Source organism: Tenrec ecaudatus, chromosome 11 (assembly GCF_050624435.1).
Source record: "Tenrec ecaudatus isolate mTenEca1 chromosome 11, mTenEca1.hap1, whole genome shotgun sequence".
Lineage (NCBI taxonomy): Eukaryota > Metazoa > Chordata > Mammalia > Afrosoricida > Tenrecidae > Tenrec > Tenrec ecaudatus.
In genome coordinates this window covers 137,445,088-137,517,176 of record NC_134540.1, presented here as the reverse complement: position 1 = coordinate 137,517,176, position 72,089 = coordinate 137,445,088, and positions in this window count along the sequence as shown.

Genomic DNA, 72,089 nt, shown 5'->3' with positions numbered 1-72,089 from the left:
GGATTTTTCTGGAGTTGCTTCAAATACATATAACAGGGTATAGTGTTTAACTCTTATGGAATACTGAAAATGGAAATAAAATGAGTACACAAAAATATATTTCTTAAAGCATTAGAGTTGTATAACTTGGACAAAAGTAAGACAAAATAAAACTGAAACTGTTGTGTAATATTGGTTTATATTTAAAAGTGCTCCTACAAGTACCCAATAACTTTATATAATGTACTCACATTTTTGCTTTCAAAACAGGTGGATATCAATGATTTAAAATAAGATCGTATGATTTCAAAACATATCCTTTGTTTCAATGCATTTTAGTAGCTAAGGACACAAATCTGCCCTAAAGGAGATCTCTGACCACAAAATAAGTTGATTACCATGCAGTTGTGCTATTATTTATTTTAATATTTTTATAATTTCTTTTAACTCTTATTCTATATTTGCTTTTAAGTTTTGGGGGGGCAAGGTGTTACAGTTGAATTGATTTTGACATATAGCAATCCTATGTATGGTAAAATGAAATATTACACAGTCTTAAGCTATCCTCACTATTGAGTTCATGTTAGTCCATCTCATTAATGTTCTTCCTCTTTTTACACTCATTCTATGTGTCTCCTAATATGTCCAAAGTCTGTGAGACAAAGTTTCATCATATTCTCTTTGAGAGAGCATTCTGGCTATACTTTCTCCAAGACAGATTTGTTTGTTCATTTGGAAATCTATGGTATTTTCAATATTCTTCAGGTTTGTCATAATTTAAATGCATCAATTCCTTCATAGACTTCCTTATTCTATGTCAACTTTCATGTGCACATAAGACAATTGCAAATACCATGGCTTGGGCCAGGTCTACTGGGTCCTTGTCATAGTTAGAGCTATCGATCTGGCAAACTCTCACTCAAGATATAGCATGAGGACTTCTCCATGGTGATATGCCTGTTTGATGTCTATAAATAAATGTGAAGACACCCTCCTTCTATTCCTCCTCCTGCTGGACTGATTTCTTCTCATTTCCTCAGACTTGGCCTGGTGACCACCAAGTATCCTGCCAATACTTGATAGCTGTCAAGAGTTCTCAAAATTTCCCTGAAATGAATACACTCAATTCCATCTCCATGGGCACATGGTCTTCTGCCACCTGCTCCATTTTCATGCTTCATCGGTTGGCAGCTGCCTGCATCAGTTCATGAAGGGTCACCAGCTGGCATCTGACTCAAGAGCTGAAGGTGCACTGCACTTGCCCATGTTGTGCCGGCACAGGCCACTTTCTTGATACAAGTGTATTTTTCATGCATATACATGCGCTCTTGTTTTGTTTCTCAAGAAAATCTAGTCTTAACACATTTGTACTGAGAGGCGGTTTCTAAAGAGACAAACGAGAAGTGTGAATGGCGGAGGCATATCTGCCTGTGTCTTACGGCAATTGTGTGGAATTCCTCTCCCCTTCTCCCGCGTGAAGCTGGAGGAAGTCAGATATTGCCTCCATTTACTCAGTTGGTCTCTGAGGTGGAATCCATTGCAACGGGTCAAAAATCATGGAAGTAGGAGACTTTGTAAGAGGAAAAAGGAAACGGCTTGGGGAGTGAAACTTGGTTTGTAGATGGCATAAAATGCAACTGAAGGGGGAATAATGGTTGGAGAATTCTGGTGCACAAGGCAGCCTGCTGGAACAAAACTGGTAGGAAGGGGCTGGCTCACTGAATTCACTAAGCCAGTGGTCCAGCAGAATATGCAGATGAATGGGTTAGTTTAGAGAAGACAACATTGACCATAAAGGTATTTTTTAAAGGATTATGTTAAATAAAATTTGTTTTGTTGACTGTGCTAGCATTATATTGTGTTATCTTACTTCGTGTTATAGACATCAATATGTAGTATATACATTTAAGACAATATTATTAGAGAAATTTTAAGTTTGCTTTCAGTCCATGTAGCTTGGAGTCTCTAAAAGGGGAGTAAGGAATTGCCCGGAAGGAACAGGTGTTGTTTTTCTGTCATTATAAACTAAGGAGACATGGACAAGGTGAGCCCACCCAAAGTTTTCAGTTTAAGATTATTTGCACTTGAAAAGACAGGCAGACTTACACAGAAAGACTAAAGGAAAGACTCCGAAAAAATGTGATTTTTGATCTTTCAAATTGTGAACAAGTAGTTTGATGTTAGATGCGGCTAGGCTGACAAAATCCATGGCCCTGGGGGAAAACCCCACTATAAGCCGAAAGTTAAAGGCAACCATGGGCACGTGGATTCACTTTTTGAAAAGATGTAAGGGAAATACAGTAATAAAGAGATGGGTTGAATTTGGCCACTGGTAGCAATTTACTTGGTCCACAGAAGCAATAGATAAGAGAGGATGAAAGTCTTATTGGTATGGATTGCAGAACCTGAGTGTGGTAATTACACACTCTACTGGTGTCAATTTGAGAGGGTTACGAGTGAAAGGATGGAGTCTAACCTGTCAATCAAGATGTAACCAATGAGGCCTCTGTGTGAATATCACCTTCTCCTGAGAATTCTGCCAACTCTGGTATCTCCTCCGGGCAGGCAGGAGACACTTCTCTCTCTCTGCTCACCCCCTGTGAGACACTACTGACAAAACACATGAAACTGCGCTAGTGCCCTTAGCTGGAGAAACAACGTGGAGACCCCTGCCAATGCTGCAATGCTAACACTGCCACTGAATCCAAAGACCTTCGATGCACTGGCCTGTGATCCTCCTGCATTCAGCATCATTGCATGTGTTTCCTGAGTCTGCAGAGGACTTTATTGATCGGTATCAGATTTATGGGCTTGGAATGGACTGGATTGGTATACTTTCTTAATGTATAATTATCCTTTATATAAAACTCCTTCTTATACACATAAAAGTTTTTTTTTTCCTTTTTAAAAAAATCGTTTTGTTAGGGGCTAATACAACTCTTATCACAATCCTTACATATATCAATTGTGTAAAGCACATCTGTACATTCATTGCCCTCATCATTCTCAAAACATTTGCTCTCCACTTAAGCCCCTGGCATCAGGTCCTCATGTTTTCTCCTCCCTCCCCGCACCCCCCCCTCCCTTATGAACCCTTGATAATTTATAAATTATTATTTTGTCATATTTTTCCCTGTCCAACATCTCCTTTCACCCGATTTTCTGTTGTCTGTCCCCCAGGGAGGAAGTCACATGTAGATCCTTGTAATCGGTTCCCTCTGTCTAACCCACCCTCCCTCCTCCCTCCCATATCGCCACTCACACTAGTGGTCCTGAAGGGATCGTCCACCCTGGATTCCCTGTGTTTCCAGTTCCTATCTGTACCAGTGTATATCCTCTGGTCAAGCCAGAATTGCATGGTATAATTCGGATCATGATAGTGAATGGGGAGGGAGAGGGAGGAAGCATTTAGGAACTAGAGGAAAGTTGCATTTTTCATCAGTGCATCGCACCTTGACTGGCTCGTCTCCTCCCCTAGAACCCCCTGCAAGGGGATCAACAGTGGCTGATAAATGGGCTTTGGGTCTCCACTCTGCACTTGCCCCCTCATTCACTATGGTAAGATTTTTTGTTCTGATAATGCCTTATATCTGATCCCTTCGACATCTCGTGGTCACACAGGCTGGTGTGCTTCTGCCATGTGGGCGTTGTTGCTTCTGAGTTAGATGGCTGCTTCTTTACCTTCAAGCCTTTAAGACCCCACAGCACTATATCTTTTGATAGCCGGGCACCATCAGCTTTCTTTGCCACATTTTCTTATGCACCCATTTGTCCTCAGTGATTGTATCATGGAGGTGTGCACCCAATGATAGGACTTTTTTGTTCTTTGATGCCTGATAAATTATCCCTCTGGCACCTCATGATCACACAGGCTGGTGTATTCTTCCATAGAGATCTAGATAAAGACATGTACTTATGCAAATATATTTATATATGAGGATGGGGAAATAGATCTATCTACCTATATTTATAGGTTTAGTATTAAGATAGCAGAAGGACATTGGGCCTCCACTCAAGTACTCCCTCATTGCAAGAACACTTTCTTCTATTAAATTGGAATTCTATGATGCTCACCTTTCAGACACAACCTGGTGCCCAGCTATCAAAAGATATAGCATCTGGGGTCTTAAAAGCTTGAGGGTAAAGAAGTGGCCATCTAGCTCAGAAGCAACATAGCCAACATATGATTTTTTATGAATTTATTTCTCTAGTCTACCCAGACTAACACATTGAGAATTTGGGAATGACGCTGCTTGGAGTGTTGGGGCTGAGGAGAGTTTGTGATGGATCCAGATGATATGAAGTGCAGGGAGATGTGTAAATTCCTGAGCCTGTTATGGGTTTACATTTGATATAACTGTGCCTAGTGTTCACTTGACCAGAACCAAGCCAAATGCAAAGAGGAAAATGTTGATTCTGTGAGGAGATGTACATTGCTGTACTTTTGATGGGTGGTCTATTGTATCTTGAATTGCAGGTCACCAAAGTTCCACCTGGGATGAAGATTATTTGAATGAAAGAACATGCTTGTCTCCTCTTGATACTGGGCTCATAAGAACAGGCAATTTAAAAAGTGGATAACCAAAGCGATCACTAAAGTCGTGAAATTTCCAACTTGCAAATATGCATAGATATCTTTAGCCTTATATCAATGGGTAAAGAAAAATCTCATCTGAACAGTTTTCTTTTTTCCTAATGGGTCTGGTTAAAGAAACGTGGGAGAAAATGTTTAGGATTATAGGATTCATGTATAGCTGATTGCTAATAGATGACAATTGTTTGACAGCAATACAAGTATTTTATTCTTAAGATCAGTTTAGTGCATTTTGCTTTCAGTTGTATCATGTTAAGTGTAAGTGTAGTTGCATTATTGTTTTTCAATATTATTTATGGTCATGTGTACAGGTGTCAAATGACAACAGGTGAACTGTGATAGGTAGGTTTGGGATCAAACTAGCAACTTCTCCATGGAGGTGTGACTTTTTATAACACTAAAGACACCTTGTGAAGAGCCCTCCGTATCCTCTTCTTCCTGCAGGCCTGATTCCCGTGTCTCACTTCCTGTGACTTGTGTTTGTCTCCCCAATACTCTCACTTGAGAACTGCCGACAACTTCCCAAATTCCTTGGCTTGGGTCAATTTGACCCTACTCGCACTGGCCTGTGGTCTTTCTGCTCCCAACACATCCCCACCCCATTGCTTCATTTTCCTGGTTCATCAGTCAGAAGCTGAGTAAATCAGGGAATACCTGCAGTTAGTATCTGATCCATAGCTTGGAGTTTTCCTGCTGTGTGGTCTGTTTTTACTCTGTAGCTATGTGGTCTGGTTTCTCGATATACATTATTTTCTTAGACAGACAGGAGTGCCCTGTGCTTTCTTTAGAAAAATCCAGCCTAACACAGTCCTGAGAGTGACACCCTTTTTGTTCATTATTTTAAGAAAGTTTGTATAGCCACAGACTTACCCAAGGCAATGCGTCCTATGATTTCCTGAATGTAGCTTTCAGTGAATGTTGTTCCCAGAAGCAAATAAAATGAAAGGCTTAGGAACATTGATTTTTCTCTCGCTTTATCATATGGTTGTCTATTGGACCACATGTACAAAACATTAGTTTTCTTTACATTGAGTTGTAATTCATACTGAAGTCTTTCATGCTGAAGTCTTTAATCTTTAGCAGAAAGTTCTTTATGTTCTGTTTGCTTTCAGCAAATAAGGTTGTGTCGTTTGTCAATGTGCTCTTCTTCAATTGCGAAGCTCTGTTCTTCTTTCTATAGCATATTTTCTGGTATTTTTTGTTCAACATATAGATTGAGTAACCGTGGTTAAAGTATACAATCCTTACAATCATTTAGAACCCCCTTGTTTTCTCTGAGCACAATGAAGTATTCTGAATTTCCCACTTTTTTCAATTTTCATTAAAAAAATAAAAGTATGTAATAGATCTAGTTTGAATAACTGTTCAATTTTTTTGTACAATCCCATCAACAGGAAGCAAAAACTTAATTTGATTCTGTTCAAACAAATCTGAAAAGGTTTTCTAAAATAAAACAGGTTATCTCTTTCTGTAAAGATTTACAGTATCACAAACTTCATGAAATAGTTCTCCTCTGTTTCATAGTATTGCCATAGGCCACAATGTACTCAACGGTACTGGATGATATTGTCTTAAACAGTTCCATTCTTCTTCTTAGAACTCATATTTCATCATCTTTAAAATAAACTATCCTCAACTTTTTTTCTTTGTCGATCACTTCTGATCAATATAGGGAAGACACTTTTCATTTTCTTTGAAGACACTTTTCACTCTAATTCTATTTTGTGGTTGTTGATGTATCCATCTTGCCTGCCACAGGAGATTACATGCAAGTTACCTTGCTTCTAATTGTGATTTCTAAATCATGTTCTCATGATCTCAAACACAACAGCTCCATTTAATCACCTATCATCTGATTTTGAGAACCTAGTTTTATAATTTAAGCACGACACAGCCTGATTGTTAATTGTTAGGTGCCACCAAATTGGTTCTGACTCACAGATATCCCATGGACAACAGGACAGAATCTGACTACAGAAATCCCAAGTACAACAGAAGAGAATCTGACTCACAGAAATCCCAAATACAACAGAAGAGTATCTGACTCACAGAAATTCCATGGACAACGGAACAGAATCTGAATCACAGAAATCCCATGTACAGCAGGACAGAATCTGACTCACAGAAATCCCATGTACAGCAGAACAGAATCTGATTCACAGAAATCCCGAGGACAGCAGGACAGAATATTGCCCGGCCCTATACTATACTCACAGTTGTAATGTTTGAGCCGTGTTGCAGTCACCGTGTGAATGCGCCTCACCAGTAATCTTCCTCTATCTCACTGCTGTTCCACTTTACCAAGCATGGTGTCCTTTTTCCTTTTTTTCTGTTTTAGAGTTGTTGGTGTATTTTAACAGTGCTGGACTTAAAATTAACAATCCGATGTTTTAACTCAGAGAACTTCCAGGGACACTTTATTATAGTAAGTAGCGGGAAAATGTTTCCGCTATCCCCCCTCTCCATTTAAGCTAGAATTGAATGATGATGTACTCTTTGGAGAACTTGAGTTTTCTAAATACGTTTACAAGGCATGGTGACTTTAGCTCTCTTATTTTGGGGTAGTATCGCTGTGATCTAGAATGCTTTAATCTTTTGACATTACATTAACATTCTTTTCTCATAATTGGGTAATTCTCAGAGTTTGACTAAAATATGATTATTCAGTGAGGTGATACATGAAAAATCATATTGAATTAGTTAGTTACTATTGATTGGCAACTTTTATTTATGTTTATACTGAAAACAAAGGCACTGCTCTGCGTGTTTCCATTGAGTCATTTCCACATAGGTAGGCATATCCTGTGATGTGGAAGTAATGGAATCCCAACCAGGCTATTGGTACCATTTACGGAGGGTTTGGAGCCATGGTGTTTCTTGCTGGCCATGTCGGTTTCGTGATGAGAGGTGAGCTGCCACTCCCCAGGCAGCAATCTAGCTGACACTGAGAAGGAATCCTTGCTAAGGTTGGGGTAAGAAAGCAGAGACCACACAATTCTAATTTGTGGACATTTTATGTCAAGGGAAGCGAACAATTTACTAAGACAATGTCACTAGAATGAGAAATTTGGGAAATATTATGACGGATTCACATTTTTCATCTTGAATGCTAAGATAGCGATGCCCTTAGAAATTTTATAGATAAGAGCTGCTAGATAATTAAAGTAGTTTAAAAAATAATTAAGACATAAGTGCTCATTACACCAATATTTGAAAGGAAAATCCCTCCACCAGTGGTAATATAATAAAAAATGGAATCTATGTAAAAATTTTTCAAGGGAAAATTGTGATGCATCAAGATATTTTCAAAGTAAAATGTTCTCTTAAATCCAGTGTTATCAGGGTAAGCAAGTATTTTAATTTCCTATTACTTATACAGCAAAATACCCAAAGTAGGTGATTTTAAACAACTGAAATTTATTTTCTCACAGTGCATAAAATAAGAAATATATATTCACCATATTGCTAAAATGATTTTTCTCTGTCCATTCTAAAGAAATCATTCTAAAATCCCCCCTGCAGCTTTTAGTTAGTTATTCATGCTTTAATTGGTTTATGAATATATCTTCCTACTGTGTCTCTGAAGATCTGCTCTCCTATTTTATAAGTCATCACTCAGTAAGAATCAAACTTTCTGCTTTCCAGTAGAGTCCAACCAATAGCAGTCATAAAGGACAAGGTGGATCTGCCCCATGAGTTTCCATGATAATCATTCTCAGGAAGTAGAAAGCCCCGTCTTACCTCACCAGCCACGGGTAAGAGAAGACTCTGGAATTATTTTTAAACAGTGTTGGTTCTGTGGCTATAAAACACACAATTGTCTTAGGGTGTTGTCGTTGGATGCCATCCTGTCAGTTACAGCCCATTGCAACTCTGCTCACAACAGCACCAGACACTGCCTGCGCCTGCTCCATTCCAACCATCGTTCCCATGCCTTGGCCATTGTGGCAGCTACAGGGCCTGTCTTTTCCCTTGAGAACCTTCGCTTTTTCTTTTGCTTTAATATTGGCATTTATTTAGTGCTTTCAATAATTAGTTACATGATCAAATTACTAAATTGTCAATAAAGATGATCATCTGTAACTGTTTACCAAGTCAAGGTTCAAATATGTCCGAGGCATCTTTGTAAAACAAGTACATACGGTGAGTAACACGGCTGAATAGACTACGTATGTGCAAAACGCAGTGACGGCTGCAAAAACATTGTTTCGCAGAAAGATCTTACCTAGAGATATATGCTCCTTGCGAAATATCCGTTGAGAGCTTCTGGTACTGGAGGTATCTCCAACTTCGTTTACAGTGAAAATAAGTTTGCATTTACCATTTTATATGGTTTGTACATGTCTGTATTTTGGTTTTTGAACTCATAAATATATCAGAGCCATCAGGTAAATATGTGGCCAAACACCCTATTTTTCCATATAACCCACCTATGTAAGTACCACACCCATATAACCCTCATAGTGCACACAGGAAACTGTCATGAGAGGGGGTCACTCCCATGGCAAAACCAAGTAGCACATTATCGCATAAAAACGTGGTGTTCATCAAAGTCTCTGGTGTGACTTCAGAAACAGCCCATCAAGTCCTCTTTTTCATTGCTCCTGCCCCTTACCCAGCACGATGTGTTCTCCAGGGACTGGTCCTTCCTAAGAATATGTCCAAAGCATATAAGACAAAGTCTCATCATCCTTACCTCAAAGGAACACTGTGCCCATCTTGCAAGACAGCAGCTTGTTTGTGAGGAGTTCATAGAGGCTGTGCCACCACCACGTTTAAACGCATCCATTCTTCTGCCGTCTTCCTGATTCAATGCCAGACTTTCATATGCCTATGAGGCCATGGAAAACACCATGGACTGGAGCAGTTGCACTTCAGTCCTCAGATTAATACCCTTGCTTTTAAATATTATTAAACGTTCTGGTGCAACACATCTTTTGATCTCTTGACTGCTGCTTCTATGAGCGTTGGTTGTGGGTTCAAGTAAGACAAAATCCTTGTTGAATTCAGCCTCTTCTCTATTTATCATGATACAACCTATCGGTCCAATTGTGGGAACATTGGTCTCTTTAGATTGTGCTGTGATCCACACTGAAGGCTGCAATCCCTGATCTTCATCTGCAAGTGCTTTAAGTCTTCCTCACTCTCAGGAAGCAGGCTATGTCATGCGCATATCACAGGTTGTCATTAAGTTTTCCTCAATCCCGTGCCACATTCCTCTTCATACAAATGAGCATTTAGGATGATTTATTCAGCATGTATGCTGAGCAAGCATGATGAGAGAACACAAACTTTAAGCACACCTTCCTTGATTTTAAACCATGCAGGGTTCTCTTGTTTGGTTCACACAACTGCCTCTTGATCTCAAGGCATTATAATTCATTTCTCATTGTTGGGTGACCAAATCTTACCTAGCCTACCAATTAGAAAGAGGGCTAGGATTTTCAGCTTTACATTTGAAACATATATGCACATAACATCCATTTATATGAATATGTGTTTGTACATAAATACGAGTACGATGAGTCAATTCTGACTAACAATGACTTTCTAGTAGAGGGTAGAACTGCCCTGTATGGTTTTCAAGGCTATCTATCATTATGGAAGCAGACTCCCATCCTCTTTTTTTTAAGGAGATATTGGTGGGTTTCAGCTACTGATATTTAAATTGACAGCTGATGATTTAAACCATGTGCCCCTAGAGTGCCATTTTGTGTCTTGTTATATGCCTTCACATCAATTTTCACACCTCAGGTACCTATGTACAGCAGAATTCAACACTCATAGATAGATTGATAGATAGATAGATAGATAGATAGATAGATAGATAGATAGATAGATAAATGGATGAGAGATTATACATATAATCTATATAAGTACATACACACAAACGTGAGGTAAGTAAAAGAATTTTCCGTGAAATCTATAAAAACTTTTATTTAAGAACATCGAAATATGAAGCTAGTTGCACACTTCCACTCAATCATTTGGGGGAAGTTAAAGAAACTTGGATAGAAGAATCATATTAAGATATTTCATTCCAACACACTTGTAGATAATAAATTTATTTATTGAGATATAATTCAGATGCTAAGTAATTCAACTTGCTATTAAATTATGCAACATACTGTATTTTAGTATAGTCACAATTTTTCAATTACAATCACAATTTTAGAACTATATCATCATTTTCAAAAGCAAATTCACACCCCTCCCATCAGTAAACCCAGGAAGCCACTAGTCTATAGATTTGTCTGTTCTGGACATTATATATATATATATATGGAATAATTCAGCATATGGTCTTATGTGTTTGCTTCTTTCAGATTGCGGAAGTAATTTTGAGATTCACCAAAACATATGTCAGTATTTCATTCTCCTTATACCTGAATAATATTCCAGTATATGGCTGTACCATACTTTGTTTATCCATTTATATGGTAGTTGCACACTCTGGTGTCAATTTGGGACTTTGAGAGGATTAAGATTGAAGGGGTGGAGTCTAGTCTGTGTGGGCAGGGCCTTCTCTTGAGAATTCTGGGAATTCCTGTATTTCCTCCTTGGAGGTGGGAGACATAGTCTCTCTGTGTTTACTTCCTGAGAGACTCTCTACTGACAAGACACATGGATCTATGCTGACAGCAGTAAGAGCCCTGGACCTAAAGAAACCACGTAGAGATTCTGGCCAGCACCAAGATACATACACTGCCACTGGATCCACAAGACTTCCCACCCACTAGCCTGTGATCATTCTGCATTGCTGTCATTGCATGTGTTTCATGAGTCTGTAAAGGACTTTATAGATTGGTATTGGACACATGAGCTAACATCAGACTTATGGACTTGATCTGGACTGGGTTGGGATGTTTTCTCAATATTCAACTGCTCTTGTATATAAACTTCTTTCATATACATATATGAGTGTGTCTATGAATTTGTTTCTCTGCCCCACCCAGAATGACACAATTTACTAGTTCAAATTCCCTGCTATGTTCTGCTATTTGGTAATGTAAATAATAATGTTATGAACATTTCTCTACAAATTTTTTATGGAGACAAATTTTCATTTCTCCTAGGTAAAAATTCACATGTATTACATACTGTTATAACAGTTTCTGAAGTAATTATTAAAATGTATCCTCTTACAAAATAAATGAGAGCTTCTAGTATCCAAATTTTCACCAATATTTGCTATTTTGAGATATTCAAATACTTATACTTTACTCAATATTTTCTTTATTGTTAAGCATCTTCTGTTAGTAGTTCAATAATACAAAAATAATGTTTTTTATTTTAATAATAATTTTATTGGAGGCTCTTACAGTTCTTATAACAATCCATATATCAATTGTATCAAGCACACTTGTACATATATTGCCATCATCATTTCCAAAATATTTTCTTTCCACTTGAGCCCTTGGTATCAGCTCCTCTTTTTTCCCCTCCCATCCCCGACACACCTACCCTTATGAACCTTTGATATTTTATAATTTTTTCATATTTTCCACCATCTGCTGTCTCCCTTCACCCACATTTCTCTTGTTCATGCCCCTGAGATGGCAGTTGTATGTTGGCTATTGTGATCCATTCCCCCTTTCTCCTCCTACTCCCGCACCTTCCCCTATTCTCATGGTATCACTACTCTCATTATTGGTCCTTAGCAGTTATCTGTCCTGAATTCTGTGTGTTGAGAGCTCTTATCTGTACCAGTGTACATGCTGTGGTCTAACCAGACTTGTAAGATAGAAGTGGGGATATGATGATGTGTGGTGGACTCTTATTTATAACAACATACATGCTCTGCTCTAGTAGAACTGGGTCATGATAGTGGGGGAGGGGGAGTAAGCATAAAAGAACTATGGGAATGTTGCTATCCTGCACCCTGGTTTTCTTGTCCCTTCCTTGTGACCCTTTTGTGAGGAGCTGTCCAAGGACTGAAGATACAGCCCTGGGGGTGAGTTGCAGGCCTGCCTAGACCACACAGTAGCAAAGGAAGAGGAGGGAGGGAGGGAGGGAGGGACAGAGGAAGAGAGACAGAGAGAGAGAGAGAGAGAGGGAGAGAGAGAGAGAGAGAGAAAGAAGCTGGACAGCACCCTGGCCCACCAAGCTTCAAGGACATTCCGCTTGGAGCAGCCAATGCACAGAAAGGACCTAAGGTCAGGCTCACCATGAGACACACCATCCCCTTACTGACCCACAGCACTACAGGAGGCAGCACTGAAAACACAGTGTGGGAATTGTGCCTGGTCTGACCCCGCCACAACAGGACTAAACACTAAGGATGTACAGCAGAGCAGCATGGGGAGCAAAGCAACAAAGTCTCTGAGGAAGTATGAAAGTAGATTTCAGACTTAGAGAGGACTTATCACTGAATCAGACCTGATTATAAAACGTTCATAAGGGTCAGCAGACAGACCTGGAATGATTCAAAAGCTATTTTGTTCCTTGTCTATCTATATAATATAGGCGGGATAAACAAATCCTGATGAGAAAACAATGGAACCAACAGTTTCAGGGGGACAGGGGAGGGAGGGGAGGAACTGGGGAAAAGGAGAGGGGAATCGAGAAATCCAGGGACAAGCAAACCATCAGAAATCTAAATAGATGGCATAGAGGGATGGAATACCCAGTGAGGTTAGATCAAGGTCACTGTAGCTGAGAGGAATTAATGAGAGTTGAATGAAGGTCGAACATGATAGTGGGAACAAGAAAGTAAAAAGAGGAAAGAGCTAGGAGGCAAATTACATTTGTAGAGGTATAAATGTAGGCATGTACAGATGCAAATATGTTAATATAGAATGATAAGAATATGGGTTTATATACATATATTTGTAGGTTAAGTTTTAAAGTAGCAGACAGATATTAAGCCTTCACTCAAGTTCTCCATCTATGCAAGAACACTTTGCTCTAATATCCTGGTAATCTGTGATGCTCACTTTGCCGATGATAGCTGAAAACAAATGGGTATATAAGCTAATGTCCTGTTACAAGACTTAGCATCTGGAGTCAAAAAAGGCTCGAAGGTAAGCAAGTGGTCATCTAGCAAGGAAGCAACAAAGCCCACATGGAAGAAGCACACCAACCCCTGTGATGACGAGGTGTTGCCTGAATCAGGTTTCAGGCATCAGAAGACCTCAAAATGATACTTTTTTATGTTCATATTGTTCTTTGGCATGTCTTATTTTGAAAGTAATTATTGAACTATGTTGTCCTCTGTTTTACTTCTGGGTTGTATCATTATTCTGTGAGAGCAGGTGTTTGTGAAAATTCTTCAGATACTCTAGCAGCTAGTCACTTTCCCATAATACATGTTGAAATAATCTTCTTGCACTATCGCTAGGTTTAACCTTCTTCATTCTCTTCTTTGTTTGGTTTATTAAAACTGGTGTCTTTAGGTTTAAAATGTGTTTTTTAATATTAATTTATAAATGATCAAGGATTCATGAGAGCGGGAGGGGGAAAATGAGGTGATACCAAGGGCTCAAGTAGAAAGAAAGTGTTTTGAGAATAATGATGGTAACATATGTACAAATACGTTTGACACAATGCATGGATGTATGGATTGCAATAAGAGGTGTAAGAGCCCCCAATAAAATGATTTCTTTAAGTTTTTTAAATTATCACATTAATTTCACTTTATGGCTAATACTTTCTGTTTTATTTAATGAAGTTTTTCATATGTTATTTGCACATAATTGAAATATTGTCTTTTTAGTTTAGGTTTTGGAGATATTTAAAATATGTTTTTATATAAGCTAAAAAGTTGTTTTCCTACCTATTACTTAGCGAGGAGCCCGGACTGTAAAGATGCATGGGTGTTGGCCTTTTAATGACAATGCTTGTAGTTCAAACTTCTCAACAGCTCTGAGAGAAAAAAAAGCTCTTATTTCCTTTTAAGGTCTACAACCTGACTGGCCTCAATCTAAGCTACGTTGCCCACCTCCCTAGAAGAATGCACCACACAGTACATCACTGCAGATAAAGCCCAGGGAGAGGGGCAGCTCTGTTCAGACTATGTGGGAGCAAACTAAGAGGGAAAGCTTGGGAGAGAGTGGACCTGCACCTGACCAAGATAGCCTGAAAGATGACATCCCTGCTCAGAGCAGCCAATACACAGAGAGGACCATAAGGTTGGCCCCACCATGAAAATGTCCCCTCACTGGCCCACAGTGCTATGGGGGACAGCACTGGAGACACAGGATGAGGATTGTGCCCACTCTGACCCTCCCACACCGGATGAAACACTAAGGGGCCGCAACAGCAGCAAGGGGAGAAAAGCAACCGCGCTTTTGAGGAATCCCCAAAATAGACTAAAGACTCAGAGGGCAGGGCTTGGCACTTCATCAGACCTGTTTGGAAAACATTCATAAATGTCAGGAGACAGACCTGGAACTATTTATTGTTTCTTCTTCTACTTCTTCTTCTTCTTCTTCTTCTTCTTCTTCTTCTTCTTCTTCTTCTTCTTCTTCTTCTTCTTCTTCTTCTTCATCTCTTTCTTTCTCTGTCTATTTATATAAGGTAGACAGGATAAACAATCCCAAGGAGAAAACAATGGAACCAATGGTTCCGGGGAGGGAATAGGAAGGGAGGAGTTGGGGGAAAGGGGGGTGAAAACCAACAAACTCAGGGACCAAGGAACGACAACAGATCTAAAATCAATGATGAGGAGGAAGTAGAATGGCTGGTATGATTTGATCAATGCAATGTAGCATAGAAGAATTAATGAGAGCCAAATGAAGGTTGAATGGGATAGTGGGACAGGAGGAAAGTAAAAGGAAATAGAGGAATGAATTAGGAGGCAAAATATATTTATAGAGGTATAAATATAGGCATGTATATGTGTTAATTTATTAATATTGAGCAATAGATCTATGCACATATATTCATAGGTTAAGTATTAAGGTAGCAGATGGATTTTGGGTTCCCACTGAAGCCCTCTCTCAATGCAAGAACTCTTTGTTCTTATACCCTGGCATTGTGTGGTGCTCACCATCCTGATTGCTGAAGACAAAATGGGTGCATAAGCAAATGTGGTGAAGATACCTCATGGTGCCCAGCTATTAGACAATACAGTGTCTGGGGTCTTAAAGGCTTGAGTCAAACCAGCGACCATCTAGCAGAGAAGCAACAAAGCCAACATGGAGGAAGCACACCAACCTGTGTGGCTATAGGACAAGGTATCAGGCATTGGAAGAGCCAAAACAAACAATCATATCAATGTGGAAGAGGAGGGTTGGAGTGGAGAACTAGGGCCCATCTGTAGACAATGGGACACCCCCTCACAGAGTGGTCACAGGAAGGAATGACGACAAATAACCTCTCAGGAACATTAATGGAAGTAGCAATAACATGAGGGTAGCGGAAGGTGGGAGACAAGGGAAAGAAAGGGGGAACACAATGATCAATGGAAACCCCTCTCCAAGGGGGACAAACAACATGAGGGTGAAATGTGGGTGAGATATAAAATTACAATAATTCATAATTTATCAAGGGTTGATGAGAGTTGGAGGATTGGGAAAGAGAGGAGGGAAAAGAGGAGCTGATACAAAGGGCTTACGGAGAAAGAAAATGCTTTGAAAATGATGATGACTACCTATTTACAAATGTGATGGGTATAATTGATATATGGATTTTTAAAAGAGGCCCCAATAAAATGATCACAAAATAAAAATTTTAAAGATGTGCATCCCAAGAAACTCTGCCTAAGGTCACTATGAATTAGAATTGACTTGAAGGAAGTGGGGTTGTTCAGTGATTCCAACATAATTGGCTAAGTACTCACTCATCATTAAGCCACAATGTCAAATATGTTATATATCTAGTGAGCAAGTAATTCTTTTCATTGTCTATTTGTTTATGCCAGCAGCAAAATCAAACCTGTATAATACAACTTGGTAGCTGGGAGAGTAAGTCCCCGCATCCTATGTTTTTTTCCAAAGGTACTTGGCTTTTTAGCTCTCTGAATTTCTGTAAGATATATTTATCAACGAGCCAAGTTCTTCAATAAAACTCTTCGAATTTTTATTAGTGTTAAATAGAATGTTTTATTAATTTGGACAAAATTTTCATCAACAATAAAATGTTTCCTAATTCATTAATACCTTATCAATTTCTATGTTTTAGCTTTAATCAGAAAAACTGTTTTAGTAGATGTTTTCCTTGAGGGCATTTTTATATCTTAAATTAATATTTCAAAATAATATATTTATAGATATTAAATTCATTTAATTATATTTGTTCTGGTATGTATGTATTTTCTTTACACTTTTCTGAATTTTAAATAATATTTTAGTGCAAAATATTTCACCTGATGTATCCTATCCATAGAAGTGAATTAAATTGTTGTCTTTTTTAAGCAAGCTATTTTGGTATTGATTTCTTATTTCATTTAATTTTTGTTTTATTGAATTAGTTTTGGCTTATTTCATTTAATTTTTGTCTTATTGAATTTCCTGTATTTCAAATATGAATGAAGTGGTAACTCTTAGCAACTCTGTAGTCTAAGAGCTATACTATTAACAGGCATATTATTATTTCTATGTAATTAGAGAAAGTCACATGATCAAATCTGAGGACAATGTTTGGGAAACTATAAACCACATTTTTATTTGGGTGGATTGAAATTATCTCAGCAAAGTTTATGATAAAATGAGTGATAAAGAATTGAATTGAGATCTTTAATGCAATTTTCAACATTATATTTTGTTTCCACTTATTGTGAATGTAATTTTTTTCATATTTCATCATGCAGCATGATATTTATTATAACATAAGCTTTTATTGATCTATCTTTTTTTAATCTATCTTAATAGGTCAAATTCTCTGACAGCTCTTCCTGAGACAGACTTTGGAAGTCAGTATATTTTTCAGGAAAACACTTGTGAGTCTGTATTAGGAGACACAGGATGGGGCAGAGCCAGACATGCAGCTGCAGTATAAAGTCAATAATACTTGAGTTACCCACAGTGGCTCTCAGAGGTGATATATTTTATCAAAGTTGTACCAGGAGGGACATCAATGGCCAAGTACTATAACAAAGAGAGAAATCAGGTATTGGATGCAGGATGCACAAAGAAAATTGTGTCCTTAGGTGAGGCAATTGTCTGCAGCTGGAGCAAGTGGAAGAATGAAGGGACTGCATGTGATCATAAATCCTAACAAGTCAGACCTCACCTCATGGGTATTGAACTGATGGCTACTCATAGCAACCCCATGTGACAGGACACAATTAACTGTTCCTGTGAGTTTCTGGAACTGATTCCTAATGAGAGTAGAAAACTTGGATTTTCTCTGGAGAAGTATCTGGTGTTTTCAAGCAGATGACCTTGTACGTAGCAGTCAAGCATGTAATCCACTTCTTTGAAGAAGAATCTGGACAAACTATCTTCATGTCTTCCATTATCTACATCACATTAAGAAATCTCATTTTCTATTCCCACTTTACTAGAAATGAAGCACCGACCAATTGTTCTTTAACATATATTATTCTTTTTTCAAGGTATTTATTTTATAAAGGTATTGAACAATCACAGTTTATCTTAAACCATTAATATGAAACTTTGAATGATGTATAAAAGAAATGAAATATTGGAATGTTGTTACCATATCAAATTTGTTGTTCTACATGTGGTATGGCGCTGTGTGAGAGTTGAGTTTTTGATTTTTTAACTAGTTTTGGTGTGCTCATCTTCCATTCATAAACAGGCCTGGCAGCACAGTGACTATGTAACTGGCTGCTCACTGGGAGGATGACGGTTCATTTGCATGAGCAGCTTTATCAGAGAAAGCCCTGGTCATCCCTCTGGGAAGCCCTGCGGGGCTATTTTACACTACCCTGCTGTGTCGAGTAGGAGTACAGGACAGGGTACAACTGTCTCCGTGGGCTTCTAAAACTGTAACTTTTTATAGGAGTAGAAAGCCTCCTTTTTCAGCTTTCTACTCCAGAGGAGTGACTGGATTTTGAGTCATGACCTTGTGAACTCCTAACCAATAGATAGCATATTTGATGTGATCTAAAGTAAGTTTTCTAAATTGAAATGTAGGGTTTATATCAAATACTATAAGAGCAGACCTTTGACATAGCAGCCATTGTTTTGGGGTACCCTACAGTTAATTTTGACTCTCAGTGACACTGGGTACAAGGAAATGAAACACTGTCCAATCTGGCTGTACTTAAAATTACAGTTATGCTAGCAATTATTGTCTCCATTTATCTCATCATCAAGGGTCTTCCCGTGTGTCTACTTTACCAAGCTTGATGTCCCTTTTTCAGGGAATGATCTCTCCTTATAAGGTTAAAGGACTTATACAAGAACCACTTGAATGCATATAACATATTGCACATGGCTTTTGAAAACCATTTCACTTCTTACGTGCTGCTTTCCCATGTGGACTCTGCGCATAAATTGTACATGAATATTATATACACAGTTTTATAATTACAAGGATTAATATCACCAAACCAAACATTAATATCTCCTACCATTGAGGGAGTCAAAGTAACAATGATATTATAGGAATTGTCCCAGAAGGTTTCCAAGGCTCTCAATCTTTAGGGACACATACTGACATGTCTTTCTCCCTTGTTTTATATGGTAGCATTATGGAAAGTTGTGTAAAATTATTGGGAAAAAAACTAATATCCACAAAATGAGTCAATAGCATACTTTTGTCAATTAAAACATAATATTATGCAGCTACTGAAATTATGTATGTTTTCTTTTTATTTCAGGAAATTAGTTTTATAAAAATCCCATAAGAAAAATATAGATAGTATTAATTTTAGACCTATTTTAAATATAAAGTGCATTCTGAGCAAATTTATAAATCATGATGACAGAAATATTCAATGAGGTTCCTTGTTCTAATGCATTTGATTTTCTATTAGAATTTTAATTCTGAGCAATTCATTGGCAGAAAGGTACAGATGAGAGTGAAAACCAAAAATCCATTTGGAGAGTTCCCACATGGATCCACACTTTCACTGACTCCTTTCTGAGCATTGACCCAGAATGAGTTCTAGTGGTGTGGTGGTTACATGGGCTGTGGTCCTCCAGGCCAACAGTTTAAAAGCACTGGCCTCAGCAGGAGAAGAAGAGGCCTTCCATTCCTGTAACTTGTTACAGTCTCAGAAATTCACAGGGGGAAATCCACCATAGTGCCATGGATATGAACTAACTTGGTGGCTGTGAATTTGGATTTTGAATTATTGACCCCATGTAAACAACCTTGCCCTTAGGCAGAATGAATTAGAATGTAGATTACCTCCACTCCCTTTCTAGCCATCCTGGGGAGGGGCTGTCTCTGATTTAGACCTTGACTGGGTGTAGCCTTGAGGCATACAATTGCATTAGGCATGGCTCTGGGGTGTGGTTTCAAAGCCAAGAATCAAGCTCTATCAGTCATACCTGACTGCTTGTTCAGAGAGCCCTTGACCCATTTTGTAAACTCCTCTGTGTAACATAATATACTTGTCTCAATTGTGGTTCTGTTCCCGTTTCTCTCTTAGTCCCAACTCTAATTTTGATGGGTAGATCTGTCGTGAATCATGAATTTGTGATAGTTTCATTTGTTTTCCATGCCTTATTTAAGCAGCTGTGTGGTAAAGAGTCCTTGGATGCCTTCAGAACCCCCTGTTAATGACCTCTCTCATCTGGATGATGTGTCTTTGCCTTTGTATTGACTGTCTTGTTTAAGACTTAGTAAATATTTCCCTTAAAATATATTTAATATAGGAGCAGTTTTATGTGCCCTGAAATATTTTTACACTTTTTCCCTTTTGCTGTACTGTTGAAACATTTTGAAAAAATATGTTATCTTCTTCTATTAAATTAATGAAGATTTTGATTTTACTTTTATGCTAAAAAATCCAGTTCTGCCATTAATATTATCTAATAAGATAAACGTTTCATGGCATAATAACCCAAAGATTACGTGTTTTCCTTGTTAATTTTGTTAGGTAGACAGATTTGGAGAAAGAGGGAAAGGAAAATGAGAAGAATTACGAGCACAATGGGGGGTAAAGTCACATTTTCTTTATCACCATTTCCCAGCTCAAAGGCAAGTAGAGGACAGAGGAGACATATTTCGTTATTAATAATTTCCAAGAAGGAGGGGATCCATGAAACAGTGGGTGGTAAAAGGCAGTATTTGTGCCACTCACACAATGATTGTTTTGACCCAGGTTTTAGACGTGGTGTCAGACATAGCATGAATTCTGGAGTGCGTGCCCATCACCAGTGAAAGGGAGGGATGCCGCCGCCGCCAGTCAGCCCGGTAGGTTTCTGGAGTGCTTTATACCTCTGTTTTTGCTTAGCAATGCTGACAGAATTCATGTGGCAGAAGCACTGTTGTAATGCAATGACTTTTCTAAGGAAAAGAGAAGTTTCCGGTATTCCCAGGAAACCCCAGGGGCCAAGAGTAGGAATGGAAGAAGTCCACCGAAGGCATCATGACTTGTCAGTGGGATCGAGTAAAAGGCATCAGAAGAACCCAAACAAACAAACAAGAAACCCCACATTGTTGAGAACTAGGGCGTTTCTGAGCAGAGACCCCAAACCCACTGTAGACCTCACAGAAGGGTCCTTAGGTAGCTAGCACAGGGACTGGGGTGTCCATTACGGCACTCTCAGAGGGTCGTGCTTCCAGCCAGGAAGGGGTGGTACACCTAGGTGGGCGTTACACCTGGATTGGCCCATCTAAGCCAGGTGAATTCAATTTAACCAATGGGGTCGACCAGGATCGTCAACCACGCCTCCCAGCGGAGGACCTGAAAAGGCAGAATCCTGAGCCTGGTGGCCCGTCTGCTTCTCAAGTTGCTCCTTGGCTCACCTGTGGCCTCAGGATTCCACGTGCAGGGGCTGAAGTGGCCTGATGTGCCTGTGTAAACCTGAAGCTTCTTCTGTCTTTTATAAAACTCACTTGGATTCCAAACCAGGCTTTGCCGTGAATTCCTTCTGGCGTGGAGCCAAGGACCGAGATATGTATCTCTCCAAGGAGAGATCTAAGAGGGTCAGAAGGAAGGGATGAGTCAAGCAGGGCATAACATAGCACTGATGAAACACACACTCTTACCACTCTTATCACCATCCATACATGCATCAATTGGTTACTTGAGGCTTCCTCACCCCCCCACTATCATGACACCAGTCCTGTCTTTCCCTGAGGGAGAGACCAGAGCAGGAACACAGGTACAGAGAAGAGATAAGAGCTCAGGACACATGGAATCCAGGAACAGGAATGGGAGTAGTGATACCAGGAGGGTAAAGGGAAAGAGGGGAGAGGTGGGGAGGAAGAGGGAACCTATTGCAGTAATTGACACATATGTCCCACCACCAGGGGGACGAACAACAGAAACTATGAGGGCAGGGAGACAGGGGCCAGTATAAGATCTGAAAATAATCATTTATAATTCATCAAAAAGAAGGGCTGATACTCGGGGCTCCAATAGAAAGTAAATATTTAGAAATAATGATGGCAGCATATGTACCAATATGATTGATACAATTGATGTAGATATTATTATTAGAGATGTAAGAGCCCCCCAAAAATGACCTTCTAATAAAATAAAAATAAAAAGAGTGCCCTGAGAGAGCTCGGGCCCAGACCCCGGCAGTGCCTGTGTGCCTCTCCCCTCTGACCTGCAAATGCACACTGAACAAGAGAAGAGTAAACAGCGAGCTGGGCCTTCCTATGGCAGGCCTTTATCTCTTGGGGCCGGGAAGGCATGGTTGAAGGTATTGGCTGACTTTATTGGCTGAGTTTAAGTACACCTGGGTGATGTCATATTGTTGATGACTCAGGTGATCGTGCCCAGGTTTGCTTCATCTGGGGTCTAGGGGCTTGTGCCTGAGCATACTCGGTTCTGGATCTTTCCATAGGTATCTAATGGGTACCTAATTTCTTTCCAACCCCTTTGCCATGACCCCATGCAGACATCTGGGGAGACAATCCCCCTTAGTCCTATTTCTGGCTACCTAACAAATCAACAGCAGAAGGTCCACCAAAGCCAGTTATTGGCAGAAGGTCAGCTACTAGTGAGACAAACATTCGAACCTCGAGCCCAGAGCCCTCCTATTATCTACGATGTCCTATAGCACCTGCCATGCTGCAGTAACACTTTAATAAATTTACTCTTTCAGTTCAAACCCCTTTCCTATCTACCCTCTGCATAATTTCTCACAAACATGACAAGAACCAAGAGAGCTGGGGATTGAAACTCTCAGTTCCCTCATGGTAACTATCCATTTGATTAGAAATACATTCAACAGTGAAGGCTAGTGACCAATGCACTTTGCAGTATTGAAGTGGATACTACAGAGAGAGTTGCTTAAAATCAGCTGCAAGTCTCAGTAATACTGCCCGTGACCCACAAACAAGCAGCTTCCGCATGAGAACAATGGTTCCCCTCATGGTCAAATCTCCAATATCAGGCACTGTTTCCTGTTGGCAGTTCACAACCAGAATCCTTCTGCAAAGGGAGACTGAGAAATGTACTTTCCATATTCTCCATTCATACAACATGGGACAAACTTAGAAGGACAGAACTCAGCATCGCCTCACCTATTGGATATTTCAAATCCAAAAAATCCTATTTGACTGATATTTAAGATTCCAAATATAAGACACAAGAATGTCATGCTTCCTCTAAATGTCATGTAGCGCTTCACAGTTCCCATTCTATTCCAAAAATTTTTGTCACCATATCATGTACCCATTCAAGACAGACCATTAATTCTTTAATATTTTTATTATTATTTTAAAGTTAACAATATGAAAACATTTTTAAGTCAGCATGTATACAATTCAGTGAGATTGTTTGCATCAGTGAGTTGGTTTTATTCTGCCAACCTGGCCAATAAACATGTGAGATTAATTGAAGGGCAGAGGGATAAATTGCTCAGTGAGTCTCCTGCCTTTCTAGTGCTCTGGTTTCTTGATTTGTTATGGTCACACCAGGGTGCAGCTGCCTTAGCATTTCCCTGCTTCACCTTGACTTCCTGCAAGACATCTCCAAGGAGAAGCAGCGTGGACTTACCCCGTGCAGACCTGGGTGCTGGAGCAGCTGTGTGGAGACCCCTGCCAGTGCTGAGATGCTTACACATTCACTGACTTGGCTTTCCTCCTGCAGTCCGCATCATTACATCTGTTTTGTGAGATGGAGGACTTTGTGAATTGGTGTCGGACATATGGGTTAAAGGGTTAATATTGGACTTGTGGGCTTGGGCAGCACTGAGTTGGGATATTTTCTTGATGAGCCTTTAACCTTTACATTAAACTCTCTTATACATGAGTTTCTGTAGATTTGTTTCTCTAAAGTACCCAGACTAACACAATCAGTAACATGGTGCTACCCTCATCTGCATCATAAATTGTTTGTTTGGCATCTGTACCTTATTTTAAAGAGTACATTAAGGACTATTAGAGAGTGGTCAATATACAATATATGCAAATAAATCAAACACATATACATTGAAATATGTATATATATCAGTTCTTATTTTTTGTTATAAGACTGCCCCTTCAAAATCTTCCTTGCTTTCAGAAAGCTAGGCATTTCAACTGGTTCCTAGATCCAAATTATTATTCCTGAAAAATAGATGTTAAGTCTAGTAAGGCTTTTTATTTATTGTTATTTTTGTGTGTGTTTGCGTCCTTTTAATTATTTCATGACACCAGTGTAACAGAAAAACTATGAGGCACCTCAGGAAATTTTAATTTCAAATACATTACTACTTACTGTACAGTGTCATATAAAAGGGATCAAGTCTTCCCCAATATTCAGGACCAATAAGCACAGCTAGAAGAACAATCTTTACCCTTTCCAGCTGATTCAGTGGTATCAAACAACTAACGTGGTAAGATGTAACCTAAACTTGTAGCTGAGTGAAACTTTTTATTCCTGGTAAAAGCATTCTTGCCTTTGAAGTACATTCGTCTAAACTAGTAAAGCACAGATTGGGAGGCCGGGACGCCAATGGTTTATTTACAATGAGTCGTTAGAGATAATAGGTATGCCACTGCACCTCTACTCCTTCACAGCCTGTCTTATTTATATCCTGGTAATGATAGAAAAATATGAGAATCACTGATTCAGAGAGTACATCACATTTCCTATAAGAGTAAACAAAAGTCTAAGACATTATGTATTATTAAAACCACAACTGTCTTTGGTTATTGTCGGTTGCTGCGCAGTTGGCTTTGCCCCACAGACGCACAATGCACAACACAACAAAACACTGCTTTTGTGCTCTCCTCAAACTGGTTTCAACAATTGTCAACTCATGTCATTAAGGGTCTTCCTCTTTTTTTCTTAATTATTTTAACTCTTTTCAATTGCGGTCTCTAAGACATTTCAATAGTTTCTCTGGCTAGCTGATTCCAGGTGATAGGAAATATTGATAGTTTTGGAAAAATGAATTCCATTTACGTTTTTTTTTCATAGTCTCTACTTGACCGTTGGTCCTAATATCCACTGCAACAGTTACACAGAAACTCACAGACAAAATTCATGATTAAAGAGTTTATTATAGAAGGTAACAAGTTGGAGTGTCAGTAGGAAATGCTCAGGGGTCAGCTACTTTTCAGAATATGTAACAAAATTCGTTTAGGTCTGCCTGAATCACCAATCTTTCAGAAAACCAGACTCAATTGAGGGGACTGATAATGTCAAAGATTATTTGAAAACTTGAATGTTTAACATACAACCATTGTGGAGAGTAGTAGCATGGTGTTCCCTAAAACAACTGGGAATCGAAATAACACACTATAATGACACAAATAGACGTACCCCTTCTCACGCTCATTGCTGCCCAGCTAAGAAAGCAAGACACAGGAAACTGCCCCAACGTTCGTCAGTAGAAGAATGGATACAGAAATTCTGAGACACAAAAATGGAATACTACGCATCACTAAAAAAGGATCATAAAACTATGAGACACCATAGGGAGGCTTGATTAGAGAAACCGAGCTGGAACCCAAGTGGAAGGTGAATTTTGAGAATGACAAGTGCAACGAATGTATAAGGGTGCTTTGCTCAATTGATGTATTTATGGATTGTGATAAGAGTTGTATGAGCCCCAATAAAAAAGATTTATTACTTAAAAAACAAAACAAGAACTTAATTGGAATGATGTGCAAAAATCAATCGATCATATTACTCAAAATTTCCCATATAGTAATATTTCTGAAAATGATATTTTCAATGAGGCATCATTATTAAAATATATATTGATAAGGAAAAGGTTAAATCTGGGGCATCAGCAAAAATCACAACAGAGAACAAATGGTTAGAAATATTTCATCATTTTGAAACAAACCATGTTCCATACAATAAAGTACTAAAAATTGTGGGAAAAAATAATAAAATAAAAATAATGCCCTTTTATTAATCGATGGCATTTTCAATATTCTTCTCCCATAGCACAACTCAAATGCATAGATTATTCTATATTCAACATCCAACTGGCACATGTATATGAAGCAGCTGAAAATACCATACCATACCTGAGTCCCCAAAGTAACATCCTTGCTTCTCCATACTGGAAAGTGATCTTGTGTAGCAGATTTACCTAATACAACACGTCTTTTCATCCTCGACTGTTGCGTCCATGAGCAATGCCTGCGCATCAAAGCAAGACAAACTCCTTGACAACTCACACACGCTGTCTTCATTCACCATGTTACCTGCTGGTCCACTTGTAAGAATTGTGGTCTTCTTGCATTGAGTTGTCATGTATATTGAAGGCTGCAATCCTTGATCTTCATCAACAATTGCTTCAAGTTCCTCCTTTCAGCAAGCAAGTTTGTATTATCTGCACATTACAGGTGGCTAATAATCCTTCAAATCCTGTTGCTGAATTCTACTTTATATAATCCAGCTTCTCTGATGAGTTTCTCAGTCTGCAGATGGAACAAATAAGATGAGAGCATACAGCGATGACGTCACCTCTCCTCGTTTAAACCATCCAGCATTCCCTTGTTCTGCTTGTGTAACTGCCTTTCTTTGGAAGGGTTACAAATATGGATCTTTTCCAGGCAGTTGGCCAAGGAGCTGCCTTCCAAATTCCCTGGAAGCTTGTTTTAACATTTCAACATTTTCAACCATATATTACAACCCCCTTCTTTATTTGTAATCTTAAAAAAACTCTTTGACAGCAGAGACCTCACTTTAATTGGGATCAGTTTCTCAAGATGGGGAGAGGTGGATAGGACCAATCCCTGGCTGCCATACAATATTGTTCTGGTTAACCGAAATCAATAGGAACACCTACAGAAGCGATCAGTGGAACTTATTGGCAATTCTCATAAAGACAGAGGTGGAGAAGCAAGCGTCACAGGTATCCCTGTCTCAGAAAAGGGGATTTCACTTCTCTTTGGGGGTAAACTATGTGTAATAATCTGCTAATTGGGAGAGGGGGAAACTTAATAGTCCTTATATAGTGAAGACTATAGTCTCCCAAGTCACGTGGATTCTCGGTGCTCTGGGGGCTGTGGTTTATGAGCAGTGTGGTGATGCTGACCTTGGAGCAGTCTCCCAGGCCAGCAGAGCCCACATCCTACGAGGCAGCTCCACCTAATATCAAAGGCTGGGTATGAATCTTCAAGAAAAGAAACTGGAATAGGGAAGAATGAGGTACTGGAGGCCATAATGAAGGCCAGTGTGTGCTTTTCCTGAGAGTGGGGGGCGGGGGGTGTCAAGACATCAGGCTGAAACATCTCTGCTTATCATGTCTCCCTCCTAGGCATTCCTGAATTGGAAAGAGACGAGGCTTTCGACTCTTGTAAAGAGTCTTGGAAAACCACAGGGGCAGTTCTACCCCATCTTCCAGCCTTCCTGTGAATCAGCATTGACCACAATGAGTGCAGGATTGGTCTGGCATTCATGAAAGGAGCCCTGGTGGCTCTGTCACATGCACTGAACTGCTAACCATGCAGGATGGGTGGTTCAAACCCATCGGCAGCTCCAATGGAGAAAGATGAGGCTAGGGTTTCCCACAATGATTCACAGTCTTGAAAACTCTATCGTGGGTGCCTATGAGTTATATTTGACTTGGTAGCCATGGCTTTTTGGTGGGTTAGCATTAAGACTGAGTCTGACCCCAAACTAGGAAGCCAGGGGTCATTTTACTGAATGTGGGAATTGCCACCAGAAAATGGCATTGTGTATCACAAGAGCCACACGGCTCTTCCTCCCTCAACCCCACCTCCCGGCCTCGAGGGACCCAGAAATGCAGGGTGTCAACAAAACTGAACAGACATCTCTATTAAACGAGATCATAGCAAAACAAAAAAAAAAGGAAGAAAAGAAAGAAAAACTTTTATAGAAACCAAACGGAGAATAAGCCCACTGTGATGTTCCCGAGCGGATATTTTTGATTTAGTTTCTATCCAGCTCATTGTGACTGGGGACAAATCCTATAAATGACTTGGACCTTAAACTGTCGTGTTGAGGCACACCAGGGACACACCAGAAGGACTCTCTGTGGAAACTCCACTGGTATTTTCTTTAAACTCATCACTAGTACATTTAAGGAACCAGCTGGAACATCCTAGTAGGAGAAACAGACAACCGCGATCCCTAGGTGATGGCACAGGGACTCCACTGCCTTTGGATTGCATCCCTTGCTTCCTTTTAGAGAGTGACTGGTGGGCTCAAAGAGTTGACCTTGTGGCTAGTAGTGGAACACATAACCCACGACACCATCTTGGCTCCTTATTTATTGTACAGTAACTTATTTCTGACACCTTTTGAAAGATAAATTATAATTGCCTACTATTCAGTTCCTATTAAATGTGGCGTGAAACGTGGGGGAAATTCCAAGTTTATGCAATTTTCACTGTTAAAATAGATTTCTTTGGATCAAAGGCTTCCATGTGAAGTATACGTTGACTAAATATTTACTAGAACATAAGCTACTTTAAATGAAGCCAGTGTGAACTTCCTCTAGCCCAGGCTAGCTGACACTATATTAAACATCCTGATTCTTTTTTTTTTTAAAAGGATGAGCAGAGTGAAGAGAAGCATCTAATGCATATTCCTGACGCTCGAGGTAATAGATTAAAAATATTTGTGTTCTATATTAAAAAAAACTGAAGTGAACAGAGGAAAAGTGGTGCCATTCTTGGTATCAGTAGCTGAAATATACTCAGAAAGAAGTCTGACATGAGAGGAGCCAAACATGTCTTGGAGATAAGGTGAGGGGATAGCCAGGGAGGCCGGGGGAAGTGGGGAGCTAAGAACAATGAGCACAAGAAAAAGAAAATGCTCCGCAAGGATTGTGGTGACGATTGCACAAGTCCTATTAAATTGAACAGTAGGTGAATCACAGGCCTAGAGAACTGCTGACACCCGAGGAGGGATGCAACCCAGACACACATCTTTCCTCAGTGTCGGCCACGCAGTGTCCCTGTGCTCTATTTGAGCAACTGACTCTTGGTCCATTGACAGGTTCTGCATGAGCTCTATTAAGAGTTTTAGGATTCCCATTGTCTAAAGCATATTATTCATAGTCTATAATCCACACAGAATGCTTTTGCAAGATCAATAAAGCATAAAGAAATGTCAAAAAATGAGAACTTAGGTATTTTTAATTCTAAAATTATTTGAATACATTAATATATTTTACCCACTTCTTTAAAAAAAAGAATAAGGTAGAACTATTCATGAAGTTTTAAAATTTGGTTAAAAATAAAAGAGATGCAGCAGCAATACTGTCATGAACACTTAATACACTGAAATATGCCTATGAAATATGTAACATCTACAGAGTATCAACTAAATATTATTTAGTTATATGTTTCATCTCTATAAAATATAATAAAACAAAATATTGTCCTGTGATTTTCTTATAATGAATAAAAAATCATGTATTACTTTAAAAATGTTAACCTCATATGATCTGAATCCTTAGATTCTCAAAATAATAATACTCCTCTTTGCTGTCCAGTTGATTCTGACTCATGATGGTTCCATGTACTTCAGATAGGTGACATTGATCATTATCAATAGCCATAATCTTAAAGAAGTATATGGCAGGTGTTTTTCCTATGATTCAGTCAGCTTAGCTAGATCCACAACTTTCTCGATCATTTACTACCTCCTGAAATTGTTAACTAGCAACCAATTCCTTTTGGTACAGTGACCCTGTGTATGTTTCAATCTTTCTTTGATGTTTCTTGTCTATTTGCTGTTTTTCCATAGTATCCTTCAATATTGCAGATTGAGGTTTGAATTTTTGCTTTTATTCTTTCAACCTAAGCAATGGAAAACTTACTCTTCCCTTTTGATCATCTAATTCTGGGTGTTTGTGCAATTTTATTATAATATTTTACTTTGTCATTCCCAGCCATCCTTAAAACTCAGCTGATGAAACATTGATTTGCTAATATCATATGCCTAAAGTTGAGAAGAGCTACAGATATCCACTAATAATCAGAGCATGAAATTTATGAAATATATATCTAGAAAAATTAGAAGTTGTTAAAAATGATATATAGTGCCAAAAGTTTAGTAACCTAGGGATTATTGACCAGAAAGGCTATAGAGTTAGACATTTTAAATAAGAGCATTATTCTGTCTACTATACTGGAAATGACAAAATGAAGAATAGTGTTATATTCTTCATAAAAAGTGCATTTCAAGATCTGTCCTGAAGCAAAATGCTTCAAAGAATATTATCCAAATTCTACAAGGAAGACCAGTTAATACCACACAGAGCCAAAGAAATTTACTACTAACAATCTGAAGTTTGAATGTATGAAGTATGAATCAATTAAAATTTGGAAGTCATAAAAAATGAAATGGAATACATAAATAGCAATATCCTAGAAATCAGTGAGCTAAAATGGACTGGTATTGGCCATTTTTAATCAAAAGATCATTCAGCCAACCTTCCGTCTGAAATTGACCAAACATGCTGTGTTATTCTGGGTAAACTAGAGAAACAAATCCTTAGACATTCATATTGTCTAGGAAAGAGCTTTATATACAAGAACAATTGAATATTGAGAAAACATTCCAGCCCAGTGCAGATCAAGTTCAATGATACAATATTAGCTCATAAGTACGATTTCAATCTATAAAGTCCTCTTCAGACTCACAAAGTATGTGCAATGATGCCGAATGCCCAAAGATCACAGACCAGTGCGTGGGCAGTCCTGTGGATCCAGTGGTGTTGTAAGCATCTCAGTGTGGACAGGGTTCTCCACATGACTTCTCAAGCTCAGGGCACTAGTGGGGTTCCGTGGGTCTTGTCAGCTGCAATGTCTCCCAGGGAGTCAGCAGGGAAAGAGAATGTCTCCCGCCTCCAAGGAGGAATACAGGAGTTCCCAGAATCCTCAGGGAAGGCAATGCCCACACAGAGGTCTTACCTGCTATGATCTGACAGGCTGGACTCCACCCCTTCACTTTGAATCCTCAAATTGACAACAGATTTTGTAACTACCACACATGGGGTCAAGATACATTGATAATTATTGGTGATTGTAAAGTAACATTGTAAACAAAGAGAAGGGACAATAGTTCGGAAATACGCTTTTGGTGGTTGAAATGAAATGGAATGAAGCTGGAGAGAGCATGATAGAATTTTGCGACACTCACAACTTCTTTGTAGAAATAGTGTTTTCCAACAACATGAACAATGGTGATTCAAATTGACTGAATCTGTAGGAAGAGATCATAGAGAAGCTCAAAATTGGAAGCTAAAATCAAGCCAAGGGCTGACCGTGAAGCAGAAAAACAATTGCTCACATGAAAGTTCAAGTTGAAGCTTAAGTAAATTAAAACAAGCACACAGAGCCATAGAACGATATTGAACCTATCCCACACGGAGTTTGAGAACATATCTGATGCATTGAACACTAATGACAGAAGATCTGATGAACTGTGGTAGGACATCAAGAAAATCATTGATGAAGATAATAAAAGGTCATTAAGAAGCCAGTGGGCAAAAAGGTTAGTGTGGATGTCAGAAGAGACTCTGAAACTTGCTCTGACTCATAGAAGAACAAAGCCTAATGGAAGAACTAATGAAGTCAGAGAGCTAAATAGAAATTTCAAAGTGTATCGAAGACAAATTCACATATTACAATGACATGTTCAAAAACCTAGAGTTAGAAAACCAAAGGGGGTGAACATCGTCAATAAATCTTAAACAGAAAAATTGAAGAAAACTATTCAATCCTCTAGTTACACTATTGAAAAATCCTGTGGGGAAATATTGAATGATGTAGGAAGCATCTAAATAACATGGAAAGAGCACATAATCACAATATCAAAACTAAATGGTCGATATTCCACCATTGCAAGAAGTTATATAAGCAAGAAACAATGATGTTGATGGAAGAAGTTCAAGCTGCACGGAAAATATTGGTCAAAAATAGGGCTCCAGTAGTTGATGGAACACAAATTGAAATGCTTCAAGAAAATGATCAAGCACTAGACATGATCATCCACATAGGCCAGGGAGTTGGGGGGTAGCTTCATGGACAGCTGGTGGGAGGAGATCCATATTTATGCCAATTCCAAAGAAAAGTGACCCAACAGAAAGTTTAAATTCTAAAACATCAATGACACCACATGCAAGTAAACTTTTGTTATTTTGTGTAAGAAATCCAGGATAGGTAAATCTAGAGATAGAGTGACTGGATTAATGGTTTTGGGGAGCACGGCAGGGAAGGCTAAGTGAAAATTTAAAGCTAATAACAAGGAGTACAAGTAAAGAAGACAATGCGATAAATTGATTGTAGTGAAGATTATTTAACTCTTCATATGATTGAGCTACTGAATTATGTGCCAGTAAGACTGTTAAAAATAAATAGGGCAAGATATGACAAAATAACAATCTATAAGTTATCAAGGGCTCATGAGGGAGGAGGGATCGGGGAGGGAGGGGAAAAAAAAAAGAGGACCTGATGCAAACGGCTTAAATGGAGAGCAAATGCTTTGAAAATGATTAGGGCAAAGAATGTACGGATGGGCTTTATACAATTGATGTATGTATATGTATGGATTGTGATAAGAGTTGTATGAGCCCCTAATAAAATGTTTTAAAAAAATAAGAGTCACAGACATTTTATATGGGAACAATTGGATTTTAAAAGACACAACATTTAATATACGGATCAAGTATTTGACTATTGGGCATAATAAGGTTATTCGATTCAAGTGTATTGTTTGTTCTGGATTGATAATGATTGATTTATGACATTATGAGTGATTAAGTATAATATTTCATTTCAGCCTGGCTTGATCATTTCTCCCTCCTCCCTTTATCTCTCAATTTCTTCTGTAATGATGATAGATTGACTTGGATTGATCCACACAGTTTAGTGTCAGGCATTTGAAGTTTGGGGGTTTGAGTTATGGTTTTTAATGTATAATATGTAACATAACAAAAATTCTTATTTAAAATGTTATTATTATTAATATATATTGCTAACCCAGTCACATTTTGTCAGATTCCTTATTTATTATTGTGACAGTTTCCTGTTATGTATCATGGTGTTCATTGCCCTTCTATACTGTGCTCCAGGATTCTTTTTGTAAAGAAAAGAGAGTGCATTTCTGGAGTAACTAACCGTATTTCAAATGAAGTAAGGACAGGGCACGGCGCTCCGTGAATGACACTTGGAGGTCAAGGCAATTCCGAACAATGATAGCTGACATGGGTAATTTCCCCTTCAAGCCTGATTCCTCCTTATTAACGAAATGAAAGAAACATGCTTATTTACTTCAAACCGTGTTTTAAAATGTCCTCTTCTTACTATGTAATCCATTTTTGGTAGCCAATAACATTTTGTTTTATTTTGTTCAAGATAAATAGAAATTAAACATTTTCAATAGGCACATTAAAAAAAACTCTGAAATCTCACGTTACGAAGTAAAAGTCTTCTCGTGTTGTTAGCAATTAGATTCTAATATTTTAATATTATGAAATTACTTTTCCTTATGGGCCCATCATGACAATATTTTAAGTAATTTTATTGAATATGAGAATACAAACAGAAGGAATGATTCCGTAAAAGAAAGGTCAGAGAAGTAGATTATTAGAAAATAACAGAAAATAAGGCACGACCTCTTCTGAAACATTTAGGAAACATTCCCAATTCTTAAATCAGCTTGCTTAGAAATATCCCAATCAATTTCAATCGCAGGGCAAAAATCCAGCACACAATGTCTGCTGATGCTGCTAGAAATTGCAGGCCAAGCTCCCTGTGCTGTACACATAAAATTCCACTTCTTGGATTCAGTTTGGTTTTCTCTGGTGCAGCGAAGCAGAGAAAATAGAGCGTGTAGGTGTAAGCATTGCTTCTTTGCTGGGAAACACAAGAATTTTAGCTCCCTGGATTATTAAGAAGTGTTTGGTGTGGCATGTGCGCGGATGTACAAATTTTCTCATTGCCAACCTTTTTGTCCCTATGTACTAGAGAAAAAAAGCATGAAGAGATAGTTACAATGCAGTCTGAGGCCAGCATGAGAATATAATTATTTTAATTATTTTATGTAAAACTTAAATTGCATGATACCCAATCAGCTGTGTTAAATGATTTTATATTACAAGGCTAATAGTGACTATTCTTATAAACCCAGCCACAGGGGGAAACAAAATCCCCATGCCCTTTTGAAGCAGAGATTGGTACTGTTAAGTGCTCACAGGTTGATTTCTTCTCTAAACTAACAAGCTTTTTCAGACAACTCAGCTGATACCGCAGATATTTACAGTTAGGCCTGCATTATGGAAGAAAAAAAATCACAGTCACTTTCCTTCAAATCTCATTGGAATTTGACAATTATCAAACAATATTAAATAGTGAGATATCACCACTTCTCCTTAGCAGATCTAAAGAGTCCAGGACATGTATGTTATAATATAATGAATGCAAATTAGTGTGTAGGGTATAATTTGTGCTATACTATGGCTTCTTTTTTTCTTCGTGGTTTTTGATAGTTGTGATAGAGTTATTCGTACTATAAGAATTTCTTATTTCAATTCTTATTTTTCTACATCCATTCACTAATTTTTCATTTTACTAACTTAAAAGTAACTGAAATAGAAAAAAATATATCAACCGAATAGCAATACGTACTTGATAAATTCATCACTATTTAGAAATGTATAGCGAAATAAGTGAATAATGTTAATAGTTAACAAAAATATCTACTTTTATACAGTTTTTTGTGTTTCATGGCATAACTTCCATTTTTGTTCAAAGCTTATCACCTTCTTCCTCACCATTTTGAGGCAAATGTCAGTACATGTCATATATATACTCTATTGAGCATGTAAACAGACAAGACTCAACATAAAAAGTGGATATTTCTTCCAATCAGCTATAAAATTAGTTGGAGGACCTTAACTTTTCTAGGAGGTATTGTAATTTAAAATGCATTCATATATAATTATTTCTATTGAAATATAATTTAAAGTCCTATAATATATGAACCATAAAAGAGTGTATAATCAATTATATGATGCTTTTAGAATTATACCAATTACTCAGCAAAGTTCATTGTGTACCCAATATGTGCCAAATTCTATGTATTTCAAATGTTAGTATTCTCTAGTGTCATATGCTGGATCCTCTATAAAAGCACTACCGATGACACTTATGTATATAAACAGAAAGACAGATTTATATCAAAGATGGCTCACATACTTGTACTAGTAGAGTAGTTCAAGTACAGCCATGTTTTGAGTCGGTGGGTCAGATGTCAAAGTGGAAGCTGCTCCTGATTCACAGAACTTCAGGGGCTGAATAAATCCAGAATCTGCAAAACCTCCACAGACTGAATTCATGGTCAGCAGGTCAACTAGCAGATTTCAAAAAAACCCCAGGATTGGCAGGCAATATGACAGGATGTTGGCTTAAATCCATAAATCCAAAGAACTGAGCTAGATGAACAAGAAGCAGAGTTCCAACCTGGGAAAAAGCAAGAAAGTTATTCCACAGCACATGAATAAGGCCACATATGATTTACTTCAGGGCTATGCCCAGAGTAAGGATATTACCGTTCACCCTCATTTTATTTCCTTATAGAGTTTTACACTCGATTACCTGTGGTTACACCATGTCAAAGCTAATCCTGGGGTTGTTCTCAGTATTCACTGCCAAACCACAGAGAATCCTGGCCTAGAATGGGGCCAAAGAAACAAACAAAAAATCAAAATAAGATACAAAATCAAAATAAAGGAGACCACAAAAGAGTTAGGAAACATTATAATATAGAAATAAAGGGTCTGATAAAAAATGTGGGCGTTGGAGCAACAGCAATCTAGCTGAGAGGATGTGCTAAGAGGTGGAAGTATGGGGTGCGTGATGGTGGGGCAGGAGGAAGGCAAAAGGAAACAAAGGAAGGATCTAGGAAGAAAAGCTATGGATAGAGATAAAAGCATGGATGTGTACAAACGTAATTACATTAATCCATAAAAATAGAGGTATTGTCCTATGTCCATATATTTATATGGCAATTCACAGGAATTGTGGATGGACTTCGGGCCTCAGCTCATACCCTCCTTCAATACAAGAACACTTTGTTTTAACAAACTGGCATTTTGTGATGCACCCCCCTGCCCCTGCATAATCGCTGAAGACAAATGGGTGCATAGGCAAATGTGGTAAAGAATAGTGCTTGGCTATTAGAAGATATAGTGTCTGGGGTCTTAAAGGCTTGAAGTTCAACAAGTAGTCATCCAGCTCTGAAGCAACAGACCCACATGGAAGAAGCACACCAGCCAGTGCGATCATGTGGTGCCATTGGGACCGGGTAACAGGCATCAGAAAATCCATAACACAAACAAATCTAAACATATTGTTGAGAACAAGCAGGTTCAGAGCAGAGAACCAAAGTTCATCTGCAGACACTGGACCATCCCCCCACAGAGGGGTCACAGGGAAGAGATGAGTCAACCAGGGTGCTGTACAGCACCGATGGAACACACACTTTTCCTCTGGTTCCCTGAGGCTGCCTCAGCCCCCACTAGCATGAACCCAGGGCTGCTTCTCACTCTGGACTAGACCAGAGCATGTACATAGGTATAGATAAGGGATAAAAGTTCCCGACACATGGAATCCAGGAACAGGAATGGGAATAGCGATACCGGAGGGTAGGGGAAAGCCGGGGAGAGGAGGGGAGGAAGGGGAATCACAATGATCAACACATAACACACATCCCTTACAGAGGGAAGAACAAGAGAAAATGTGGGGGAAGGGAGACAGTGGTTGGTGTGAGATATGAAAATAATAATAATTTATAATCTACCAAGGGTCCACAAGCGTGTGGGTGGGGAGAGAGCAGATACCAAGAGCTCAATACAAAGTAAATGTCAAGAAAAGAATGATGGCAATATATGTACAAATATACCTGATAGGTATGGATTGTAATAAGAGTTGTAAGAACCCCAATAAAATGATCTTTTAATTTTGAAAAAAAAAGAAGATAAAAGAATGTGGGATTCAAGAGAGGTTCTCATTAAAGTTGAGGCATTTTAGGTAAGAATTAAATTATGAGGAGTAAAACATAAAAAAGATCACTATGAGAGGAGTTTTAGAAAGATGGAACAATGTGGGAAATGGTCATAACTCTAAATTAACCATACTAAATGTTTATGAATGACATATTAACACCAATTATTCAAGCAACATAATTAAGATTTATGAAGCTGGTTTATAGTAATTTTATGTAATCTAAAATGTATTTTTCAAAAGCTTAGAAATAAGCTTATATTTGAGAGTGTCTTATCACAGTAGTGGGAAATATGAAACGGTCATTGGACCTAAACAAAACAAAAGGTAATGAAGAATATAAATGAATATAAATGAAAATACAAATGAAAGATACTTACAAAGATTAAAGTTTTATAATATTGTTTTGGTGATAAATTTTCTGGTATGTATGTGTGTGTGAGTGTTCACATATATCTCGATGTGAAGACAGAGTCAAATTGCATATCATTGCAGAATACTAAGTTGTTTTTATGGCAGTAAATAATTTCCTTTAATTTGATAAAATGTAATTTTTGTTTCAGGTTGAAGTACATTCTTTTGCTTTAGTCTGAGCTAAGCAATTCAGAAAATTCTTTGAAAGATTTAAGTCCCTGATTAGACTATTCACTTCCTTCTGGTCAAAATGTTCACTGTGTTTCGTTGTTTGGAAATCACTGTCACTTCCCCCACCTTCCTTCACCTTGTGCTGTATGAAACATACAAAACTCACCCACTGAGAGCTGTGGAAGTTCACAGAAGGATGGGACATGTACAAGATATGAGTCCAGACACAGTGCATTATGAGAAAAGATGTAGATGAATAGTTATGGTATAAAAGTCATTACATACAAAAATAGATCATTTAAACACATGCATCTCCTATTCAAATAAGAAAGCTTGTCATGACATCCTGATTCTGCAAGGAGATTTTTTTAAAGAGCAGACTAATGATTTTATAAATTCAATGGTATCTAAGAAACTAGAGGTGATGTGGTCTATCCAGTGCAATTTTCTGAACCAGTGACCAAATAACCCCAGGCACACGCTGAATGACCTAGATGCCAAGAAATTTTAAAAACCTCACACATTTGGTTGCTGTTTGGCTGTGATTTGCTCAGTATGCAGTTTGAACAAACAATCAAATCTGGGTTGGAAAAAGTCAACTATAATAACCCTTAGAGGCAAGGAGAGTGAGACTGCATTGCATGTAATTTGGGCATGTTGTCATGAGTGTGTAGACCCTGAAGGACATCACTCTAGAGGAGTAGCAAAAAGGGGATGGCCCTCAAGGAGACACATTAACACAGCAACATGAACAAGGGACTCAGTCTTAGAACAACTGCGAAGTGGGCAGGATTGGGCAGTGTTCCATTCTGTTGTGCACAGGAGCCCTATGGGTAAGAACCGATTGGATGGCACTCACCACCACCACCAAATGGTGGCACAGTTCATAAGTTCGTACTGCAAACCAAGATGGCAGCAATCTGAAAGAAATAGGTCCTAGCCGAAAGCATTGGTATAAAGCAAGACTCCAGAGTTGACAAAATACCAACTGAAATATTTCAACAAATGGATGAAATTATTGAGTCACTCACTCTCCTAACCAAGTAAGGAGAAAGAGAGCTACTCGACCAACAACTGAAATGCAGCTCTATTTGTGCCCTTTCCAAGTAACTGCCTCCAATTTCATTAATATCACATGTCAGTATTTTTCCCAATCTAATTAAAAAGCAGTTGAAGCTGTACATAGACCAGGAACTTTCAGAAATTCAAGCTAGATTCAAAAGAGAGTAGGTGGCCAGAGACATCGTTGTTGATTTCATATAGATGTTGAACAACTGAAAGACAGCTTCCATGTGATCAGTTGAGTACTCAAAGCATTCAGACATGTAGGTCATAAAAATAATGTGTATACCATGGAGGCAGTCACTTGAAGAAAACAAGGGGGCATTTTATAATTTACTATCAGTAAAGTGTGTTACAGGGTTTTATTCTCTCACCATTCTTATTAGGTTTGCAAAGGACACATCTGTGAAGCTAGACTCCATTATGCAAAATTTAGCATCAGAATAAGAGGGAGCATCATGGACATCTGCAATATGTGGTTGACACAGCTTGCTTGCTGAAAGTGAGGCAGATTGAAGCGCTGGTCAATGAAGATGAGTAATTTCAACCCTTGGTATAAGTTAGAAATAAATGTAAAGAAGACCAAAGCCCTCACCACTGGGCCAGTAGGTAAAAAGAGGTAACATCATAATAAAAAGAGAAAAGATTGCAGTTGTCAAGGATTTTATCTTGTTTTAATCTACAGTCAATGTTCATGGAAGCAGCAGTCCTGAGGTCACATGATGTGTTGCACTAGCCAGCAGTTCTCAACCTCTGGATCGTGACCCATTTGAGGTCGAATGACCTTTTCACAGGGGTTGCCTGGTTCATAACAGTAGCAAATATACAGCGATGAAGTAGCCATGAAAATAACATTATGGTTGGGGTGGGGGGGCACCACAACATGAACTGTATTAAAGGGCCATTGCATTAGGAAGGTTGAGAACTGCTGCACTAGGAAAGTCTGCTGCACAAGACGTCTTTGGTGTATTGAAAGGCAAGGATGTTACTGGGAGAACTAAGGTATGCCTCACCTAAGCCATGATATTGTTAGCAGCCCCGCACATATGTGAGATTTACACAATGAATAAGAGAACGGAAGCGGAACCGATGCATTTAAATTGCGCTGCTGACAAGACTATGTAAAGTACCATGTAAAATGCCAAAGAACCAACAGACCTGTGTCAGCACAGCCAGAGTGCTCCTCGGAGACAAGGATGACCAGGACTCGTCTTACGCACTATGGGCACCTACAGAGGACAGCAGTCCCCGGGAAGGACGTGATGCTTGCTTAAGAGGAGGGCAGCAGAAGCAGAGGGAGGTCCTCAAGGAGAGGGACTAACAGTGACTGCCACATTGGACTCCGCACGGCAATGGCTGTGTAGGACCAGGCAATAGCTTGTTATCGGATACACAGATCGCTCCGGTTTGGAACTGACTCAATGACGCCTACCCACCATGTGGCTTCCTAAGAAGGTATTCTGTTCCTAAGAAATGTGCAGCTGTGAGTTGTAGGTGCTATCGAGTCAGTTCTAACACACAGCAACCTTCTCTACAATGGAACACAATACCACCCAGTCCTGCGTGGTCCTCGCCATTGTTCTTAAATTTGCATACATTCCTTGAGTCTCTGTGTCAAGCTCTCTGGTCGAGGGCCTTCCCTCTGGTCACTCCCCCTCGATTTGACCAAGCATCATGTCCTCTCTCCTGGTAACATGTCCAAGCATACGAGACAACATCTAGTCATCCATGATGCTGTCCTTGAGTCTAAGGAACAAATCTGGCTGTACTTCTTCCAAGACAGACATGTGCTTTCTTTGGGCAGTCCATAGTACTTTCAATATTCTTCGCTGGCACCATAATAAAACCCACTGATTCGTATTTCTTCTACCATATTCAATGCACAACTTTCACATCCACGTAAGGTGACTGAAAATATCGTGGCTTGGTTCATGGCTTTCCCATATTTTCAAGAGACATATGGTGCAGCACATTGACCCAATGCAACTGTCATCAGACAGTTGCTTCCAAAAGAGTGTTGCTTGTGGATCCAAGCCAGACAAAACCCTTGTCAATTAATCTTTCCTCCATTTATCACAATGCTATACAGCAGTCTCTGATAATATAGTGGATACACATTGGGCCATAATCTGCATGGTCAACCGTTCAAAATGGTGGGAGAAAGACTAGGTTTTCCATCCTCATAAACAGTTATCAGTTTGGTGAACCCACAAAGAGGCCACTATGAGTCAAAATTGAATTGATGGCAGTGAATTTTGAGATTTGAGTTTTTATTCATTAGTCCAGTTGTGGGATTTGGGTTTTATTTACATGAAGTTGTAATCCATATTGAAGTCTCAATCTGTGATCCTCATCAAGAAGTGCTTTAAGTCTTCCTCACTTTTAGCAAGCAAGGTTGTGTCATATGCATATTACAGGTTTCTAATAAACCTTCAAATTCTGATGCCACATTCTCCTTCATATAGTCCACCCTCTCTTACTATTTGCTCAGCATATTGATTGAATAAATATGGTGAGTTGACATAACCCTGAGGCACACCAGTCTGGATTTTAATCTATGTAATACATTCTCTTCGTCTGTTTGCACAAGTGTCTTTTCATCCATGGACAATTTCCCCATGAGCACAGGACTCGTTCTGTAATGCTCATTCTTATCAAGGCTATCTACAGTTCATTTTATAGAGCACATTAGATTGTCTTTGTATAGTCAATAAATCACAAGGAAATATTTTTCTGGTTTTATCTGCATTCTGCCAAAATTCCTCTGAATCATTAATGATATCCTTTGTTCCACAATGTCTTCTGAATCAAGCCTGGACTTCTGGAACTTGCCTGTGACTGTACTGCTGCATCACTGTTGGGCGATCTCCTGCATAATTTCACTTGTATGTTATATCAGTGTTATTGTTCTATAAGCAGTGCATTCTGTTGGCACACACCTATCTTCTAATGAGTGCAAACATGGATCTCTTCCTGTCGGTTGGCCAAAACACTGTCTTCCAAACGTCTTGACATAGACAATTGAATACTTCCAGTGTTCTTTTAGTTTGTTGAAATATTTCAATTGGTATTCCATCAATTCCTGGAGCTTTGTTTTTGGCTAATGACTGCAGACTTGCTTGGACTTCTTCCTTCATATGACCATATGCTTCTGGAAATGGTTGAATGTTGATATTTCTTTTGGCTACAGTGATTCTGTGTAATCTTTCCATCTTTTTTTGTTTCCTGCATTGTTCAATATTTTTTCCACTGTATCTTTCAATATTTCAACTGTAGGATTCACTTTTTTTTCCCTTTAGACTTTGTTGTTTGATATATTGAGCATGTTATTCCTCTTTATTTTCTGATCCTATCTCTTTGTATTTCTTTATAATACTCAACTTTGATTTCTTGAGTTGAGCTTTGACAATTTCTGTTCAGCTTTAGTACTTTGTCATTTCTTTATTGCCATTTGACTTAGCTACTTTATGACTAAGAGCAAGGTTTACCTATTAGGACAATCAACGAGGGAATTGGAAAAAATCTGATAACTTTGACTCAGGGAAAACATAAGTTATGAGAAATAGGGAAGGACACAAACACAGAGGAGACAAAAATTGACAAATGTGATATACTAAAGATAAAACACTTGTGTACATTGAAATAATTCACCAAGAGAGTAATAAAAGAGACCACAGAATGGGAAAACATTTTTAGTAATGACACATCAAAGGCCTTATTACTAAAATCTACAATACTCTGCTAACTTACTATAAGAAAAAAACCAACTATCCACTCAGGAGGTGGACAGTGGTCCTGCATAGAAGTTTCTCAAGGGCGGAAATCCAAATGGCCAATAAATATATAAGAAAATGTTCCAGATCTCCAACCATAAGAGAAATGCAAATTAAAACAACTAAGAGATATCACCTAACACCCTCAAAAGTAGCCCAATTCAAGAAATCAGAAAGTAACAAGTGTTGGAGGGGATGTGGAGAGATAAGAACTCTTGTCCACGGCTTGTGGACTTGAAAGTATGTATAGCCATTATGGAAATCAATTTGGCGATTTCTAAAACAGATAGACATTGAGCTACCATATGATCCAGCAAACCCCTACTGGGCATATACCCAGAAGAGACAAGAAACAAACCACGGCCAGACATCTGTGTTCCAATGTTCATCACAGAATAGTTCACAATTGCAAGGAATTGGAAACAACCCAAATTGCCATCAACAGAGGAATGGATTTAAAAACTCTGGTACATACACACAATGGAGTATTACGCATCCCTAAAAAGCAGTGGTGAATGCCTGAAGCACATTGCTGCATGGGAAGAACTGGAGGAAACGACGCTAAGTGAAGTAAGCCAAGCACAAAAGGAAACGTACAACATGAGTTCACTGAGGTAAGCTCAAAAATCCAAAAGGGGCACTGGGAAGAAGCTACTGTATACATATGTCCGTGGGGTGAAATCCAGGTAATATGGCAGGGGCCAGACTAAACCCAGGGATGTATATGGTAGCCAACCAAAAAGGAAGGGAAAAAAAACTGCATGGGTAGCTGGGGTAACAGAGCACTAAACCACCCAAGGGGAGGGCATTGTTTATATCTCCACAGGGAAAGAGGGGTCAGACTTCAACCCAGTGTTCCAAGACAAGAAAGCAACGCACCAGCATAAGGTAGGGAACCAATGGGGAGGCCTGTGAGGTTGGTCCCATTACCAACTAAATTTACACCACCCACCTTCCCCTCTCCCCTGAAGAATTCATGTCAGAGGACAGCACTAAAGCTACAGCTCAAGGAGAGGGATATGTCTGATCAGGGCACACAGGAGCAAATGAGGCAGGGAGTAAAAAGGAGTGAAGTACACCCTCGCCCGCCAAGGCCTGAGGACAATGTTTCTGCTCGGAACAGACAATACATAGAGAGGACCATAAGGCTGGCCCCACCATGAGACAGGACATTCCTGAATGACCCATAGCACCATGGAGGACAGCACTGGAGACACAGAGCGGGAATTGTGCCCGCCATGACCCCACCATACATATGTGAGGTACTGGGAGCATGCAACAGAGCAGCAAGGGGACCAGAACAATGAAGTCCCCAGGGAACACCAAAAATAGACTGTGGGGCCAGGGTGTGGCACCCCATCAGACTCAACTGGAAAACACTCTTAAAGGACAACAATTAGACCTTGAACTATTTATAGACTTTTCTTTTTTTGTTGTTGCCTTTTTGTTGTTGTTGTAGGTATTCTTTTGTTTTCTATCGTTGCTTTGTTGTGCTCAGTCTTGTGTTTGTGCATATTGTTGTCACTACTGTGTGTCTATCTGGGTTGGATAGGCAGGATGAACAAGCCAGGAGAGAGAACAACGAAATGACAGTTCTGGTGGGGGGACATGGGAAAGGGGAAGTGGGGGAAAGGAAGTGAGTGATAACAAACTCAGGGCCAAGAGAACAACAAGAGACCAAAAATCAATGGCGAGGAGGGTGTAGGTGGTCTGGCAGGGCTTGATCAAGGGTAATGTAACCGACAGGAATTCCTGAAACCCAAATGAAGGCTGAACATAATATTGGGATGAGAGGAAAGTAAAAGGAATTAGAGGAAAGAACTAGAAGGCATAGGGCATTTATAGAGATCTAAATATAGGAATGTACATATGTAAATATATTTATATATGACAATGAGGAAATAGATCTATGTACATAGAGTAATAGGTTTAGTATTACGAGAGTAGATGGACATCGGGCCTCTACTCAAGTACTCTCTCAACACAAGAACACTTTGTTTTAATAATCTGGCACTCTTACATGCTCACCTTCCTGACATGATCCCTGAAGACAAGGTGGGTGCATAAGCAAATGTGGTGAAGAAAGCTGATGGTTCCCGGATATCAAAAGATATAGTATCTGGGGTCTTAAAGGCTTGAAGATAGACAAGGGGCTGTCTAGCTCAGAAACAACAAAGCCCACATGGAAGAAGCACAGCAGGCTATGTGATCATGAGGTGTCGATGTGATCAGGTATTAGGCTTCAAAGACCCAGGGCAAAAAATCATAATGTGAATGAGAGGTGCAGGGAGAGGATGGGGAGTGGAATGGAGGCCCAAAGCCAATATGTAAGCAATTGGACATCTCCTAACAAAAGGGTTGTGGGGAGAAGACGGACCAGTAAGGGTGCAGTGTTGCACCAATGAAATATACAGCTTTCCTCCAGTTCTTTTATGCTTCTACCTTTCATATTTGGTTAGACTAGAGCATGGGTACAGATAAGAGTTTGAATCACAGGAAATATAGGACAGATAAATTCCTCAAGACCAATATGAGGGTAGCCATACCAGGAGGGTAAGGAGTAGGTGGGGGGAGAAAGGAGTAACTGACCACAATAACCTACTTATAACCCCCTCCTAGGGAGATGGACAACAGAGTAGGAGGTGGGGAGAGACATCAGACAGTGCAAGGCATGACAAAATAACAATTTGTTAATTATCAAGAGTTCATGAGGGAGGGAGATGGTGGGTGGGGAAAAAGGAGGAGCTTCTACCAAAGGCTCAAGTAGAAAGAAAGTGCATTGAAAACGATGACAGCAACATATGTAAAAATGTGCTTGAGACAATGGATGTATGTATATATGGATTGTGATAAGAGTTGTATGAGCCCACAATAAAATGATTTAAAACAAAAACAGCAAACAGAGCAAGGTTTACAAGCAGCCATCCAGGTGAGGTGTCAACTAAGTTCACATTGAAGGAGCACATCAGCCTTTGTGATCCAAAGATGATGATGATAACAAAATCCAAATATGATGGAGGGAATATGAATGCTCAATTTGTAGAAAGGTATGGATAATCGTGGGAGAGCAAAATCCATTTGCAGAGTATTCAATTAGAGTTACAGCACCCCTGACAGATCCCCTCGGGCCACTGGCAAGGGACTCAAACAACTTTACCATCAGATAGATACTATTTTTTTACTTGATTATGATGGATTAAAGCATGGTTCAGTATGATGTTTGTTCAGTTGACCTTCCTCTTGACCCAACCTGAATTTTCTCTAGGAATAGATATAGATATAGGTATAGGTGATATATAGAGATAGATATGAATATAGATAGGATTACATATTCTTGCTTGTTCCATGACAGATACTTCTTTTCTGGCTTTAAAATATTGGTGGTCTATTTTTTTCTTTCTTTCTTATTTTTCTTACTTAAATCTTATATTTATATTATTATTATTTTATTATTTCTGGTTTGAGTTTTACTTTTTCTGTTAGGTGTTACAATTTATGAAACACAGAAGGAGTGAGTACATAAAGACAATAACTGATGCAATGGTTTATCAGGGATGGGGTGGAGTAGGTAGCAGAAATTGGGGAGCAAACAATGAATGTGTATGGGGGAGCACAGGAACAGATTGTAATGATGAGTATATGACTTTTAAAAAGTGACTTAGTTATGGAAGTGTAATATATGTGATTTTTATATCAAGAAAACAACTAAAAAAAGAGCAAGTTTTAGAATCACTTCTATTCTTCAGGAATGTACAAAGAGAGTTGATATTGTGTTCTAAATTAAGCTCATTTTGGTCAGCATCTTCCTTTAGAATATTGGAACAAAATATAGCCATGGAGGTTGGATAACCCTGACGCTATTCCCCTGAGATAATCTTTAACCTAAAACAAATAAAACTGATGTTTTAAAATAAAAAAAATAGTTTAGCTTAAATAGTAAGTAATCACTTAAGAATTTTTTATAAAGACTTATTTATATGGAATCAAATTGACCAGTACAATATGATAGGGTAAACAAAAAGTGTAGGGAATAATGTATTTATGTTAATAGCAGAGAATAATTTTGCAAAGGAGAATGAAAATAATTTCAAAACTTGAATATACTGATTATCACTGAATTGTACACTTGAAATTGTTACTCAACAGTAACAAAAGTAAACTATTAAATGAGTAATTATGCATTTAAGGAAAAAGGGACATGGAAGCTAATTCTGAAATCAATTAGAAACAATACATTTCTACATGTGTGCTTAGTAAATCAAAAGCAAATAGGCAAAATTTTTAGCAACGATGTGTTTTTTTTCTGCATCTATAGGCTAAATATTACATCAAAGATAACATCCATAAAATCTAAATTTATTAATAAATGTATTCACCTACTCATTTATTCTCACTTCTGTTATATTATCTCTTTCAACACCAGTGTTGTGCTATTAACTTGGGTCTTTTCCTTTAGCTTCAAATTTCCACTGTAGTCCAGTCCAAAGTCTCTTGTCTCTTGTATAGTTAGGTAGACATAGTTTTCCCGTGCAATATGTTAACCAGCATATGTAGGTTTTCATACTCTGAGGTGGTCTTCACTGGTTTCTGAATTAGCAGTGTCTGATTTTGTATTTCTATTTTGCTACTTAGCCATCGGCTTTCTGATTGCCTACCTAGAAAGAAAATCCTGTAAGCAATTGATCCTGTCTCCCTATAGTCTCAACAGTTTCCTTATTGATTCACTGCATGTGGTTTCACCTCAATTCTGATGCTGATTTTCACACATACTGGCTCTCTGTCTTGTTATTAGGATGGAGACTCTCTAATCTCCTGGCTTTCTGTAGGTGAAATGAGGATAAAAATGATTATCTCAGAAAACAGTAGAATGGGGTGTCATCCAGGGATGACAAAAGGATGCGATTAGAATAGGGGAATTAGAAATTCTTGTAGAGAAATGTGATCTATGCTCCAGCCTAAGAATTGCTGTAACATTAAGAAGATTATTTGAAACTTAATGCAGGGATGTTAACAATAAAATACTGCAATAAGAACTACTGAAAGCAGTAGGAGGTTATTTGTGTTTATCATTTAACCTTGCTCCAAATGATAAAGAAATGTAGATCCCCTTTCCAATGTGGTGCAGCTACTACAGCAGTTAAGTGACTAAGGTCCTAAGCAGAATTGCAGAGATGAGAAATTAGAAATTCTGAGACAATAAAGACAGGACTACTTGGAGTGGACAGTTGCAATCAAAGTAAAGAAAGGATGAATGAATGGCAATATCGAGTCCTTAAATATGGGGGACAGAAACATTACAAGAAATATCAAATAGTTTTCAGATAATAATGAAAAAATATTAAATAATACCTGACAAAACCATAATACTGCCTTTTATTTCCATATTACTTCTTAATTGATTTCTTCACTTGCAATATCTTTTGCTTTTATCCAAACATCATCAGCGGTGTGATTTATCCTTAAAGATACTTTCAGTTTAGGAGGAGGATCCCATTCCTTCAGAGACAGACCAAACAGACAATAGCCATTGTGTTTGACATATTAGACAGTTAGGCGGCTTCCTTTCTCTGAACACATTGTGTCTATCTTTGAAAAACCCCTTTTGGTTTCTGAGGAACTTACAGCAATACCTCTGACATATTTTTAGCTCTTTCAACATTTTCAGGAATTTCATAATTCATTCATAATATTTCCTGGGGATTTTTGGCAAGACACAAAGCTTAAATGAATGACAGCAGGTCACACTCTCTTGTTGGGCATTTTTTATCTTCTTTATGTTCTATGAGTGTTCATCAAGGTAACAAATACAGGGAATAAAATTGTAGTATTTCATCAAAAGCATAATGAGTTTTACAAATGAATAAATAAATATTAAAAGCATAAATAAATAGAAAGAAAGATAGGTAGGTAGATGGATAGATATTACAAGTATTGCTGCTAAGATTTCCATCTTTTTTTTCATCTATGGATGGAATTAAAATTACTATGGGCAAGTAAAATTGGGAAGTGGGTGAATCCCACAACAGATCACATCTGCTCTCAAGTTGGGGGGCAGAACAAGTCACATGGACATACCTGAAATAAAGGGGCTCGAGAAGCACATTTCTACATTTAATTTATAGAGAACAATCTTTCCACCCCTTCTCCAGCATTTATGAATCCTAGCTCTAATCTAGGAAGAATTTGATCTTATGACATGGCTCTGCCCAATAATTGCCCTCATGAAAGAATCCCAAAAGACATGGGTGGGGACCCTTATACACAGCTGGTGGGCTTGTAAATACAGATATGGGTATGATAGCACAATGTGCGAAGAACTTAAATGGTGCCTGGCTATCAGATAGAATAGAGTCTGAGTTCTTAAAGGCTTGTTTCCAAACAAGCAGCTATTTGAATCAGATGTCAAATCAATCCTCATGGAAGAAACACACCAAGATCCATGAGCCAAGGATCCAACCAAACCACCCATTTCCCAAGGATCAAACCAAATCCATAGGAAGGATTCGTATCATAGCTTAAATCATAGCAGAAGGCTATGAACAACAGAAGTCCAAAATACATTTTTCAAATCTACATAGGAAATAAGCCTCCACTGATTTCTCTTTGACCATAATTGAGGTAGAGGAACAAGCTGGTTAACAAATAGAGCATATTGGAGATTTTACTATGGTAGATCAAAGTGATAAGTTTGACTTGAACACATAACCACTGTGGAAAGTGATCTGGTGATTCCTGAAACATATGGAATACGATACAACAATATCATTACTGGGCATATATCCCAAAGAAAGAAATAATGGATCACAAATAGATATATGCTACCCCCTGTTCATTGCAACACAGTTCACAACAGCAAGAAGTTGGAACTAGCCTAACTTCCCATCAGTAGAAGATTGAATTAAAAAGATCAACCTGGAATATACACACACTAGAATACCACACATCCCTAAAAGACAGCAATGAAATCACGAAACACCTCATGACATGGACGCCTCTGGAAGACATACTACTGAATGGAGTTAGTCAATCACAAAAGGAGAAATACTGTCTGAGTCCACTACCATAGGGACAAGCCACAGGATGGGTGCAGGCTCGGGCTTGCAGGGCATCCAGTCTGCTGGCCAGGGTGGCAGACAGTCTGGTAGAAAGCCTGACTGGAGCCAGTGAACCATGCACCTCTCAAGGGAGGCATCTGGAAGGTCACTTTGCCAGAGGGATCCTCCCATCTGCTGGGATTGGATATTCAAGGGTGGGGGAGGGGAGCATGACTGTTTATTGGCTGCCTCGAAAAGTTATGATGAGGTCCCCCTGAGCTAGTAGACATCCTTACCAGAGAGATGAGGGAAAATTATGGATAAGTCAAGTCAGGTGAGGAGAAAGGGAACCGACACGTCTGGGAGATGATAAGTGCATGCCTATTGGTAGAAAAGGGGCAAGGAACAAGTTCCAAGTGGGGGAAAACATAACTATCAACATCTGAGGCATCTGGTGATATGCACCTACTAAGCCACCTTAACCTGAGATTCTGTACACCCCATGGGGAACCAGACCATAGAGCACTGGGGAAGGGTATCGTGGATCTTCAGGGTGCACAGCATTTTCCAAAAGCCATGCCAAAGGTATCCATTGTGGACACTACACTAGGTTTGTAAGACTATGCCTCAGCCACACTTGTAACCTGAGGAATTAAGGCTGAAATTGCATGGTGTGTGAAAAAGCAGAAGACAGCTGAACCAAGAATATGAATGGATGGTGGGTGGACCAACATTGACCTAGCACTGCAGTGCCCTTCTTGCAGTATTAAGGTATGGGTTGTTCTAGCAGACCTGTGATTGACACACCCAGTGTATATTATTGTAAGTTTTGTCTGACAACCAACTCCCATTGTTTATGTATATATCACCAGTCACATAAGGTTTTATTCTGTACAAGTACATAATTCAGGTATTGTGATATGTGCTTAGCCTACACTTATTCAATCTCCCCTTTTCAGCAGTGTTTTAAAACTAGTGCTATGGGATAAGATCAGATAATAAGATCTTCCTGTGAACAGGGAGATGAACAGTAGGATCCTCTATCAAAAATTAACAGAGAGGTCTCTAATGGGAGTCAGAAGCAGATGAAAACCATAAATCCAGGAATGGGTATTGGGCTCATACTGTATCAATTTCAGGCTTCTATTTTACTCCAAAATTGTGATACAGTACATTTCTGTTATTTTCAACCGTTTATCTTGTGGTACTTTACCACAACAGCCAAAAAAAGGGGAAAAGACACAACATAATGATCTATATCCTGTTTTTTGTTAGGTGCTGTTAAATTGACTTCAATTAATTGCAACCTCCACTGATAACAGAAAGAAATACTGATGGTTCTGTTCCAACCTCAGAGTTATTGCTATGCTGGGTTGCAGGTATGTGTAGAGCATAGTGTCTTTCTCTGCTTTTGGTGACCTTACAGGGAAATAATCATGCTGTCCTTCTCCAGGGGCTGATCCATCCTGACATGTCAAAAGTTCCTAAGATGATGTTTTACTATCATTGTCTCTAAGGACAATTCTGACTGTATCTTCCAAGAGAGATTTATTCACTCCCCTGTCGGTATTTCCCAACACTGTGAACCAAGACATCCATTATACTCAGATCTTCATTACCCACTGCCCTTCTTTCATAGACACATACGTTATCTTAATACCAGGGCTCTTTTCAAGCTCATGGTTAGCCTCAAAATGACATCTTGGCGTTGGAACCCTTTAAAAACACCATTTAAAGCAAATTTCCCCACTATGATGGCTCATTCACATTTTTATCTGGTACTTCCGTCATCATTGATTGTGGATTGAAATAACGTAAAATCTTTGACTTCATATTTCTCTCTGTTGATCATTATATTGTTTACTGGTTGAGTTGGGAGGGTTTTGCTTGATCTAAAGTTGTAATTCAAACTTCAGTCTTGGAAATGCATCAGTAAGTTCTCCAAGGCCTGTGGTTATCTGCATTTAAAAGCTGTTAATAAGTTTTCCTCCAAACTCCATGCCACCTTTTTAATATAGTACAGCTTTGGGCATTATTTCCTCAGCATACAGCGTGAATAAGTATGGTAAGGGTTACAATACTGATGCATATCTTTCCCAATTTTAAACCCACTATTATTCCCTTGTTCAAATGACTGCATTTTTCTATTAACAGGTTTATTGCAAATAACTGCTTTCAACAACCTAAGCAGTAACTTTGGAGATATTTTCAGGAAAGATCAGTGCCTGCAGAAGGAGACCGTGTTCTATAAAGCACAAGGCCAGTGTAAAAAGATAATTGGAGAAACACTCGCTCACTATCTCAGATATGCACATAACACACCCTTGTTGGCTGAGAAACAAGGGGTCCAAGAACTTCCTCAGGAACACCAAATGTATACATTACAACTCATCCTTCAGGAAACCAAACTTTTCATAACGGAGCCAATAGACAACATCGTGATGAATGTAGAAAATATTGAAGCGAAGGATTTCATTTTACTTAGAAGCATAATCAATGTTCATGGCAGCAACAGTAAGAAATCAAAATCATATTACTTTGGGCAAATGCTCCTGAAACTCTTCAAAAGAGTAAATAGGTTACTTTTAAGATTAAAGTTAGGTTAAGATTAAAGTTTGGGCAAATGCTCTTGAAACTCTTCAAAAGAGCAAATAGGTCACTCTTAAGATTAAAGTGAGGCTAACCCAAAACATGGTATCCACCCCCTATAATTGTACTATTTTAAAATTCACATAATGTACACCCCCATAGTTAAATAACTTTTAAAAATGAGTTGTATGTACATCATCATAATCAGTTCTAGTGCTCCCTCTGCACTCCTACATTCAGTATTTGCTCCCCAATTCCTCTAAGCCTCTACCATCCATCTCCGATAAATCACTGCATCAGTTATTGTCTCTCTGCATTCGATCCTTCTGTGCTTCATAAACTGGAAAACATATCTGGGAAAAAAACCCAGGGGGATATAAGAATAAAATATACAGAAAGGAAGGAAAACACGCCAGTAATATTAAAATAAGCTAGAGAGAACATTTCTGTTGTGGAACAACCAAAATCTTTAAACCTACAGCAAATTCAGGTTGGACCAAGAAGGAGGTCACCTGACTAGCTATCGTAGGATACCATAGTTCCATGCACCATCACCAAATTTGCAATAATACCTGGCAAAGCTACCAGGATCCCTTGACTGTGGTCAGAGGGATCTGTCAAAGACTTAATCCAACCCGGTCCACAGCAGATGTGCGTGGGGCCCTCACTGTCCTCCAGAGTCTTCTGCAACTCGAGTGTTCACAATTTGAAAACAAAACAAAAATGCATTTTCTATCTACATAAATACATGGAAAATGTACGAGGAAGACCAGAGTAGAATTGATACATTTGATTATGGTTTTTCAGTAAAGAATATTGAAAGGATTGTAGATCTTCCTCGTGGTGACTCTGTAAGCCAGGGTCCAACTGTCCCTGTGCATTTCTGCGATGACCCCTTGAGGGGGTGGAAAGGCTGCTCTTTCTTCCTCTGATGGGTTGGGGGATAGCTGGCCTGGTGGTTTTCAGCCCAACATTTCATCAGTAAGCCATCAAGGCAAGAACAAGCGATGCTCCCTTAAATAAGAACCGCCAGAACAGTCCTTAGAAGGACCTTAGGAGATGTTCTGTCTGATAGAGTGAGGGTGAATTAGCAGGAGGGACCAGACCTTGGAAAGAACAGCATGCTTGGTAAAGTAGAGGTCAGCCAAGGTGGTGATGATGCTTGCGTTAGGCTGAATTGTTTAGAAGGAAAAAACCCTAGTACATTCATATATATCTAAGAAAGAACTTTCTATCAAGAAGGAGCCCAGCCCAGCCTAACTCAAATCTGTGTGTCTGATACGCTGGCCTGGGCTCTCTTGAGACTCGTGTAGCTGCAGATCCATTGTGCAGACATTTGAAGCAGGGCGCAGGGCATCCAAGGGCGTTGGGTGCAGAGTTGTATAGATTCAAGTTCGATGGACACCTGAGAGGGCACATGCGACACCTCCTGGAGGCAAACACAGAGTCCCCGGGGGGAGGAAGGCAAAAGAGCCCGAGAGAAGAGGCGAGTTCCCATTCACACTCTTACAAAAAGGTCGCATCCTCAAAGAGGCATCAAGAGGCTGTGACCTGATGAACAGTTTGGACTACAGCCCTTACAGTTTCACACAGGTCAAAGTTAACATAGCATCTAACTGCCACCACCCTTGAGAAAATGCATTGAAGCAATAGCTACAGCAATGGGCTCCCTCATAGAGCAATTGAGAAAAATGACTCAGGTTTGGACATTGTTTCCTTTCATTTTACATATGATTGCTATGTGTTGAAACTGGCTCAGGTGCGCCTGGCAACAAAAGTTTGCTCATAATTGTAATGGTTATTATATTATTGTAAAAGGTATTATAACACATATATACTGTTCATATTATTGAATTTTGTAGTAAAAAGTTGTGTGCTCTATGAGATAACTGGGATTAAATGTATTTTAGGTAAATAAAATGAAATATTCCTTAATCCTGTATTTTCCGCAAGAAAATTGGACAATGTTCAAGTGGAGTCCATAAAATCTTCACTGGCTAATGTGTGGGATAGTTGTAAGACCTTTATTCCTCATCTGTTTTGCCTGATGATTCTACTGAAACCTGTTTACAGCGAGTGACCCCGCGGCTATTTTAAATACTTATAGCATATCTAGGGCGTCCCAGTAAAACACAATCCACTACAGATTGAAAACCGGACAGAAGAATGGCGGGTATGGAATGGAACTCACTCATATGGAGTCATAACCACAGAGTATAGGTATCCCAGACTTTCAATCTTTACAGGAGCAGAACGGATCCTGTTTCTCCTGTGGAGAGGCTGGTTCGTTTGAACCACTGAACTTGCAGTTAGCAGCCCAATGTGTTAACCCACTTCGGCACCGGGACTCCTTATAAAAGTGAAGATACAAACATTAAGGCAAAAATAGAACTGGAATTATAGGCCTAATGACTATTTATGGCTCTAGAATAGCCAGATTTAAAAACTCATTATGAAAAGCCCAACTTTAATAAGGGTTAAGAACTAATTTTTACCATAGGTTTTCTTAAGGCTAAAAATCAGGGTCTTAAATTAGAAAATCCTCTGTTCTTACCTCAGTTTAGTACTGACCAGCTACACCAGTGGTTCTCAACCTGTGGGTCGCGACCCCTTTAGGGGTTGAACAGGCTTTTACAGGGGTCGCCCGATTCATAACAGTAGCACAATTACAGTTATGATGTAGCAACAAAATAATGTTATGGTTGGGGTCACCACAACATGAGGAACTGTATGACAGGGTCGCGGCATGAGGAAGGGTGATAACCACTGCTCTAGACTATCTTCATGTTCCCCAAATGGCACTGCTTTCATACTTCAGAAAATAGAATGTAAATTAAGGAAATCAAACAGAAGACACAAAATCCAGTCCTAGCTCAAACAAAATCATTATTCATGGTCCAGGAACAGATGCAAGTATGCACTGAAATATATTAAATAACTCATTAATTACTTTCCCGAGGCTGTTTTAGTTGTATTCATAGTTTTAAATGGATTAAGAAGCTTAGAGCCACCCTGTTTCTGGATGTTTTTAAAAAAACCATCTATGAAAATGAAAGCTCAGAAGAACCACAAGTGGCTGGGACCATGTGCTGTGGAAATGTTTGGGGTATTGATGTTAAATTCTAGCACTTTGAACTCTTTCCAATTCCAGCACCTGTGGCTGACGGGAATAGTGGTCCTTGTGTGGACCCAGTGTATAGGTGTTGCATAATGATGATAAGAAGGACAACTTGAAAGTAATGTGATTCTGTCGAGACGTCAGCAGTTTTTGGTCACCTACTAGGCAAACCATCAATTCATCTCTACACTTTTACAATTTGGAAATAAAAGTGCCCAAGCATATAACTATACTGACTTAAAGGATTACTAATGACATCGTGGCTTAAAAGAAGGATGAGTAGAGTCCAAACTCACTACCATGGAGTCAGTCTGGCTCCTCTAGTATAGGAAAGAACTGCCACTATGGATTTCCAAGACTGCAGTGCTTGCGAGGAGTAGAAAGTGACACCTTTCTCCTGTGGAGTGGCTGGTGATTTTGAACTGGTGGACTTGCGTTTTACAGCTCAACATGTAACCATGATGCCACCAATTAATAACATAAATACCAATTCATAATACACATAAGTAACAATTCATTAATTGAGATAACCTAGTTTTAGACATTCCAATATTTTGTGCTTTCTTAGAAAGCTATTCGTTTTGTTATATTTTATTCATGAATTAATTTTAGAATTCAAATTGCTGTTCTCATTATGACTTTATTGGGCCTCAATTGCCCTCCTTCAGAATTTTTGGAAATAACTTAAACATACGTCTAGCTGTAAGGCAAACTTCCCTAATGCCCCAGCATTTAACTGTGCCATTCTGGGAGAAAATTATTTGTCAATGCTCAGAAATAAACACCCACTGGTAAACTAACTCTCTGACCACCATGTTCTATGGCAGAAACAGTAGATTCTTTCAAGGTTGAGACTGACTAAGATGCTACGATATAAGAGCACCAATGCATTTGTTTGTAGTGACAGAATCGAGTCTCAACATGGAGCTTGTAGAACTTATCTCAACCGAATCTATGCCTCTCTTTCTCTTCATTAAATGGATATCTAAAACAGTGAGATTTTTCCTCAGAGACTAAGACGTGGGAGAGAGGCTTCTTTACCATGCACATATTCATCACAGGAGAGCTGTGTCTCCGAGCATGAAGTGGTGTGTCAAACCAATAATGTGAAACTTTCGCTTTTCTGCTTGAATTAAAAGGTTGCTTAGGGCTCTTACCCCACTCAACACAGAACAGGCTTCTATTTGGCATCATTTCTATTGCTGCTCTGCAAGGTCTATTTTATTCTTGAATAAGGAAGCCATGCTGAGCAGTAAAGGCTCGGTTCACTTTAAAGTACCTAACGCCTTTGGAAATGGTTCTGAAACTGATTCTGCATCAGCTGAGCATGGTGAAATTGTCAAAGTCACAGCTTTCACCTTAAACTTGAAGCAAACCAAGAAGAGTCGTAGAAATGGCCCAATAAATTTTGTCCATGTATGCCACCCATTTTTATATGCATACTATTCTCTTATTTATAAGGCATTCGCATTGAGAAAATGGTCGGTTTATTTAGGTTGTGGGAAAAGCGTTAAGGCACTTCTCTGTGATGAGTTTATCTCCTTAGGTTCTGGCTCTGAATGAATCAAGTCCTTATGGGTTTAGGGAGACAAAGAAGACATTGCAATGAGCAAGAGGTTCCAAGAGCCCCCTGTTTGTGCTAACGGAGCTTACCATGTCTTCTGTTCTGAGGTGCTTAAAGAGAGAAATTCAATCTCTGTCCCACCTAACATAATTTTAAGAGACAATATGTAATTTGCTACCTTTGTTACTGTTACTACTTTTCCTCTTTCCCTCTTGCCTTATGACAAGAATGTAGAGGTCCTTTTGACACCATTTACATATTTGATAAGCTAAGATTATGTTTAATATTATCATGTCTCGATATTTGAATTAATATGTCTTCCTAAAATTAATTGACTCAATAGAAGAACAGCTGTGATGGTTTTTAGGCTGTGTATAACAGTGGCTTAAATAAGTAGGGGTTTTTATGTTATCGTTTTAAAATATTGAATTTGGGAATAAACAGCTATCACTTAAATAGATACTGGAATGCTAGGTCTTCGCTACTCTGGTTCTTCATTCTTCTCAGTACACATTTTGCTTCTTCGTGGTCCCAGGCTGCTACCCTACCTCCAAGCATCAAGTTCAAGGCAGCAAAAAGAGAAGCATAGGGCAAAAATACACATCAGCAACATCTTGGATAAGTACATGTTCATCACAGCTAGGTATTTTATAAGTAATAGATCAAGGATGAACTTACAGTGAATGTCTTCTTACATTGACCAGTACTATGCCACATTCACCGTAGGCTTAACTTATATAGGAACCTTGCAAATGGATTGTGAGCATTCACTCTCCCCCAGAGCCCTCTGCAACCTGGGTTTTCCAAATTTAATATCTAAAACAGTTTCCTTCTGCAGTCTTGGCTTATTCACAGTCTTGGATTACACAGTGCTTCCTCCTGTGGGCTCCGTCAATGCCTCCTTTTAGGCCACCTCACGTAGCCTCCGCTTCACTGGCTGTTGTTCTAAGACAAATCTTTGCGACTCCAGCCACGATTCTTTCTGAAAGCCAGCCGTCATCTGATTTCCTCATCACACCTTGCTATAGCCATCTGTCTTCAGGGATCTCTTTATGAGGGCAAGTATTGGGTAGGGTCACATCATAAGAATGAATTGTCCTTAGATTAGGGCTACAATTAAGTGTGAGCTCAAACTGTATTCATGTCTCCATGGTTTAAATAAGTGCCTGGTTCACTTTAGAGATATTATTTTCCCTTTACTGGGGAACTTGATAAATCATCCCCATGGGGTATATGGTGATTCTATTGATCTCAAATAATTCACTACTATTGAGTCTATGTTGCCTCATAGCAACGCTATACGACAGGATAGAACTGCCCATGTGGGTTTCCAAGACTCCAGCTCTTTACAGGAATAGAAAGTCCTATCTTTCTCCCACAGAGCCTTTGAGAGTTTTGAACTGCTGACCTTGCAGTTAGCAACCCAGTGCATGACCACTATTCCAGCACTCTTATTCTATTGATAATGTCGTTAATTTAGCCAATGTTATAGAATTTCACATACTGGTCATAAAAGGACAGTCTACTTGGATAGGACAGCTTCTCAAATTAAAATATATGAATTGTTGATCTTTACAAATCAGAAATTCAAGTACCTGGACATGCAAACAGTAAACACCAGAGATAAGTCAAAACGTTCAATAACATTCACAAAGGCTGAACCATGTCTGCTAGACTAATTTATATCATAGAACAGGAAGGAGAGCCTAAAAGTAGTAAATGTATGGTCTCCCCAAGACAACATTGATTACCAAAACCAAAACACCAAAAACCAAACTTTCTGTCTGAGTCAATGCTGACTCATAGTGACCCCCTGTGGGTTTCCAAGACTAGAACTCTTTATGGGAGTAGAAACCCCAGTGTTTCTCTTGCGGAGCTGCTGGTGGTTTTGAACTGCCCACCATGCAGATCAGAGCCAAGTGCATAACCACCACCACACAAAGACTTCTCCAGCATTTATTATGTACTTGTTAAGTTCAAAATATCAGCAAATGAATTTCATCACAGAAAACTATCCATCATTGCAAAAGTCCTGGCCTTTTCTCATCAAGGAAATTTTGGATTTTCTTAAAATTTTTCATAATAAACCTCTATGCTCATCCTTTGTCCTTGAGAAAATCTATCATGAGTATCCTTTTAGAATCCTACAGCAGTGTCACTATAAACCTGTTAGTTGACTTCTTTCTTTGGATGTAATTGGATTTTTTTATTTTACTATCCTCTCAGGATTGTGCTGGTAAATCCAAGGCTCATCCCCAGTTATGATTTATTACATAAAATTATATTTTTATCTTAAAATATTTTTTAATGGTTAGAAATATCACCTCTTTGATCTAGCTGATCCTCTTGCAAATTTTCAGGAATTCCTCTATCCAAAAGCCTGCTGAGGATCAAGTGTTCACTTAAAATGAGAAATGCGGAACTATGTGAGAGCTCATTGTCAGTAAGGATCAGATCAGTGGTAAATCTGTGGTTTTTTCTCACCAGCCAGACTTCAGCCATTTTATCCAATTGACCAGCTCTCTTGGCTTATCTCTGAGGCTTCCTAAACTTCCTTAAAATTCTTAGCTCATCTAAACGTGGTTTCTGGTGGGCAATTTTCCTCCAAACTTGTAAAACGTCAGGGATTTGGGAAGACAAAATTTGTGATATGCAGATGACACAACTTTGCTTGCTCAACGTAAGGAGGACCTGAAACATTTTCAGATGAAGATCAAGGACTTCAGCCACCCTCTGGATTCCAATTCAATGTAAAGAAAACAGAAATCTTCACAAGTGGACCAAGAAGTAGCATCATGATAAACAGCGTAATGATTCAAGTTTTCAAGGTTTTAATCTTGCTTGGATCATTATCAATTATCCTGCAAGCAACAGCCTTGAGATTAAAGGATGAATTGCACTGGGTAAATTTGCTTCATAAGATCTCTTTACAGTGTTGAAAAGCAAGGAAGTCACTTGATGATTACGGTGAGCCTGACTCAAGCCATGGTATTTTCAATCACCCCACACGCTTGTAAAAGTTGGACATGGGAAAAGAACCAAAGAAGAATTGATGTATTTGAACGGTGTTGCTGGACTGCCAAAAGAGTCAGCAAACGTATTTTGGAAGAAGTAAAGCCAAAATGTTCCTCAGAGGCACTGCAGAGATTAGTGCATCCCAAGGTCTTTGGACAGATTGTCAGGATAGACAACTCCCTGAAGAAGCACATGGAATGGGTAAAGTGGAGGCAAAACGGAAAAGTGAAAAGCCCCCGAGAAGATGGATCAACCCCGTGATTGTAAGAATGGAAATGGAGCTTGGCGTCACTTAACAACAATAGCCACTGAGATTTCTTTAGGATTTAATGTTAGCCTTAAATTCACTATCGGAGTTTTCCCTGCCGCACAATGTGTTGTTGAGGAATTTCTTAAGATGGTTCTGTAGCTCCCTCCAAATGATTGGTCGGGGCTATGTAAACAGGCCCTGTGTAACACTAATAGGGGGAGTTGGTCAGTTTTAGTTATTATTTCTCTGGATATTTGGATGCACCACATTTGAAGGAGAAATAGAAGGGGAAGCTCCCAGGCCTATATCTGAAGAAGCAGAGGCCAAGACCAAAGGCACCAGAGTCTGAGGCAAGGAAACAGGACCAAGAAGCAGTACTGAAACGATCAGACTCTGACACAGAACTGCAGAATGAGAGCATGGTTTGTGACTTGTGAGCGGTCATTACAACGAACAGTCAGTTCTAGTGTAGAAACAGGTGCCACGACATGAACAGGCGGTGTCAGAGTACATAAAGAAAGATGGGAAGTGGAGGCATGGCTTAGCAATAGGGAAGCCAGAGCAAGTCAAACATTATCCCTCCGAGTCATTTTCCTGAACACAAAAAGTATCATCTTTAAAGCAAATCTAATGAAACAAAGACAAGTGAGTTACTGAGTGAACTTAACCGGCAGCAATTCCCTGACCGAAGACATGTCTAAACACCGTCTGTTTGTCATGAGCACATTTGTGCATTAACTGGAAGCCTGGTTACAATATTTTTAGCTTACTTTTTGTATTTTCAAACTTATTGGAAACTGAGTGAAAGTAAAATGACAACTGAAATGAATAGTTTGCCCTTTCTTTTTACAAAATAGATGTCCATGGAATCTTGAGCAGAGCGCCTTCTGTGGAAAGTTCTAGAAAGGCCAGTGCACAATGTTTGAAATCTGAAGAAGGAATCGGGTGTTTCCTCAGGGTGTTTCATTAAGGTATGCGGATTAGAAGATACATTTGGGTAGATAGGAAGAGAGCTGTGTTCTAAATCCAGAGAAATTTAGCCATGGGAGTACCATGATATGGCTAAATGTTAATGGAATGGACTTATTTCCGAGGAGAATTATAGAGGCCTCAAAATATATTAAAGTGCTCCAAGATCATGGGAATCACTGCATTTTATTTTACATGCCATCCCTAAGATTTGTAAATTACACAAAAACTAATGACTATATAATGAAGAATATTGTATGTTGTAAGGATTGTCTTTGAAATGGAAGAGGGATGACTAATTCAATACAAATGAATCATAGGAGAAAGACATATAGAGATAATTAATCATTTTAGACATGGTATCAATACATTGAGAACATTTTCATATGGAAGGTACTTTTATCTGATAACGATTAAGCCAAGAGATGATAGAAAGCAGGTAAAGTAACTAGAAAAAATTGTCAACATTTTTGAGTAGGGTGGAAAGTGGGTTGATGCCAGTTATCTATCTATCTATCTATCTATCTATCTATCTATCTATCTATCTATCTATCATCTATCCATCTATGCCAGTATTTTGCATTTTTCGATGCTTTCAGTGTTGGTTTTTGATTTTTTTTACAAATAGTGCTCAACTTCTTGGGTTGTTCTATGCATAGCAGATTAACTATATTTTACAGGTTCTTTAAATCTGGGCAGGGCCATATAATCATTTTCAAATAATTAAATATAAGCAGATATGATAGCAATAACAACATTAATAATCATGCAGCAAGTGTATCATTTGACACCATTATGGTTGGTTATACATAGGTTGCCTTAGGTTTCAGCCAAATCTAAGTTAACTAACACTAAAAAGTAACTTAATAAAAAGAGAAAACTATCTCACTGCCATATTGTCAGGAATGCCTCATAGTGACCTGTAGAACAGGGTAGCATTTACTCTCTAGGTTTGAGCGTGTAACTCTTTATAGGAGTGAAAAGCCTCATCTTTCTCCCACAATAACAATAGATGTGACATACTATTTGATGCTACATAATTTCTCATGGAAAACTGAATGGAAAGAGCCTGTCTCCGGAGAATGTTTAAAGCGAAGTCCCTATTCCCTTCCTTCAACTAAAAATATTGGAGAGCAATATAGGAGAAAAATTAACTTTAAATGTATTAGCCATTGTTGTCTGGCTTTGCTTTGAACAGAATTTGTTTCCCTTAGCTAATTTACCTCTTATAGCATTTAACCCCTCCTAAAATCCTAAAACTATTCTTTAACCAGCTACGTTTTATGAGAAAATAGAGATCAAGGCAATTAATATCTTTTTTTGCTATTGTTATTGCAAGTTACTATCCAGACAGTCCTAAATCAGGGAAACCCATATATGCACAGTGAAATTTTTCCATAGGATTTTCAAGTTCATGCCTTTTGAAAGTAGATAACTATTCTGGTCCTCTGCGCTGTTTCTGGGCGGGTCTGGATTACAGTCATAGCTGGGGGTGCAACTTCACCATCCAGAGTCTCTGAGGGGGAATACCGTGCCTGTACGTAAATACATGGACATTAAACAAGAAATGAGTAAAGAAGAGTACTGAAAGTGTTTAAGTAGAAGACAGAGTGCTGATTGATTTGCAGTCCCAATAATCAATTAGACGGGTTTAATGGAACTGGCATAGAGACTAGAAGACATTGCCCGTGTAATGCCTGTTTTCATTATTTCAAAGAAGCATCTGCCTTCCCTGATGAAACAATTATTTGATATACCACGACAATAAGTTTACAAATATGATGCTGACACCGAAGCATCTATAAAGAAACCAGGGGTTAGAAGTGGGAACCCCACTGGGAAAGTGTTAAGGTCTTTGTCACGGGATTAAAAAATAGATTAATGGATAGTTGAAAAATGATGCCAAAAAACATCAACAGGTGAGAGGGCCATGCTAAAAGAAAGAGGATTTACAAAACACAAACTTAAGGAAACATATAAGATAGAATTTAGGTCACTGGAAATATATACGTCATATGGAAACAATGCAGCATTGCAAGAAAAACACTTTACTGGAGAGAGCTTCAAATTTTTCAATAAAACCCCCAGCTTTATTTTGCTTTAAAAATAGCTTTGTTGACAGTTACTTCACAGATCATGTAATTTAATAGCAGCATCATACATGAGATGCACATCATACATGTCAGAACATGTTCTTTGATGTGATCATTATTGTTAGCTGCCATTCTCCCCCACCCTCCCCTGCCTTGTCCCTCGGTAATTCTCAGTCCAGTTAATATCTCTATAGATTTATCTACCCCAAGTCTATTCGCATGTCTGGACTGTAGTCAGAAGGGATACATCATAGGCGTAATCAATGTGGGGTCACTGCAGATGGATTTAAGACTTCCATTGTCATCTATAGCCATCAACAAACCTGCCATTCAAACTATACGTTCCAATAGCTTTTTCTTCTCTGGATTTGGATTTTATTTTTTATAACCCCTGGATCACACAGATTCGTGTGCTACTTCTAAGTGGACTTAGATGATGCCTCACTTAGAGGGCGGCAGACGTTAAGACAAGCCTTGAAACTCTAGGTAATATCCTATCTGATATCTGGCACCATCTGATTTATTCACCACATTCTTCTACTGCACACACATCGTTTCAGTTATCTCTTTATGAGGATGAATATCATGCAGAGCCATGTCATTAGAACAAACTGTTCTTAGGTTAGAGGTACGTTAAGTGCGAGCCCCAAATCCATTCATATATGTATGGTTTATATATGTCTCTGGTTCACTTTAATGACATCATTTTTATTTACAATACAGAGCATTATAAATCACTTCTATGGAGCACAGAGCAATTCTATTGGTAGTATCAATAATTCAGTCAATGCAATAGAATTTAAAACATTGTTAAGAAAATGAAATACATGTATAGGCTGATGTGAATTGTTGATATAGAGATTGTGCTAGTCTAGGTAGACTAGAAAAACAAATATATATATATATATATATATATATATATATATATATATATATAGAGAGAGAGAGAGAGAGAGAGAGAGAGAGAGAGAGTATATACAGTTTTATATAAAAGGCAAGTGTACATTAAAAAGTCTATCAACCAAAGGGTGTCCAAGCCCATAAGTCCAACATTTGTCCATATGTCCAACACCAATCTACAAAGTCCTCCTCAATTTCACAAAACACACACAATGATGCTGACTGCAGGAGGAAAGCCGAATCAGTGAACATGGGAGCATCTCAGCACTGGCTGTATTTCCAAAGCAGATTTGTTGGTTCTTCTGGCAATTCACAGTCGTTTCAATATTCCACACCAAACTGTAAATCAAAGAAATCAAAAGTACCAGATATATCCCTGAGGTGTTCCCTAAATTTAAGGTTACATTTTAGCTGTCATGTACTTGCTTTAAGTTTCTTAAACTTAAACCTGAATTTATATATGAACAATTGATCATCTGTTCCACAGTCAACCCTGGACCTTGTTTTGTCTTCTGACCCTGAGCTTCTCTCTAATCTCTACCCACATACCTGGTCCATTTGATTTCTGTGTATCCCAACTGGAGGGTCCACATATATAGTCGCCATTTGAGTTGTTAAAAAGATACCTGAATTGGAGGAAGATGGCACCGATACAGGAACACATGCACGAAGGGCTTGCTAGGAGATTGCCAATTTACAGATGGAAAGGCCAAGTTATGGGGCTGGGATGCAAAACTGAACGTCTTGATATCCGTACCCATTTACCCCTATTCCCCCATTTTACCTTCCAGGAATTCTTTTTCAACTTGCTGTCTCTATAGTTTCATATACTGAAAAATACAAAAACACATAACAAAAATTCAAATGGTTTACCCCCAGAAACAAAATATATCAGAGATCATCCCCAATATAAAAACACATACAGAGAAAGAAAGGATGTTGAAAACATCCCAAAGTAAATGCTGGGAGGCTTGGTGCGGGCTGGGGGGGGGGGGGCGTTTACGGATCAAGGGACAAGATTTTAACTCTTCAAGTCAGGTTTATTATTTTGATCTCTTATAGTAATCTCTTGAATGTGCTATGTTTAGTAACCAGTATCTTCCAATCCCTGTGTTATGGATAGAGGGCAGGCGATGGTGATCACTTAGTGGTTACCATGCGAAGTTATGCCTAAGTCCTCCCAGACAGGTAGACATCTCTATCAGAGGAATGAGGGAAAGTAAGGAGCGAGGAAAGGGAGCAGATGTACTTGGGACAACACAAGTATATGACTGTTTGATAGAAAAAAATGGGGAGGACCCAACTCCAAGTGTGGTGGGGAGGGAAGTGACTAAAAGGACCTTTAAGTATTCTGAGTGAGGAGTGTCCCTGGTAATATGCACTGATTAAGTCACTTTGGTATCAGTTTCTGGACATCCCCTGGTGACTCAGTGTCATAGAACACTAGGGCAAAGAATCCTGGCTCTTCCAGGTGAATAACACGCTCCCAAGGCCACACCAGATGGGTCTGAGATGGAAGCTCCACTAGATGAACTGGGCTCTGCCTCAAACACACCTGAGGACTGAAGACTGAAAATACAGAGTATTTGAAGAAGCGCAAGGCAGGTAGACCAAGAGTGTTGAACTGTCAGTAAGCAGACAATTGCTGACACACTACATCAATGCCTTATAAGATGTACTAAGATATAGATAATTCTGGAAAACCTGTGACTTACATAGTCAGCGAATATTACTGTAAATATTCCCTGACAACCAACTCCCATTGTGTGTGTAAATATGGTCTAGCCATAAAAGGATGTATTGTGTACAATTGAAACACATTTTTAAGGGAGCAATTGTTTTTAAGTTCCATGGAGAAATTATGTGGTATTGAAATTCTAAGTTCAAGAAAAGTGTTTTGTTTTGTTTTCCGGTGGGGGGGGTGGTAGGGGAATAAACAGTCTGATTATGTAGTTTGAGTAATTAGAAATTATAGGTGGCGATGTGGAAAGGAGTCTGCTCCTGTATGTGGAAGAGGAGAATTTAGGAACAATGAAGGGTAAGGAGCAGGAGAATGCAGAGATTAGGAAGGGCATCTCTCAGTTCAAGTTCATTTTGGGGAGTAAAGCTCAACAGAATGCAAAGGTAATTAATAAATAATCATAAAAAATAAAACAAGATCATCTCACATACAATGGCTTTCTGAAGTTTCTTTAATGTGATCCTTTTCCCTCGTCTCAAACATATTTCCTAAAATCTATTAAATAGTTTATTCATTGATTAATGTCATGCTTAATGTTGAGAAAGGTGTGAGCCAGGGTCAGGTCATTTCTAATTGAATGGACCATACTTATTCAAACTATTTCCAGAGCAAAGAGTTGAAGAAGCTGAACTATATTAAAAAAGAGAGCAACAACAGAATTGGAGGAGCTTCATTAACTACATGTGATATGCAGATTATATAAACTGATTTGCTTAAAACCAAGAGAACTTGAAATAGTTATAGATGAAGATCAAAGACTACAGTTCTCAATATGGATGCAACTCAATATAACGAATGCATATACATAACGAATATATATATTGTGTTAGTCCAGGGTTATAAGAGAAACAAATCCAAAGACACTCATATATATGTAAGAAAGAACTTTATATGAAGACGTAATTTTGCATCGATGAAACATCTCAGCCCAGTTTAGATCAAGCCCATCAGTTCTAGTTTAGCCCATGAGTCTGATATTAGCCTATGAATTCCTCTTCAGACTCACGCAGCACATGCAATGATACCGAATTCAGGAAGACCACAGGCCAGTGGATGGAAAGTCCATTGGCAAAGGAATGCATTCCCAGAGCTCTGACTGCCATCACTGTGGCTCCAGGTGGCTTTTCAACAGCAATGTCAAAGAGATAAAGAGTTGGCCCTCCTCCAGGGAGAAACAGAGGAAGTTCTACAATCCTCAAGGGTAGGCCTGTCTATGGACCTACCACCCTGAGAATGGCTGATCTAGTCTGACCACAAAAGAAAGCCATGCTCACACACAGGTGACAGGCTAGACTCAACCCCTTCACTCATAATATTCTCAAGATGACACGTGATTATGTAACGACCCTAAATACCAGTAGATAACATCATGATAACTGGAGAAATTAAAGTTGTCAAGGGTTTCATGTTGCTTGGATCCATAGTCCAAGCTCATGGAAATCGCAGTCAAGATATCAAAAATGAATATCGCATTGAAAAATTCTGCTGTACAAGATCTATTTAAAGTTTTCAGGAGCAAAGAAGTAGCCTTAAAGACTAAGGTATGCCTAACCCATGCCATGGTATCTTCAATCGCCTTATATGCGTATGGATTCTGGGGGATGCTTAAGAAGAGTGGAAAAGATGATGCATTTGAATCATGAACCTAACGAATGTTGAAAATACTGGGGAGTGCTGGAAGAACAAATACATCTCTCTTGGTAAAAGTCTAGTCTGAATGATCCTTAGAAATGAGGACAGAGGCATTTTGTCTCACGTATTTTGGGCACTTTACCAGCAGTGACTGGGTCCGGGAGAGGGACACCCTACTATGTAGAGAAGAGGGTCTGATAAAAAGAAAGACACTCAATTCAATGGTTTGACAGAGTGTCTGCAAGGTTAGGCTCAACCGTAACAATTGGGAGGCCAGCGTACGTCTGCTCCGTCTTTTATTCTAGTGCTCACTGTGCAGTGGCTTCAACTCCAAGCCACTTACCAACAAGACCAGTTTGTATTTATACACACTGTCTAGTTAAGTATATAAAAAAATTCAGATAATATGGATTACATATCTTTTATGGTCAGAAGTAGTCTAGAATATTTATATACGCTGTGTTTTTCCCTGTAATTCTGTAAAGTCCTAACTCATGATCAATGGCATGTATATTTCAAATATGTCAGCTTCACTGGTAGGTTTTCACTGACAAGGATGACTGTGGCTATTATATAATTTCATGTCAACGTGATCTATAAAACTTTCGGGGTGCAGTCTTGCCTGTCAATCAGGTCACAGCCTCATGCTAACTCATTCTGAAGGTGACCTTATAAGGAGGGCCCTGGGAACCTCTCTCTCTCTGTGTCTTCACTTTCCTGTTGGCATGTCATGTCGAGACCTGCTAGAGCCCTGGAGATGTGCCCAAGACCATTGGATCCACAGATTTTGCACCCACCAATCAGTGCAACTCCTGCACTCTGCGTCATTGCACGTGGCTGTGTGAGTCCAAAGAGGGTCTTATGGACTACTCTCAAACTTTCGGGTTCATGTTGGATTCGGTTGGATGATTTCCTGTTATATTATTATTATTATTGATTTATAAAGCTCTTTTTACACACATATGTGTGTCACCGACATTGTTTCTCTTGTCAACCCATCCTAAAACAATGGCTGGTGGGACAGGTTTTTAAGTAGACATGGTACAATGTGAACTAACGGGATTTCCTGTGGGTACATGAAACTCAAACAAAGAGTCATTCAACACATACTCTTATTAAACTCAAACAAATAGTCATTCAACACATAGTCTTATTAGACTCAAATATTCATTCTGAGATACCTTTGTTTAAAAGGAATTAGATAGGGATTGCATTGAAAATAAAATTATTTTCATATATTAAATTAATTCAACAAGTATTTCTTGGTTGCTTACTATGTGCCATGAGTCATTCTCAGAGAAAGCACAAAGAACAATACAGGTCTACTTCCTGCCTTCATGTAGCTTACATTCTAGTGGACCTTATGTGTCTTAAGGACCTTTATTAAGCAACAGATCAACTATGGCAAATATATGAGCTTTGCAGCAAATCACTTGTTCATCTTCACACATATTCTAAGACATGATAATTTTAGCTATGCGACTGAGAAACTTACGCGAACCTGTCTGAAGAACTAATTTTAAAACAATATCTGTACACTTAATGAATATGCAATAATTTATTGTTTTGTGTCCCCAAATTACAGGACACTCAAGCAAAGCAAAATCAAGCATTTGCTCTCATATTTTGACTTAAACTTTAATCTTCCTGACCGGCTGTTATTTACCCAGAAACAACCATATCAATAAGGACCTAGCCCTATCACTAAGCAATTTTTGTTTTCCTGTGAATAAGCTAAACAATGTTAGAGAGGAGGGTATTGACACAAATGGTAACTGGGACCAAGTTTGTAAAATGTCCTGAAGACAGGCTAACAATCTTTCTAAGAGCATGTGCTGTGTAGTCACCCAGGGCTCACCTGAAACCTCCTCACTGGGTGGAACATTTAAAAACATGTTTCGAAAAGCCAGCTGCAACAATGTTGTGAGCATGATGGGACACCCTCCCCAGGGTTCATCTCACTGGGACCCACCTTCCATCTAACCTTGATGATTAGTCCACCAATGGTAGCAGGAAGCTGTTACTTCCTGGTTCATGTTAGTGAGAGGGCATCTGCCTCGCCTTGGATTCGTATCCTCACTTGTTGAGGTTTCTAGGATTCCACATTTGAATGTGGAATTTTGAGCTTTAAATACCATACATCTCTTTCATTTTGCTTTAACAGTCTGAGAGTTTTATTCTAGGACATGCATTGAATTATCTTGTTTTTTATCAAATACCACTGGTTTAGTGGATAAAGAACTATTACTATCAGTAAAAGTGCATTTATCATAGGTTCAAGTGGACTTCCCTTCTGCAGAAGTATTCACACATTTTATTTAATTCATTTTAACATGTTGTGATATATGTCACACGTTGGATTCCCACAGGGTTAATACTTTGCACGTATCCATACATCCAATTCCAGAGTCAGTTCCAACTTATAGAGAGAGGCTCTAAAAGGGCAGAATAGACCTGCTCCAGAGGATTTCCGTGGACAGAAATCTTTATGCAGGCAAAATGTGGCGCAGCTAGTGTGTTTGAACATTGGACCTTTACCTCAGCAGCCCACCTTGTAAGCCCATCTGCCACCAGGGATGCAATAGACAGAGAAAAAGAGATTGCACGTAACTGTAAGCAGGCTGATGGTAAATACAGTCTCACAAAGGACAGGAGACTCCAAATGTCATGCAAACAGCTACTCGTTCTTGGTGACAAAGCTTGCTGTCAGGAAAGCACTGAGTGGTGATAAGTCAGCTCTCCTGAATTTCAGTCATTTCTACATTTAGGAATCAGGTGATTCCTATGGAACCACTCTCTCTCTTTCAAGCTATGTTTCTCATCTGCAAATCTTGACCAAGATTCCGCTTACTTAAATTGCGAAGCTTCTTTGAGGATCAGTAGGAAAATGTTATATGAAATTTACCTGAAAACCAAACAATTCTTTTCGAACATAAGATTGTTTGGGACACAGAAGGCATTCCATAAATATGTGCCACTGAATGTAGATTTTATTATCATGTTTATATCCAGGATAGATATGTTTTAATTTCTAGCAGATGCATTGAACTCATGTTTGAAGGTACCGGGGTGATTCATTTATATTCAACAGATCAGATTACAATGACCAGTTTAATTATATATCTTCATGGGGAGCTAAATTTATTATAGAAGATAAAGCACAACTTGCAAAGCCTGTAGTTTAGCAGTGTTCACTAATCACAAAATCTAAAACTCAATTAAAGGGAAGACAGAAACTACAGCCCACTTGGCATATACTTTCATTACCACAATTCTAAACCTTCAATTTTTATTTTAATAAATAGTTTGTAAATATGCAGCAACAAATACATATGTGATAGGATTACATAGATTTTATGAAAATGCAGAAGCTTTGGACCTTATGCTATTGAACATAAAATCAGTTAATAAATTATTTTCTGAGGTAATAATTATGACAAATTGTTAATTATAGCACTGCATTGAATCAAAGCTTAGAAACCATAGTGTGCATAAACAACAGGAATAAATAAAATTGCTTAATCAGCAAATGGATTTTTATTTTAATTGCTTTCCTCATTAATTTACTGTTCTTCATATCTCCTATAGGTTAATCCAATAATACCTAGCTCTTTGTCATTCTGTGGTGGCGTTTCTGTTGTTGAGCTGGTGGAAGCTACGTTACCGCCGGCATTTCAAATACCAGGAAGGCCACCCAAAATGAACAGGTTTGAACGAAGTTTCCAGACTAAGAACAGATTACAAATAATGATTAGGCTGCTCACTTAGGAGGAATTAGCCACTGAAGAGCTTGTGAGAAGCAGCGGGGCATTGTCAGATGCTGAGATCCTCATGAATGGCAGCGGACTGTTGTCAGGAATAGGACCAGAGGAAGAGCCCTTAAGGCACTCAAACTATGACTGAGTAACAGCTGCCTTCTCAAAGCAGAGGCTACCAGGCAGGAATATCACTGGCTGGCGGGTGGAAAGTCTTGTGAATCCAATGGGTGTGGTGGTAGCACCACACAACTCTCGCAGATCTACACGTCAACAGGAAGGTGAAGGCAGAGAGAGCGAGAGAATGAGAGAGCGAGAGCGAGAGAGAGAGCGAGAGAGAGAGAAAGTTCCCAGGATCTTCCTTGTGAAAAGACCACTCCCACAAGGATGCACTATTAGGCTGTGACCTGATTGACAGGCTAGATTCCACCCATATCTTCTTGCAGGTGCTATGTTGGCACAAAATAAACAAGTATCACAGACATGTTATACAGAGAGACCAGCTCCTGGAAAAGGACATCGTGCTTGTTAAAGCAGATGATAGAAAAGGTGGAAGACCCTCTATAAGATGACCTCAATTCGACCGTACAAATCGAATTAGACCAGAGCATGCACACTGCAACAGATAAGAGCCCGCAACACAGAGGATCCGTGATAGATAAACCTCAGGGCCAACAAGGAGAGTAGAGATAGCAGGAGAATTAGGGGAGGTGGGGGGAGGGGGGAGAAAAGGAAAATCTATCACAAGGATCAATCTAACGCCCCCTTCCAGGGGGATGAATAACAGAAAAGTGGGTGAGGGATGAGGGAGGGTGATGTAAAATATGGAAAAAATAATCTACAATTTATCAAGGGTTCATGAGGGAGAGCGGGTGGGGGACAGAGGGAGAAGAAACGGGGAGCTGATATCAGGGGCTCAAGTGGGAAGAGAATGCTTTGAAAATGTTGATGGCGGCATATGTGCAAATGTGCT